This window comes from Labeo rohita, chromosome 14 (genome assembly GCF_022985175.1).
Source record: "Labeo rohita strain BAU-BD-2019 chromosome 14, IGBB_LRoh.1.0, whole genome shotgun sequence".
Lineage (NCBI taxonomy): Eukaryota > Metazoa > Chordata > Actinopteri > Cypriniformes > Cyprinidae > Labeo > Labeo rohita.
In genome coordinates this window covers 15,319,291-15,372,152 of record NC_066882.1, presented here as the reverse complement: position 1 = coordinate 15,372,152, position 52,862 = coordinate 15,319,291, and the positions used below count along the sequence as shown (strand labels likewise).

Below are 52,862 nucleotides of genomic sequence, written 5' to 3'. Positions count from 1 at the left end.
GCTGCTGAATGCAATACTGTGAATATAGAAAATATCTAAGATTGTATGCAATATAATAACCCCGATAGTACAGGTACATCTCAGAGACGTCTATTTGATGTCTGCATTTACATCTGCAAGACGTATTTTTTAGATTGTTTGCTCATCTACAGGACGTTTCCTATCAGATGTCAAATACACGTCTATTAGATGTCTTTGAGATGTTTATGATTTAGAATATATGTAAAAATGACATCAGACGTTTGTCAGATGTTCGTACACAGCAGATGCTTTCCAGATCAAATGATCTTTAACAGACATCTTGCAGACATACGTGTCCTATCTGGGAATGTAAACTACCAGTCAAAGGTTTTTGAACAGTTAGATTACTATTCATACTTTTTATGCATCAAATAAACCTGGAAAAATTCTACTTAGCTGTTTTCAACATAATAATAATAATAATAATAATAAACATTTTTGAGCAGCAAATCAGAATGATTTCTGAAGGATCATGTGACTAGAGTAATGATGCAAAAATTCTGCTTTGAAATCACAGGAATAAATTATATTTTAAAATATATTGAAATAGAAATCGGTTATTTTAATTAGTAAAAATATTTTACTGATTTTGCTGTACTTTGGGTGGAATAAACGCAGGCTTGGCAATCAGAAGAGACTTCTTTAAAAACATTGAAAATCTTACTGTTCAAAAACTTTTGACTGGTAGTGTAGTTATGTTCTGTTTTTGTTTCTTCAGGATTAGCTAAATCATTTCAGTGTTAGCAAAATGTCCTTTTCATTTTATGTCTGCTGTGTTGTTTATAGAACAATAAAATTTGTTCCTCATTGATCATAAATGCTTTGACAGCTGAGAATCTGCTTCTTTAAGTCTATTTTCCAATCTAGCTCTTGAGAACGAGATAGGTAAGAGATTAATAAGACATAGAGCTGTTTCTTTAATACAGATTAATCCTAGTCAAAGGTGTTTCCAGCGTCAAATCTTCTTTGACAGCACAATATAGTCCATGCTGAGGGTTAATCTTTTTTTTCCAGAAAACTTGGTCATGCATATGAATTAAGCTCTCGTTGTTCTTCACGTCAGAGCACTTTTATTATGATTAGGGGTTTCTATGTACATGGAGCATCTGAGTCATGATTATTTTTGAGTACTTAAAGTGTGCAATCAGACATTATCAGGTACATTTAATACTTGGAATGAGGGAACATCCATGTGCAAAGTACCTCCTGTGTCCTTTTTCAGAGAACATATTTAGATAGAGATATTTCTGGTTGTCCACGCACCTGGAAGGCGTTTTGTTTGGCAAGGGAACATTGCAACCCCGTGACCTCCCTGGTTATTAATCAAACCCATGGCATCTACTGGTGCCCTGAAATAAGAACACAAATCCATCCACTTAAAATCAGTTTACGATGCCTTGAGATAACTCTGAAAATAATCTTTTTTCTAAACATTGCTCACATAACATAGTCTTATATAGAGTTCAGGTGGTATTGAGTGGCTTTAAATGGAAATAGACTGACTGACTTAAAAGCCCAGGGGAAAACGGCAGCTTGGACAGTATAAACTTATGGTTCATGGACTCTTAAAGGGATAGTTTATTCAAAAATGAAAATTCTGTGCTTATTACTCACTGTTATGTCATATGATATATGATTTTTCCTTAGGACACAAAGTGACAGTAACTCCAAATAGGACAAAGTAATTATATATATTTATATACAAAAGAGATATAAAAGAGAATTTTCAAAATAGGGTTATTTGATATAAAAGAATGTTCTGTGTTTTTTTCACAGAACAAGATCAAATACATCTCCATCATCAGTTAGAGTAAACTATGTGATTGCTTGTTTACAACAAGTCAGCTATATTTGACTTTAGTAGTCTATGTGCTCTGGTTTTAAAATATGTAAGCATGTCAAGCTTAAGCACAGATTTTTTTTTAACTGACGCTAGGGACTTTTTGATACCCAAATCATCAGACTGTGGGAACTAAGAACGCATCACCTTCTCTACGGCATGGGGAAAGTACCGGAGATGAGAAAGGGGACGTGCCACTACCTCTGGACCATGATATAGGCTTAAATGCCTTATCATATGGCGATTTGACGTTTCCCATGAGGTTTACTATACATGTGATATTTAAAATTATTTTTCTGACCTTTTTGGTCTTGATGAATGATTTAGGACCTGGTCCGTTCTGGTTAATTAGCATTTGAGTAGTTCATCAACGTCAGGCACTTTTACGTCCCAGAGGTTGATTTTTATTAAAACCAACATATTTCAGCCTTAAAACTGTCATGGAGATTTTTCACCATGCCTACATCATTTATTCTGGCTCCTTTTCAAATGCCATTTATGTATGAATTTTATTGTTTTAACCTTATTCCAAAGCCAAAGCATTAGAATAATATTAAATATCTTATAACAACATTAAATATTATAAGATGTGATGTGTATAGAAATATGAAGGTAAATATCACTTGTATGTGCATTTCAAATCCAAATTATATCAAAAGTATTCTATATAAATTATGCAAAACAAACCATTTATAATGATTATAATTGTAATAATTGCATAATTTAACAATAAGATTTTACATAAATTAATTTAGACATGTCAAACGACCATTTGCAATGGACTAATTTCATAGCTAGCTCTTTGTATATATTTATACTACGGGGCCCTTGAATGCTTGAATCTGATTGGCTGGCGAAAGTTCTAAAGTGTGCAATGGACCCTTTTTGGAAGCCTGTGATGACGCGTTTCAATGGTCATCATCATCATAAATCCTTTAAAGTTTTTTATATTTTGATTTTTAAAAAAAAATGTATGTACATTTATAACACTATACTTTGTATTATATCACCTTTTCATCAAGTTACAAAAAAACTAGTTAACGCTATCCGAGAGTGTTTCTAATGCTGCGTCTATGGGAGGGACAGTAAATTTGACATTGTTCTCTCTTCTGACTGCCAATATCAGTCTAGCTCAATTTTTTTCTTTTGATTGGAAGTCGTGAAAACACTATCGTGTAGTTTTTCTTTTGCTATTTGAGCAAATGGGAATGCAAAAAATATATTTGTGGTACTCTCCCATGCACTGCTCTCGGATTTTACCCAACTATGACGACTTCCGCTATGAGAAATCCGGAAATGTGAGAAAGGTCTATTATTTTCAGGGAAACGCGTGGCGAACGTAGTTCCAGGCATCTCTTGACTGCATTACATTTCGATATCACTTCGCCACAGGATTTTATTTATTTCAAAGGTCTTACAACACTGTAAAAAGCAATTTGTTGAGTCAACTTAAAATAATTTGTAACCTGGCTGCCTTAAAATTTTAAGTTCAGTCAACTCCAAAAAAGATTATTCAACTTGAAATGTTAAATTATACTAAGTGACAACTTAGATATTTGAGTTGAATCAACTTAAAATTTTAAGGCAGCTGGGTTACTTACCCATCTGTTAAGTTTACTTAGTACAACTTAACATTTCAAGTTGAATAAACTTATTTTCGTTGACTAAACTTAAAATTTTAAGGCAGCAGGGTAACAAATTATTTTAAGCTGACTCAACAAATTGTGTTTTTTATTTTTTACAGTTAACAGCAAAATAACTGAAACAAACAAATACAATAAACAATAGGATAAAAACGACGGATTATTTCCACGTTGCAACAAAATTAACTTAAAGTTTCACTATTAGTAGAGACAATGCTGCCGAACACTTTTGAGAGACGCACAGACTCAGAGAGGTAGGCTAATTCACACGGCTAATCTCTCTCTCTCTCTCTCTCTCTTTCCCCCCCATCTGTCTGTCTGTCTAATTAATAACTTCATTATTAACTGCATTAGTCTCCTATCAACGGGTCAGTCCTCCATTTCTTAGGTCTAAAATGACGTTTTGGAATTAGCAACGAAGGTGTTGGATGAGATGCATAAGAAATTAATCCTACTCACAATAGCGTTTTTAAGAAGTCCACTTCCAGAACAAAAATTGACAGATAATGTACTCACCCCCTTGTCATCCAAGATGTTCATGTCTTTCTTTCTTCAGCCGTAAAGAATTTTTTTTTCTTGAGGGAAACATTTCAAGTTTTTTCTCCATATGATGGACTGATATGGTGCCCCGATTTGAACTTCCAAAAAGCAGTTTAAATGTGGCTTCAAACGATCCCAGATACGGTTGTAAACGATCGAGGAAGAAGTGTCTTATCTAGCGAAACTTTGCAAGTGATGTATGATGATTTTGAAATGATTTTTAAGTTGAGGGAAAAAATACGATTGGAGTTTTTTAACCTACCCTGTCCAGCTGTCTTGAACCAGAATACACAGAGTTCAGGCAGAGCAAGACAAGACGAGCGTTTGAGATTAAAAAGTATTTAAATACTGGACAAAAACCGGACGAATACCATATATATCAAATATATCATCTGATCAATGTCTTGTGGTAACCATAGTATAAGCAGAATAATTGACTTCGGTCTGTTGAATTCTTCAAAAATAATGCACACCGAAGATGGTGATGCGGCCACGACGTCATTTAAAAAAAATAATAATAATAATTCAATGAAAAAAAATCAAAAATGTTTATCAAAGTTGTACTAAGATAAGAACAGGTATTGTTTTTTTATTTTAGGACAACTTTTATGAAAGGTTTTGATCCACTTCAAGTGTTGACTACTATATATATATATATATATATATATATATTCAGAGCTAGCATATAGTAAGAGACAGAATCTGTAATATAAGATGTAGTGTAAAAGATATATCATGGAGAAAATGTTTGCAAAAATTATAGTATTTGTTTGTGATGCATGTAAAGTGCTTTTTAAGACAGTTTACTTTCTTTTTTTCATGCCGAAAGTGCATGTTGAAGAAACACCCACCTATTGAAAAATGAGTTTGGTATACTCTAATTCATCAGGTTTACCATTACTGTTAAGTTATCTTTTGCGAATTCCTCTTACTCCTACTTTCATTACTTTGCTTCTGACAACTAAGTAATGCTGTGAGGATCACTGAACCACTTTAGCCGAAATGCAACCCTTTTTCCTCTCAGCTAGAGATGTTCATATTAAAACAGTGTCAGATTAATGTTGAAATCTTAACATGTCTCTTTTTGATCGTATTTTGTTGTGCTTCAAACTATAAGATACTCTTGAGAGCTCCAGGAATAGGCAAACTGTCAGCACGGTTATAGCTCTCTAAGCCACCATAACATTTCTGCACGTTGACATTTATTAAAATGTATATGATTTATCTCGACAAAACCTTCGGAAGCTAAAGTGCAGTAAACATAAATTAACCTTCACTTTCAGAAATAAAGTCCCTGTGCCAGGTACATTATGCAAATTTCATACAAAGACTTCACATAATTCTATTTAATATAAAGCATGTCATTTTACCATTTCCTTTGTGCAAGAAGAAAATGGCTAGGGGCATGTAATAAAACCTTGTCTGTGGCATTTCTTTCTGCAAAGTGCACCTTTGTACAATCATGTTCAAATGCTTTAAGTACAGCCAGCCTTGTTGTGTCTCATGGGTAAAATGCTCTTTAGCACCCTGTTGTGACACATTTGTCTCAAGCCATGGTGTTCGTATTGCACCTTTTTTTAAACCCCGGCACCTTTGCAGACCTCTCGATGTGGCTTTATCCTCCATCTCAGGTCAAACAGACACCAACACAGTTTTGTTACGGACATGATGTGGATCCCAAGAGACACAAATCTCATTTACACTTCAAGGAGGAAGTCTGAGGCAGCTTGGGCTGAACATGCCCTCGTGCTCTTAGTGTCAGCTATGCTTGTCTGAATTACAGTCAGTCTGAGCTGACGGCTGTGACAGGAAAGAAAGAGGGCTTTCTAGAAGAAATAGCCTGTCTGAAATGTGTGTCGGGGTACATTAGTGTTTGGTCCTTTTGGATGCCATTGAAGAGTGGGAAAGTAGTGAAGTGTAGACTAAAGGTGCGGTCACATTTACAGCTGTTTGGAAAATTTTCACGGGCAGAATCCAGTAATTTCAACAGGAACCCTGTTGAAAGAACCAGCATACCAGCATGGTTTGGTATGTTTTGAAAAATGGCAGCTGGTTTGAGCTGGTTTAAGATGGTCATGTGCTCCAGCTCATAACCTGCTCAGGACCAACTTGCACCAGCTCATGACCAACTAACCAGCTGCTATGCTTCAAAACATACCTAACCAGCATATGCAGTATTTTTTCCAACAGGGAATCCTTCTGTGGTTTAGACAGCATAAATTAGTAGAACTATGTCTTCAGTAGTATATTAACCATGCAATATATGCTGCTGTTTACATACAAGTGTCGCCACAATGGCCGTGCATCCGGGTAACTGACCAAAATGTGACGTTGGTGCAAACCCTCAAATATCCAGGGAGTGTCACTAAACGTTAATGCTCTATCATGCTGGAAATATCACCTACACCAAACCCAACCCTAAACCTACCCGATAGTGTTAACAAATGCAAAAGTGATATAAAAAGGCATTTGCTGATGCAGCTGTGCTATTTTAACTTCCTTATGCCAATTTGAGTTGTTACCGATCTACCGAGCAAACCTTCTAAATTTGAAAACTCATGCATATGAAGCTGTATATGTGACGACAACTTTCAAAAGTGTCAGTTTTTAAAATCGCGCAGGATGTTAAAGTAGTTTTGAAGTCGTAACATAATATTCTACATTCTGCAATTGTGTAAAAATTAGGCTTTATTAATCAAAACTGTGTATCTGTAAATCATATTTTGTGTGAAACGGAATAAGTTGTCAGAGTTTTACTGCCTCTACACTGTAAAAAACTATTTGCTATTTATTCAACTTGAAATGTTAAATTATACTAAGTGACAACTTAGATATTTGAGTTGAATCAACTTAAAATTTCAAGGCAGCTGGGTTACTTACCCATCTGTTAAGTTTAGCAAACACAAATATCTAAGTTGTTACTCAGTGCAACTTAACATTTCAAGTTGACTAAACTTATTTTAGTTGACTGAACTTAAAATTTTAAGGCAGCAGGGGAACAAATTATTTCAAGCTGACTCAACAAATTGTGTTTTTTATTTTTTACAGTGTAGTGTTAATTTCAAAACTGCAGTGATTCGTACATATAGGTACATTTTGCAGAAATTTATATAGAGGTACGTATTTCCAATGAGCTTATGTTGAAATATATTCCTATGCAGATTTTACAAGATGTAGATAGTTTGTTTCTTCATCAGAACAGATCTGGTGAAATTTAGCATTACAACACTTGCTCACCAGTGGATCTTCTTCAGTCAATGGGTGCCATCAGTGCCAATGAGTCCAAACAGCTAAAAAAAAACATTATAGAAATTAACAACTAATCCACATGACTCCAGTCTGTCAGTCAATGTCATTAAGATGTTTTTAACTTCAAACGCAAAAAGATGCAAGTCCTTTAATAATACTATCTCCAGTGAAAAACTCATTTTGTCTGAATCAGGAGAGACATATGCACAGATCAAACACTTTTTACAAGTGAAAACAGTCTAAAAGATTTCTAAAATATGTCAGTAGATTTAGATGTGAAAGGACAACACGAGATGGACTTATGGATTATAGACCAATATTTTGTCCAGAAGCACTGAAAGTTATAACGCCTTTGGTGGAAACACACAGCTTTTTAATTCACAAGATGTTAATTATGGTGTGGATGTGGTTGATTTTTTTTTTTTGTAGATGATTAAAATTTAAAACATTTTTTTCTCTCGTTATTCTCGTGAACGTGCGTCAAAGACTGACACGAAAGATATTTTTTCTTTGCACACAAAAAGTATTCTCGTAGCTTCATAAATAAAGGCTGAACCATTGATGTCATATGGACTATTTTATGGTTCTTACTACCTTTCTAGGCCTTGAACTTGAACGTGCGTTGGTGTCTCTGCAGGGTCAGCTCACAGACTTCATCAAAAATATCTTAATTTGTGTTTAAAAGATAATGTAAGCACACCTTAATAAACCTAAGGAAAATAGCACACTGTTATCTTGCCCATGTGACACACAGCATCCGAAAGAAAGAAAAGCAAGCAAGACCCTAAAGGGCAGTATAGGGTCAAAGCTAAGCTTCCATCTCCCTGAGGCCTAGCGCAGTATGAGCCTTTTACTAGAAGTTGTATAATACACATGGTTACATTGTGAACCACTCAATGTAAAACACATGGTGTCCTTATCTGTTGTGATTGAGGTAGGAATCTAGTCTTTGAAAGCAGCATTCATCCTGGTAGGGAGCTAATGCCAGCGACTTTATTTAACCGATATTCTTTTCAAGTGTAGTCGGGCAAATCAAAGCATCTTTCATGCTGGGATTCCCTCTCAAAAAGTGTTTTCACATTGTTTACATTTCATATAAGTTCAATTTTAGAAGCTTTTGATCAATTTGATGTTGATATAGATGAAATAATACTTCTAAATGCCTTGAAACCTTTTTGATTATGTTAATACATGGTTTTGAGTAGATTAAAAAGTGATATACAAGCACTGGGAGCTGGTTGTGCCAAGAATAGTTTGTTCTTTCATATTCTCAACAGTGAGGACACAAGCAAGTTGCTGAGAGCACAGAGGGACACTTAACGCTTGCTGAATAACTTGATTTAACAACATACTCCAACTCCCCAGGGAACGGTAGTGCAAACAAGGTTGTTTAGGACTTCCTGTGTGTATGAGTTATAGAAACACAGGATTTTTTCGGTCAAATTGTCATAATCAGTTTAAGTGTCCTCTGCTGTCTGTGTAAGGTGGTTGGTTTGATCGAGTTATTTGTTTGACAAGCTTGTGTTATCAAATAAACTGTACTCACAGAAGCTTAGGTTGTTCCGCCGCATATTCATCACTTTGAGAGAAATGTGTTCTTGGGAGAAGAGCGGTAAAGCCACGGTTTACGTAACATGCTTAATCTATGTACAGCATGCTTATGGGAGCAGAGTGACATCCGCTGCAATTGATCTTTAGATATTCTTGGAGCAAACAAGTGACAGTGGCTGAATGGACATTTAAGGAAATTTATAAACATCCCCGGAATAAGAGAAGTGGGGATGGCTCTCTTGATATCTGTCTGTGCCAAGATCTAAATCCAAAGGGGGAAGGAGAGATATTTTCATCATGAGAAATGTTAAGTGTCCTGAGACCCCTCAGTCTGGACATAATGAGGAGAAAGCTTTCTCCTACTCATCATCTTCATTTTTTCTTCCTCTCTATATGCTTTCTCCATAGGCCGTGTGAAATGCAGTGCTCCTTTTAAATTATGCAGTGCCCTGTAATTTATTTGAATCAAGTTTATGCTTTTATTAAGATGGTGTGCCTAAAAAGTTTAAACAAATGACTGACAATAACATAACCTGCAATTATTAATCAAAATAAGAATAATAATAATAATAAAAAGATTAGTTAGAGATGTGGACTGAAGAAAAAAAAAAGTCTATGGTCTTTAATGTGCAAAATGCTTCCATCTAGTGGCCATATTGCTATTATCTATCGATCTATGTGTCTATGCATTTATCTTATCTGTAGTCTGTCTGTCTGTTGGTAATAATTGGTAATATCGTGAAATTATAGATATATAGATAGATAGATAGATAGATAGGTAGATACGTTTTATATTTTATGAAATATGAAAAAGGAATGTAAAAGTAAACTCTCATTGTGAAAAAAAAAAAAAAAAATAGAGAAAAAGAAAGAACGGAAAGTCCAGAGATTTTCGTAACAGTCTGTTTCCTTTGATTTTTGATCTTCTTATTCTGAGCAGTTCTAGGTGTCCTCTTTGGCAGCACGACAGCATTTCACAGACCCGGTCTAATGAGTCTCCTGCAGCCAATCAGAGGAAGGTAGCCCATGACATCTGGGAGCAGATCAGTAAATTCAGGGCACATGCGATGCTCCCTGGGAGAACCAGTCATTTCATCCTTTCAGTCTTTAGATCTTTTTCATTCTCCACCTTGCCGCGCTGGGATTTTGTGATGTTTAGAATGCAGTCCATCAGGCTAACTTTATACCATTGCTCCCAGTCCTGTTTCACCCGCTCCTGAACTTCCTCCATATTTGGCAGCATGCTTATGAAGCCATCAAGGCCCGTGACATTTAATGGATGAGGGGCTGTCATATAGTGAGGCCAAGTTGAGGGGCAGACTGGATCTGAGGAGCTGAGTGAAGAACAGCAGGATGAAATGAGAGTATGATTTGAACCTGACACCAACTTGCCTTACTAAAAAACTTTCAGGCCTGGTTTCACAGACAGGGCTTAAGCCAGGATTAGGCCATTGTTCAATTAGAAGATTTAAGTAATTTTTATAAACATGCCTTAGAAAAAAAACATTACTGGTGTGCACCTAAAGACAAAACAAAGGCACTTATAGGGTAGGACTGTGTAATTGTTTTCTGTGTAACAAAAGTTCAAAAAAGTTACCATAGTTTTAGTGACAATTATATAAATTATAAACAAAGTATGGAATGTATGTCCAGAGTTTTCATGTTATTAGATTTTTAACAAAATTTAAATTTGTACCAAGGGGACATTATACCCCACCTATAATAGTCTGACAAAGCTATTTGTTTTAAACATTTACAGCAAAATCAGAGTTCAGGCAGCTTTAGCTTAAAATTTAAAAAGAATAATCAATAATTATGAATTACAAAATTAAAATAGCCTATCTGAAACATTTTGTTAGCTCATGCTAACTGTCTAGCTAATTAGCTACCAGATGCTAACTTGAGGTAATTTTAAAAATATAAACTCCAAATATTTTTGTTCAACCAACTAGTTAGAATTCATTTGATGGAAAAACAAATGATTTGATGTTCAGACCAGAGTAACTACAGTAATTGCCTAATGGTCCCTGGGGGCATTTACCCCACTGTTTGAGCAAAAAAAAAATGTCGTTCTGAAAATATAATTATATATTTATTAAATAACACGTACTTCCTATCTACAGGCCCTACTGTTCTCATATCATATTTAACTGTGATGTTCTACAAAACAACAAGCTTTAAAACACTTTCTTTCCTCCTGCTGAATATATATATATATATATATATATATATATATTCATTTTCCTCAAACTTGTCTTGTCAGGCTACATGCTACTTCATTGCAATAATCTAGTTGAGACTAACTGATATTGGAAGTTAGAAACATCATTCATTAAATTCATTAAATGTGTTTTTAAAAAGGTTATATCATATTTAGCCAACTTGTTTACAAAGAGAACTTCAGATGTGAATTCAAGGCCTGGTTTCACAGCCAGCTAGGGCTTAGACTAAACCAGGATTAGGCCATAGTTCAGTTAAGACATTTAAGTAATTTTGTTAAACAAACAAACAAATTTCTAAACAGGTTTAGTGGTATTGTTTTGTGCTTGGTAATTCAAATCAGGGTTCAACCATAACCATTAACCATAACCAACATTGTTTTGTGATGTATTTTATGAATAAATAGTAATGAATGAATCAATGGATGGATATATGGTTGGATATACATTATTTATGTAAACCTAAAACTACATGTTTAAACTGAGAATGTGTCAGAATATTATAACTGAATACTGCTTCATTCACTAGGGGCACTGTTCGGAAGCGTAGGTTAAGTGTAAGTGAATTTCTAACGTCAAGATGCTGTCGAGCTCAACCTCTGAGGTAAGCATTGGCAAGTTTTGCCTCTTTATTTGTCGTGTTTATTTAAATATACACGTTGAATATGGAACGCCATTGGGGACAATACCTATTATATGAAACGCGAGAAATCTGGACGCATTAACACGCAAAGTTTGTACGTGTCTTTTTGGTACGTGTAAACGCGAACGTTTTGTACGTCTATACACGAAATTTTTTGTCGTGTTATTTAAAGACACGATCGTTTGTATCGCCTTAACGTAACATTTTTGGCCGTGTATTTTTGTTACGTGTTTCTAGACGAACGTTTTCGTCGTGTAAACATGACATTTTTGAACGTGTAATATTTCTAAGTCTTATTTGATGTGCGACATACTAATTTTTCTGTTTTAGTTGAACTGGTGATAATTTAGGGTCATTGATTAAATACACTCAATGACTGCATGAATTAACATTATATTCTTTTGTAACGTTTTGTAACGTTAGGAATTTGTCCTGTAGGTAAAATGAGTGGTCTCGGTGATCCAACGACCACATTTCCCCTCTGATTAATACATTCGAGGTGTCCACTGCAAATAGCCTACTTGTTGGCAGAACTAAATACACTAGGCCAGTCTAACGTTACCCTATATGTGGAAAAAGTCACCTCTTTAGTCAGCAGTTTCTGTGGCGTAACGTGTAAAGGGAGACCGGGGTTCTATTCCCACTGACAGCGCTTTTTTATTACTTTACAGTTAATAAACGCATTTGTTTTCAATAAAAATGATTTGACTTAAAATTCATTTTAATTCATAAAAGTTACATTTAGGGTAAGGTTAGGGGTAGCGCTCTTTAATATCTCAATAAGTTGCCATGATTTTAATATTGTTTTATAAATATAATGATTTACTGTCAGTTATATTGCAGGATGTTTAATGCACAACAATACTGAGGAGCAAATAGTGACGTTATCTCTCACTATTTATAAGTAAATAGCATCTAAATGTCTACTGAATCCACAACTGTTGCTATTTACACTTGGACTTGGACTGGCTGCCCCACAGTTTACGTTGTATGGTCCGCCTGTTGTAGTGATTCTGTAATGTTTATGTGTCGTATGATTGTGTCTGGGTTTAAAGGTTGAATAAAGATTTGTGAATTGTCATAGGCTACTGGTGCTTTGTTTTCTGCTTTTGGATTTGCCTGATTGTTATAATATAATTGTTAAATTTGTGATTGTTACAATATATTGTTGTTATTACATTATTTTTATCTGATATATACAGTATACATTCAAGATATTTGTATTATTTCCAGTCAAACTGACACCCCAACTTCAAGGAGCATGTCTCTCATACCAGATTGATGCTGGCCCACTCGGAGATTACTCCAGTCATTTTGAAAAAAAACAATAGCCACAGTATTTAGTATTTAGCCTTTGCTAACTTTATTATTCATTGTATTTATTAAAGTTGAATGATTTATGGCATTTATTGGCGCTATTATGTATAATTATTGACACCTCACCGTGGACCTCACTAATAATTAAACCCTGGCTATGGCCGTATCCAGTGTTGTATGTTCTATGTATGTTAATATATGTTATACATATGTGTATATAGCCTATTACATCACTTATGTCTTATATAAGTCAACTGAACGCAGTCTGTAAAAGTTCTTTGACAGTTTAATAAAAAATTTCTAAGAGCCATCATAGAGAGCAATCCACTTTTCCACGTTACCGGAGACAAAAAACCTGCATGAGTACAAACGGGATGAGATGACACAGCACTGACATCACAACCAACGTATAAATGCATCATTGACTCTAAAGTTTAACGCCTGCCTATGTACATGTCAACGTAAAAATATGATCTCATTCACGAACAAATGTTACGTGTGACGTTTGCATACGTATTTGCTTACCTAACAGCACGTCATCCCTCACGAAAAGAAATGTCGTCTGATGTTTATATACGTATACAGCAACGTGCCATCCCATCACAAATGCAAATTAAATCCTAAATAGAGCAACGCTATTTGCTGTTGTGCAGTCTGACGCGACACCCGAACATATACTTCGTATTTACGCGTACAAACTTTGCGTGTTAATGCGTCCAGATTTCACGCGTTACATATAATAGGTATTGTCCCCAATGGCGTTCCATAGTTGAATAACCCCTAACATATTCCACAACCTTGTAGAAACGTGCTCCATATAACCGTTTTATATTAACGAATGGAAGTTTCAAAGAAACGTTGTGTTCACACAGAACGCATTTGTTGCGTCGCGCTCGCGTTTCGAACTTTTTCAGCGCCTTATAGTTTTTGGTTTTATTTGCAGTAAAACCATGGTTAGTTTTCGTAAGGGCTATGAAAATGAAAGCCGTTTTTTGGTGTCATGTGCCATGTATTACGATATTTGTGTGTGTTTATTTATGAAGTTCAGGAAGTTACACTGTAGCAGAATTTCCATATGGAACAACAATACAAAAATAATTTTAAGGAACGACTTTTTGATACTAAAAATAGAATATTTTGGTGGGCTGGTAGAAAGTACTGGTCAACAATAACAACAGCAACAACAAAAACCTTATTAGTAACTACTAAATGAATAATTAGTACTGATTTTACTGATTGTATTTCTCTGCTTGTGTTCATTATTGTTCCAGATTGACTGTGAGTCTGTTTTAGTGGTGTTGATTTGCAGTATTTTTTTTGGCAATTACATTGCTAGGTTAATTTTGTTATTTTATGTAATGCAATCTTACTAACTCTACTTAAACTCTATTTGAACAATGTGCAGAGTAAAAACTGAGCATAATTACATATCAGTTCAGTGGTGCAAATCCTTTCTTATGATAATCATATAGTTTCTTCTGATAATTATAAAAATAATGCGATGTGAAAGACATTATTCCAGGAATCTCTTGTATGCATCTACCACGGTTCCCTCCTTGATTGCAATTCATTCTCTAAATGACACAGCACTCCTAGTGGAGTGGTTTCTCTTCAGTTTGGGCCTAATTTATTTTATTTATTTATTTATTTTTTTGGAAAAGAGCAGACTCAAGTTGTTTGTTTGGGAAAGAATGATTAAAGAAGGTGACATTCAGCATCAAGAGGGTAGCACAAATACTATGAGTCTAATCTATCACTGGAATACATAATGCATCCACTGGGCTGCATGCTGCCACCACGCAAATGTGAGTGGACGTTTTCAGATGGGCCTTATTGTGCAAAAATGATTACTTTCCCTCCACTGAAAAATGCCCCTCTGATTAAATGCATCGGTGCATCAGAAGGGACCGTGCTTTGTGTGGCTTGCCTTTACTTATGTGTGCGTGTGTGAGAGAGAGAGAGCTCACATTGGCTAATCTTTGAGAAAATTCAAGTTTTGAAATAAGTCCAGGACAATCACATTTTTAAAATGAAAGCAAAAAAAAAAAAAAATCACACATACCCTCCCACGTCTCACCCAGCCTTTCTCCGTCAGGCTTTATTAGTGTTTGGGGACCTTATCGTTTTAATAAAAGACTATTTACAAATCAACACTTTTAATTAGACAATGAAATTTGTTCTGACTTGGTTCTTTATTTTAATAACTAACATAGTTTAATTGTTTGATATTTTGCTAGATGAACTCCCATTGGAATGCACAATTCAAGTGGATCCTCTTTAATAAGCTGTTTATTTGAAATTAATTGGTCAATTAAATATACTCAAGGCGTTGAGTATGCATTAAAACAGTTGCAAACAAACGCAGGCATGAAATAAAAGTGAATTTTCATAGTATGTTATCAATGCAGTCCTCAAAGGACTGCTTAATATTACATATATTAATATTATTACTGTAATATTGCTGAGCCACTGAATGTTTTGTACATTGTGGTTCATTTTTTCCAGAAAATTTAAGATAACAAAAATTACAAGTTTTTTACAGTATTTACAGAGTTATAATATACAGTATAGGAATTATTTATTATTATACATATTGTAAATTATAAAATATTTCAAAATCAATACGTTATATCTGCAGATGCATTTGCTGAGTCACTCTGTAAAGTTCATTCATCATTACTGCAAAATATTTTGCCATAATAAGTGACAGACTGTGCACTATCTCTCACACACTGCATCTGCTGGAAGTATTTGTCCATATTAAAATGCCCGAAACGTCTTGCTCCTCATCTAGGCGAGCCAAAAGAGCTGAGTCAGCCCTAATTTTCTCAAGCGGCTTCCCGTCGTGTCTCTGAAGTTCACTCCGCTGTCAGTCATTCTCAACCGTCCCACGGTGGCATCAGTCCCGGAGAGGAGTGGCACTGTCTAGAAAAATTAGGCACACCCCAATAATCTTTAATATTGTTTCATGAAGCATAATTAAAAAGGCTTTATCATTGGATAGAGGACAGCTTCAGTAATGAACTGTCTCCATTCATGCAGAGAGCCATTAATACACATGCAAATACGCACACATGTGCGCTGACTTGCGCACACACACATATCAGATGCAACCTTCGCATCCACATATATGGCATACTGTCAGTCTGTCTATTGAGTCGCAGTGATGAAATTAAGGGAGAAAGTATCTTGTAAACTGCCTCCTTCTCTCTTTTTCTGTCTCTTAAGGTCATTTATTCCCTCTGCTTTTATTATCTCTACTTTTACAGGGTGATTATGTTTCAATGACAGACGAGGGGAAAGAGAGAGCGAGTGAAAACGGGAAAGCGAGCGGGAGAGAGTAAAGCTAATAAGTTAATGCAACGTTACTGAGAAGAGAGGGATGATACATCACTTCGGCCAACTTAATGAAATACTGAATCTGCCTCCATTACTCACAAACCAATACAGGAGATTACATTTCATAGCAAAGAAATCTTTCTCTCTTTCTTGGCTTTCGCACAGCTTTAAAGAACGTCCCGCCTACTTCATTCAGCTGGCCAATATGCAGATTATATTGTATGAAAGAAATATGAAGCCTTTTATTAATTTAAGGTGTGTGTGTCTCAAAGTGTGCATGTTTTAAGGAGCTTTCAGAGAGAAAAGGTGCAAAGACAACTTCTTTTTCTTTTGTAGATAAAAGTGTCAGTGCTGTAAGTGCCTTACTGCATTTTTACTTATTGCAGGTTTGGACAAAAACTGAATGATAAGACAAATGGCAGTAAAAAAAAAAAAAAAAAAAAAAAAAAAAAATAAATTTCAGTTAAATTAAATAAAATCAAATTAATGAATGAAAGCTTGATTAATTGTAAATGACATAATTGAATATATACAGATTTATTCATTAATATGTAATAGGGTACAATGGGCTAAAGGCACCTTTGATATTATTTCCCTCTAAACCACTAGATGGCAGAAAAACGTTGCTTTCCAAAACATTCGCTTTTCTAGATACACATGCAAATTTGTCTAATCCTTGATGCGATCGTGGGCAGCAGCGCAAAATCTATTCTGTGCTTACTTGATCTAATATTTTATGTTTTTTTTTTTTTTTTTAATGTTGTATATTTAAGTGGCAAATGAGAATCGCTAAAATTCTTAAATACATCTTTAGACAAAGGTCTTTTTAATGATTTTTAGTTTTGTTTAAGATAATTAAAGCAACAGGTTTTAAATAACGAAAGAATATGCAAAAGTATGGTATTTGGGGTAAAAAGCGCCCCTGCTGTTGGGGATAAAAGGCACAATAATTAACATGATAATTAACAGAAGGCTGACTTTTCCATTTGTTGACATGACATTTTTAGAATCAGATGGTAAACATCATATATTATGTTGGGTGTCCATCTTAGTGATAATCATCATGTTTAGAATGAAACCATCATATTTAAAAACATGCTATTAATCAAAATATCATTTGTTGTTACTGCTGTAAATCTATATTAAATTACTATGGTATCTCCTTCAATGCTTTCAGAATCTTTGTATTTTAAAATGATTTTATTTCTGTTTCTCTTAAAATATATGTTTTATATGAGCATATTTTAATGACAGTATATTTATTGAACAAAAAATAATTATTTTATTTATCAAAATAAGCAGAAAATTGTACAAACTTTGCTAAAGTGATTGTTTTGAACAAGTAGTAACTTACACATTATTAAAAAATAAAACATTATTTTAGCTTAAGTACTTGTATCAATACTGTATGCCTTTTACCCCATGCTGGTGAGCCTTTTACTCCTTGCCACCTCATACATTTATAAGATTTTTAAAGAAAATAAACAACTTCTATTATTTATTTTTACACAAATTCCTTTGCTCTATAAATGTTCAGTACAAACGTATACGTATTTTTTTCTGCAGTCTACATTTTGAGCACAGTGAAAAGCACATTTTTTTCTTAGAATATGGGCATCCGATATAAATGGGCATCCGATGACCCCTTTAAAGTTCTGCATAATTAAGAGCATGGCCACTTGAGTGACAGGTGGATTGCCACTGCTGTCACCACTGTCTTGCTAGGCGGGCATGGTTGTACAACAATAATACTGTTTTTGTATTATAGTAAAGGCTAATTTTCGGGTTGGGGAAGGTGTAGACGTTAAAGGAGAAGTCCACTTCCAGAACAAAAATGTACAGATAATATACTCACCCCTTGTGATCCAAGATGTTCTGTCTTTCTTTCCTCAGTTGTAAAGAAATTATGTTTTTTTAGGAAAACATTTTAGGATTTTTCTCCATTTAATGGACTGATATGGTGCCCCGAATTTGAACTTTCAAAATGCAGTTTAAATGCGGCTTCAAATGATTCCAAATGCGGTTGTAAACTATCCCAGCCGAGGAAGAATGGTCTTATCTAGCGAAACGATTGGTTATTTTCATTTAAAAATACTATTTAAATACTTTTTAATCTCAAACGCACATCTTGTCTTGCTCTGCCTTAACTCTGCGTATTCTGGTTCAAGACAGTTAGGGTATGTCGAAAAACTCCATATTTTTTTCTCCCCCAACTTCAAAAATCATTTCAAAATCATTCTACATCGGTGCAGAAGTACTGACCCAGTCTTTGCAAAGTAATCATGCAAAGAAGATCAGCGAAGGTAAAATAGAAGGTAAAACAGCGATATAGGATGATTTTGAAGTTGAGGGAGAACATGAGATTGGAGTTTTTTGACATACCCTAAACTGTTATGAATTGGAAAATACTGAGTTCAGGCAGAGTAAGACAAGACAAGTGTTTGACATTAAAAAGTATTTAAATAAGATAAGATAAGATAAGATAAGATAAGATAAGATAAGATAAGATAAGATAGATAAGACCCTTCTTCCTTGGCTGGGATTGTTTACAACCGCATTTGCGATCATTTAAAGCTGCACTTTAACTACATTTTGGAAGTTCAAACTTGGGGCACCATTAAAGTCCACTGTATGGAGAGAAATCCTGAAATGTTTTCCTCACAAAAAAACATAATTTCTTTATGACTGAATAAAGAAGAGCATGAGAATCTTGGATGACAAGGGGGTGAGTACATTATCTGTAAATTTTAGTTCTGGAAGTGGACTTCTCCTTTAATAAAACACAATCTAATAGGTAGAACAATTAATTCCATTGTTAGTTTCCGGTCGGAGCTGTATCCCTTCTAGCCACAACCGGAGTGCCGTGTGGTGACACCCCAAGATGGCGAAGACCGGCTCCGTCCACTATGAGCTTCAAAAATGCTCTTTAGAAACCTATGGGTGATGTCACAGACATTACATCCATGTTTTTTTTTTTCTTTCTTTTTTTTTTTTTTTTTTTTTTTTTTTTTTTTACAGTCTAAGGTTTCTACAAAGTGTATAATTTCCCAAAATGTCATGTGCATTTTTATCACATCCTTACAGCGCAAGAGTATTTCTTGATTTAAACTGGAAAAAAGCCTGTCTAGACTGATTTTTTTTTTTTTTTTTCTGATGTCTGGACTCTACCTGCAGGTTTAGAATGACATATGCTTCTGAACTGGTAATTTGTACTTTCTCTGAGAAGTTACACCTTATGTTGTCATTTTAAATGTCATGTCGTAACCATACACAAAAAAGGCTCTTTTTCTATTGATGGTTGTCCAGAAATACCCATGTGCTGTGAAGGTGCCTGATCCTTTTTTTGAAAGGCTCTTAAAAGCATGAAGTAGACTTTAATTTTCTTCTCTGCTGCCTTTTGACATCACAATAGTTGAAGGATTTGAGGACTTGTGCATTTTCTTTATATGCCATCTACCAATCAGTGTTGTCATGTGTCAGTCTCCTACAGCATAACAGTTACATGCTATGATATATTTGAAAACGCTAAAACAAAGCAGCAGATTTCAATTAGTTTGGCTCTGCTAGTGGCGCATAAATGACATTTTCACCTTTGTGAAAATTTGCATATAAACAATATATGCTAATATTATATTCATAACACCTGCCCAAAATACTGTTATGTAAGTGAGGAAAGTGGTTGTTCAATAGGCATTTATAATAATGTCTTAATTCCTTTTCCCACTTCGGTAGTGAAGCGGGCAACAGGGTTGTACTAAAGACAGCTTCTATTAAAACTGAGATTAAGATTCAGCTGCAGTCCTGCAAACTATCAGTGTGGATCTCTCCACTAAAGCTTTAAAGATTAGTTCCTTCCCGCAGCTGAATAATGAGGGCTACATACAGCACATAGAGAAGGATGCTTAATGCCTTGTTTTTATTCATCTCTATATTATTATCAATTATTTTTTTACAATTATTTTTTATAAACGTACTACAGATACATGATATTGGTACCATATTGGTTATTTGTTTTTTTGTTTGTTTGTTTTTTTTTTTATTATGTGAACCTGATCTCATGACAAAAACATACCTATGGGAACTTTTTCGCAAGATGCGAAATAATTAGCGTCATGTACATTTTGTGACATATTTGATGTGAAATGTCCACTGAGTGGCACTAAAGGACTCTTTGTTTTTTTTTCCCCCTAGAGCAGATGAACGTACAAATGGTACATTTTATGTGATGTTGTGTCACCACAGTTCTAACTTCTCTGTTGAGTAAAATGTCCATTTTCCACCCTCTGCCAAATTATTATCCCCTCTCATTGAAATCGCTACGTGATTGCCTAATCCTAACCCTAAACCTACCAATACAGGGGGTAGTAATCTGGCAGGGGTCAGAATTTGGCACAACACCAGAAAGCAAAACATATGGAGCTGTAATCATAACTGTTACAAGTGCTTGCTGTTTTACCACCTGTAGTGTTCATTTCTGTTGGAAACTGTAGTGATGTGTACTTATTGGTTCGTATTCTGTGTCTTGTTGGTGATATGACCACACATATTTGAAGATTTAACCATTTACTCACTCTGTGATGGAAAGGGGCCCATGGAACACTTGGTAACTACATTTAGGTTATCTTTTATCCAAACCTGTATGTCCCAGCTGGATCCTAACCCAGTGTCTTGAGCCACAGGTGAGGAAACTCTCTGGACAGAAAAGTCCATCACAAGTCTCACACATAGATTTTAAGAAGTAATTTTTATTGAATTTATCTTCCCCTTATATAGCATGAGGTGAAAATGTTCAGTTTTACTTCAGCATAATCAGTGGCACAGTTTTATTCCATGTGGCTCAACTTACCCTCAAGCCATATTTTGAAAGCAGTTTATTTTAAACCCAAAGTGATTATTCACAACTATGCACCACATCCTGAAATGTATATACAGTACATATTTAAGTTGGACTAATTACTGTCATGTGCTCGCTTTGAACACGGCGTTAGTAAAAACTGGCTCAACTCGCCGTGCTTTCCCCTAATCTTTAGCACATCTCAGAATGAATATGCATTTTTCATATTGTACATTGTAATGTTGTGATGGCTAAAATCATTTGTAGCCATTAAATTGATTGAATTAAAATGATTTGTATGCTATTTTTTATTTGTTTAGACAAAATAGTATAGAACTTTAATGTTGGCCATTTATCAGCCATAACATAATTATCAACTACAATTACAATATCAGTGCATTCCTATTATGTGCTAAGATTGCAGTGTTACTATGGTACTCTCTGAAGTATCTTGGATTAACATAAAACTACTAAAACAGTAGATTTTTGTAAGAAGATATATAACTAAGAGTTAGAACTTTGGTTCTCCTACTATTGTGACGGGCCATTTATAATTGTTAAACACAGAAACTCATGACTCTTTTATCAGACAGTATAACCTTTAGGGGTTTTATTTCTCTTCACATCTAGCAGAACATTAACCCTCTATTTCAGTGGTTCTCAACCTTTTTTGGGCCAGCGCCCCCCTACCCATTATCCAGGCCCCTCACCACCCCCCATCAAATAAATCATAGTCTAATTGTCCTCACTGAATATTAAAGTTGATTATTATTAATTTGTTTATAATGAGGACTGATATTATATTTACAGTAATTCAAATGTATGGAGTCATTATGATTTTTAGGAAATTACTTTATTTCAAGGATGCATTGAATTGATCAAAAAAGACAGTGAAGTACTTTTTACAGTAAATTATTTTAAAATAAGTGTAATAACATGAGCATGTTGGTGGTTTTCATTGCTATAGCTTCAGTGTTGTTGAGATGTGGATATATCTTGTTGCCCCAAATTTAAAAAGACTAAATAAAAATGACATAATGGACATTTACACATAAACCCTACTTTACTATATTTCATAGATTTTGTGAGAATATTTCAAAGTTTACTTAAGAAAAACTAAGTACAACCCTAATTCTAGAAAAGTTTTGTAAATATAAACATTTATTTATAAAATATTTATTGATTGATTGATTTGAAGTATGCATCCCACTCCAAAAAAAGTTGGGACAAAGGCAAAATAAAAGTGAAAAGGTTATAGAATAACCAAATAAACTGCTTTGAAACACAGCAAGCAGGTGAATTGGTAATAGGTGAATGTATCATGTTTGGCTATAAATGGAGCTTCTCAGTCTTCGCAAGCAAAGCTGGATCATGGCTCAAAATTTGTTTATATTAACAAAATAAAACTAAGTTGGCAAGTGAAAACATTGGATTTTTTCTTTGTACTTAAGTCAGTTAAATAAAAGCTAAAGAGAACAAATGACATATTCTTAATTTTATTGCATTTCACAAAATGCCCCAACTTTTAATTGGGGTTGTAGAAAGATGGGAAACATGTACTCCTCATTTTCAAAATAGTTACTATTTTAGTGCTGTCCTGATTTATATATTTGTTATAGTCAACTCAATTTCAAATCTTTTTTTTTTTTTTTTTTTTTTTTTTTTTTTTTTTTTTGTCAGTGTGTTGTGCCAGCTATAATAATAAGAAATGTTTCTTAAGTAACAATCAGCATAATTTCTGAAAGATCATGTGACACTGAAAGCTGTAGTAATATACTGTAGCTTAGCATGAGAAGAAAACACATTTTAAAATATATTCACATAGAAAGCATTTTTTAGAAAGCATTTTTCCCAGCATTTTTACTGTTTTTACTGTAGACTGTTTTATTAAACAAACAAATGCAAACTTTTTTTATGAACCCATTAACAAATCATACTGACCTTTTTTTATTGGTAGTGTATATTATAGGCTATATTTTACTTATAATATATAGACCTGTTTTGAAAGCATGTATCTTAACCCCCAAAACACCTCATACATAATTTTATTTATTTATTTTTTTAATGTCATTGAATGGCACATGACATTCATCACATTTTTGATTTATCATTTTAAGTATCATTATCATTAGAAGCAAAAAAGGAGCAAAAAAGCCACGTGGATATAAATTAGGCTATATTTGTGAGCTTTGAATAAACTCTTTAGAAATTTGGTATTCAAACCAACCGCAGCTAATCAGCAAATAAAACGTATTAATATTAATTTTTCTAAACAAGAAAAAACATCTTTTGCTTCATCGTGTCTAAATGCTTGCTGTTGTTTTGGCGCAGCAGCTGCGCTACAGAAAGTCAAGCAAACACTGAAGTAATGAAGTCGTTGCTAAGGAAATGATACACAGTCAAGTCTAGGAGCAGGAGTATTGGTGTAACCTAGCAGCGAACACCACTTCTACACTAGCCGCGAACAGCGCGACACGTGTGTTAAAGCACATAGATCCCGTTGTAATCGGTCCTCCAGTAACAACTGAGCGCGAGCGCTACAATAAACGGATGCCGCGTTCTATTTCTGCCTGCGGGATTCCACACGCCGGCGCTACCGACAAGTTGAAAATAGGTATATAAAAAGTGCGTTTTAATGTATCCAGTAGAGACAGCGTTAGGATGAGGCAGACCATTTTCTTTTGCAAGTTTCAGCTCATACATCTTTGGTTTAAACTCGTCTTGACCAAACGCCCCCCCAGGAACAGCTCAACGCCCCCCCTTTCAAAAATATTGCTTCCAGCGCCCCCCGATGCTGTCTGAACGACCCCTGGGGGGCGGTACAGCCCCCGTTGAGAAACACTACTCTATTTGAACACAGATTTTTAAGTGTTACTTACTTATTCTCAGGCAAAATATCAGCCTTTCATTTACCGTATTTATCCATCCATCCATCTTATATATTAATTCATTCATTCATTCATGTACTTATTCTTTGAAATTTTTCATTCATTCATTCATTCATTCATTTACTTATTCTTTTATTTTTTTCATTCATTCATTTACTTATTCTTTTATTTTTTTCATTCATTCATTCATTTTTTTTATTCCTTCATTTGCTTATTGTTTTATTTTTTTAATTAATTCATTCACTTATTCTTTTATTTTTTAAATCATTCATTCATTCACTTATTATTTTTCATTCATTCATTCATTTATTTACATTTTTATTTTTTTCATTCATTTATTCATTTGCTTAAACCTTTATTTTTTTATTCATTCACTTAATTCACTTATTCTTGTTTTTATTCATTCATTCATTCATTCATTTACTTTTTATTTTTTATTTCATTCATTCATTTGCTTATTCTTTTATTTTTTAATTCATTCATTTAATTATTCTTTTATTTTTTCATTCATTCATTCATTTGCTTATTCTTTTTTCATTCGTTCATTCATTTACTTATTCTTTTATTTTTTTCATTCATTCATTCATTTGCTTATTCTTTTTTCATTCATTCACTTATTCTTTTTAATTATTTCATTCACTTGTTATTTTGTTTTTTCATTCATTAATTCATTTACTTTATTTTTTTCATTCATTCATTTGCTTAATCTTTTATTTTTAATTCATTCATTCACTTATTCTTTTGTTTTCATTCATTCATTCATTTACTTTATTTCATTCATTCATTTGCTTATTCTTTTTTAATTCATTCATTCATTCATTTACTTATTTTTCATTCATTCATTCATTTGCTTATTCTTTTTTTTCATTCATTCATTCATTCATTTTTATTATTATTTTACTCATTTATTCATTTACTTGTTCTTTTTTCATTAATTAATTAATTAATTAATTTGCTTATTTTTATTTTTTTAATTAATTAATTAATTAATTCTGGTTTCCATTTTAATGATAAAATTTAATTTTAGTAATCAGTAAGCATGCTTAATTAATTGAAAACATGAAAAATCGACAATTTAACAATTGATTAATTTTAACAAATTAATACAATTGTAATAATGAAAAAGAAAAGTTTAATCAGTTACTTTTTTCACGAATTTCTGATGTATTTATCCAACATTTGGCAAATTCCATGACAATTCATGTTATACTGTAAATTCCATTTTTGTGGCTAAATTTTTAGGTTTCTGCTTTGCAGAAATCACAGGGACTTACCTCTGTAAAGCTGACATTGTTAGCAGCAGATGAAGTACTCCCTTAGAATCATCTGGTAGCACAAACATCTCATTATTGCGTTTGGTAATAAAGGAAGATAACTCCGCAAATGTTTGTGTTTTTTAATATTAAAGAGACAACACTGCCGGCATTATTATTATTCGGCAGGCGAACGCGCGCATAAATGTTTCACAGTCTAATGTTCTCCCCTACAAAGACCTCAATTATGACTTTGTTTTTGAGAGTGAGTAGAGAGGAGCCCAGGGCAATCACTTATTCTCTGTCCGGCAGCAAAACACAGCTAAATGACTTTCTTTATTCAGAAGGTTCCGCACTGACGGCTCTTTAGTGGAGTGCTGTGAGCCAAACGTGCAGGATATACTAACACCCTGCCTCTTTCAATGACACCTTGAGGCACAGGTGAGATGGTTTTGGTTCAAAAACACAGATTTGAAGCTGGATCTGCGGCAGCCAGATGTTATGGTGACGGAATCATGATTTCGTTCATCAATTCTCCGTCGCTGGAGACATACACCACAGGGCGGGAATTGTTTGTGCATGCTAATATCTGTGTGCAGAGAGTGTTTGTTTCTCTCGGGCTGCTTTGTGTGTCGGTGCAGTCACAATCTTAGATGTTTTTCACCCTCTCATAACTTACATGACCTGTCAGCCTTACATCTTACATCTTCCAGCACTTAAAACTCAAATGAAAAAGTCCCGCTGTCATCTCCGACCCACACACTCCTTCAAATGTGTCTCTTCACCCAGGCATAACGGCTGATGCTCTTTCTTTCTCTCTCTTTTTTATTTCTACTGATCCGAGTTCAGCAGAACTGTTTCTTTAATCATTCCCAAAATGTCTTTTTAGGCCACTGAGGTTTATCCCAGAGCAGCAGAGTTACGCTGTTTGAGAAATGAGAACATCGTGTTTGGTGAACAATGCATTAATGTTGCTTTACGCAACTCCTGTGCATTTGAAGAGCTCGCAGTGATGAATTACTTCACTCAGCCGTAGCTAATGTCTCTGGAGGTGTTTTTTTTGAAATGAATGAAAATGGATAGCTACAGGGAGGTATCACTAAACCAATATTGAAAAAATCTAGTACCTCAGTGACAGCCAAGCCAAAGCGGCACACAATATTCTGAGTAAAACAAGGAAAAACACTCATGCGTGACAGTATTTTGCTTCAAGTTCTTAGCGTACAAATAGTTACAGTCATTGGCACCCCACGCATTTGCATTTTAAGTCAGAGCCTTCATTGTCATTCATGCTGTTAAGAAACACCTTGACACAGCGAATAAGACACCCTATGGAAATCGTACATCACAGTGTTTTACAGCCAATTTATAGTACTAAAGAATCTATTGATATTTTTTTAAAAACTCTCAAACTAGATGTGACTGCTACTAACAGATGCATGACATGACACTGAATACTTAAAAGATTCACACCAAATGGAAGATTGTTTTGTGATTTACTCACTCTCATGTTATTCCAAACCCTGTATGACTTTCATTTTCCCCCATCCATTTAATAAAAGTCTGGATCCGTGTTATTTGGATAGCAGAAAACTCCAGAATAAATTGGGACCTCCATTGAAGAAATAAAGGCATTCAGGCTTGGAACAACATGAAAGTGAGTACATTAGTACCATTTTTAATTTCAGGTAACTATCCCTTTAAAATGCCCTAGTTAAACTTCATTTTAAGCAATCAACAAATCAGGAAATTGTTCCCTCTGTAATTATGTAAATCATGCATTTTGTGATTGTGTAAATAAAGGCCCACTAAGGCCTCGATAATGACATATTTGCTGGCCCTGAGAGTTCGCTACTGGTTAGTCAAACCACATATTGTATGTGTGCCCGAAGCTGAATACTTTATTCAGAAAAGCATGAATAATGGGTTTCCTTGTGGGAACCACCCAATGGGTAGGTGAATGTAGGTGATTTCTGGTTTTGCTGGTCAAATGTCCTTACAATGTAGGCAAAGCCTAAACCGCAGACCCTACTGTCGTACACTTGTCGTTCTACTACAAGAAACAAGTATTTTTTCATTTTAATCTGTAATCGTTTTTTTTCTTAAACTGAATTAAATAAATATTTATCTAAATAGTTTTATCTAATTGCCTTAAGATAAACAGCTTGACAAATGGTATTTCCAGTGGTGCTGCAAAACAAAGCACAGTGGCATAGAAACATCATATATCTGACATCTCCATCTGTAGGAGGTGAATGAGCTGACTGAATCATCTTTCTTTCTAAATATTTTCTATATTTTTAAAATTGTCTGTTATTTCCTCTAGAGTTTCCAAAGAGAAAGAGTCAACATTCTTACCTAACCATTCCCCAACATAAAAATCAGTACTGTAAGGATGCTTTTTAGCTTCTGCTCTCTATCTTCTGTGTGATCAGGGTTCAAAAGATCAAAACAAGATGGCTTGCGTCTTAATGGCACTCACGTAGATGTGATTATCATGGGTCAGAAAATGAGCAAAGCGGAGCTGACCCTGATTCATAGTGTTTAATCTGCTACCAGCCTATGAACCTTCAGTTGGTTGGGAGAGAAGTAAAAAGGTTTTATATCTCTAAACCACATAATTCTTTGAACTGTTAGTGAATATTGAAGTTGGAGAGGGAGAACCACGCACAGCGGTGGTATTCAGTTGATATGAAAAACAAGAAATATCTCTTAGATTATTCAATACTCTGTAGCACAAGCAAAACTAATGTTGTTTGTAAAACCACAACGGACATTTAGAGAAAAAGATGAGAATTATTATTAGAGTACATCTATTATATATGTACATATTGCTGGTTATGTAGCCTTAAAATTTCATAACATTACCATATAATACAGTTGAAGTCAAAAGTTTACATGCACTTTGCAGAATCTGCACATTGCTGATTATTTTACTAAAATAAGAGGGATCATACAAAGCATGTTATTATTATTATTGTACTGACCTAAATAAGATATTTTACATAAATGTTGTTTACATATATTGCACAAGAGAAATAATAGTTGGATTTACTGTGTTGAAAACTATATTAAGAGCTGGGGGGTGAAAACTTACTGAATTTGAAGATCAGGGTAAATGTAACTTATTTTGTCCTCTGGGAAACATGTAAGTACCTTCTGTAGCTTCTGAAGGGCAATACTAAAAAAAAAAAAAAATATATATATATATATATATATATATGATATTCAGGCAAAATAAGAAAAATTTACAACTCTTCATTCTGTTCAAAAGTTTTTACCCCCCCCCCCACCCCCCCAGGTCTTAATATGTGGGAAAACCAAATGCTGGAAAACCAAAGAATTTTTGGGACCTGAAGGATTTTTCTGAAGAACAGCAGGCATACGTCTATTTGATGTTTGCATTTACATCTGCAAGACATTTTTTAGAGTGTTTGCTCATTTGCAATATGTCTATAGGACATTTCATATCAGATGTCAAATATATGTTTATTGAGATGTTTGGGATTAAGAATGTATGTAAAACTGACATCTGGGGTCTGAGGGTGTTTTGGGGCCCTGGAGAAGTTTTGACGTGCCCTGACATTTGTGCTTTTTTCAGTATCTTAAAAACATATCCATGGCTAAAGTCTGGTTAAAGATGTCTGTCAGATGTATGTACACTCCAGATGCTTTTCAGATCAAATAATCTTTATCTTTATCTTTGCAGACATGCATGTGCTATCTGGGAAGGGACTCAAGAACAACTATCACTAGTATGTATATATATATATATATATATATATATACACACTATATTGCCAAAAGTATTTGCTCACCCATCCAAATAATCGGAATCAGGTGTTCCAATCACTTCCATGGCCACAGGTGTATAAAATCAACAGTTTGGAGCTGGCCCCTTCCTCTTCCAACATGACTGTGCACCAGTGCACAGAGCAAGGTCCATAAAGACATGGATGACAGAGTCTGGTGTGGATGAACTTGACTGGCCTGCACAGAGTCCTGACCTCAACCCAATAGAACACCTTTGGGATGAATTAGAGCGGAGACTGAGAGCCAGGCCTTCTCGTCCAACATCAGTGTGTGACCTCACAAATGCGCTTCTGGAAGAATGGTCAAAAATTCCCATAAACACACTCCTAAACCTTGTGGACAGCCTTCCCAGAAGAGTTGAAGCTGTTATAGCTGCAAAGGGTGGACCGACGTCATATTGAACCCTATGGGTTAGGAATGGGATGCCACTTAAGTTCATATGCGAGTCAAGGCAGGTGAGCGAATACTTTTGGCAATACAGTGTGTGTATATATATATATATACATATATATATATATATATATATATATATATATACAGCTGTTGGATATATAACAACATAGTATTAAGAACTTTTGAATGGGGTCAATTGTATAAATTAAACTATTATTCAACTTTTTTTTCTCTGGACTATATGTAAACGTCTTTTATGTGAAATATCTTATTCAGGTCAGTACTAAATAAAAAATTGATCCATTTCGTTTGTCAGAGCAGTGGCCTTGCAGCGATAATAATCACTAATTGGCTGTGATTTTTGATTGATTTTGTTGCGTGTCGTAGCTGTGTCTCCATTGACTTGGTAGACAAATGCTTGACGTTAGGATCTTATCACATAGTGTCTAGTTATGAGACTGTTACATGACAGTGACTTGAGTCTCCATTCTTCTGATACACGATTACAGTAGTTGAAAGAGAAGAGGATCTCTTCACTTTCAGTGGTTGACACTTTTTGTTTATACAGTTAACCTACTATTAACTTTGTTGTGTTGATGAACATACCCACACCCTAGTAACATCTGCGAGCTCTCATATAACTTGAAGATAGCTGCTTTCACTCAAAATGAATGTGTTCAGGTCATTTTGTTTGTGTGAACGAGGCTTAACAACACATGATTCAGTCGCACCCATGACTGACACCCAAGGCTGAAGTCAGTGTTCTTTACATACAGGCAGACCGTCTGAGAGGTTTCTAGTATCCACTCCTCAATGGATCCTAATGAAGGACTGTGCTGATTTTGAGAGTCATCGGTGTTGCTGTGTAGATGTGGGCCTGTATCATAAAACAGTGATTAATGCACGTCATCCACAGCTTACAATGCGGATATCAGAGCTCTCATATTGATGAGGCGAATGACACCATGAAGATTATAAGTCAACTTGTTAATAGCAGTGTGCGCTTCTAACAGGGAACGTTTCCTTTCCACTTGTGTGCTATCAGATACACACTCAGACTGTGAATTTTATCTCAAATCTGGACGTTCTCAGATTAAACCGCAGCTTCATCACTGTTGAATGGATAAAAGAATCAATTATTTCTTTTTTTGTAATCTAAAGAAATTGACGTCCTCCTCTGCAAAACTTGATAGCCTGTTATCACTTCTCATGCTGAAGCTGTCGTTTTCTTATTGACCTACAGATGGCACTGTGCCTCTGCGTTTTCTGTGCGTCTTTTGCCCATATGTACATCTCTCGTTTATTGTGCGTCTGTTTGTGTGTGTGTTGAGCCATATACGTGCCATCTAGCTCCATGTCTCTGGATGAACAGCAGCAGGTGATATGTGATTTACTAAATCTTACTCAGCAGCGGCGAGGTGAGGTGAAGAGTGTGTGTCAGTGTGTGTGCGAGCGTGTGCGTTAAGCCTCCGGCTGCTGAAAAGGTTAGATATATTGATTTTGTTCCTAAGAGACAGACTGGAACAGGGAGACAAATGGACTACAGTCGAGGAGCTGTCTCATCGGGGCCCCTACCATGTCAGTCCCCTTAAGGTAGAGATAAAAGTTCTCCATCTCTCTGTCCATGTAATCTATCCTCCCATTTCTCATCTCTTCTGCCTCTTCCTCTGAATATGATGCTGTATTTGGTTTTCACTCTTTTATCTGCTCCCTCTCGCTCGCTCTCTTTTGAGATGACCAGTGTGCTATGCTGGTTGACAGCAGCGTTGCTACAGAGACAAACAACCTGTGACCCCTTTTACAACTGGTAATAAAGGGATTGTGCACCCAAACATTCCAGGACAATTGAGTAAAAATAATAATAATTTATATATATAGTTAAATAATAATTATAAAATAAAAAACCCTAACTACTGTGGTTATATTGGATCAGGACTTTGGAATTATTTATTTATTTATTTATTTTAAATCGAATGTGAATTTCAGTCCCAGTCACATTTTCTTGGTTAAATAAACATAGAATACTTACATAGAAATCTATTTTTTATTTGTACGTCAAGAGTCCATTTATTAAAGCTGTGTATGAATCTCTTCAAGGTAGTGTTTTTAAGTATTTTACATTTATTCCAAAATAATAACTCAAGGTAGTAACAGTTTAAACAATATATTTTATTTGTGAACTTATATTCAGCTATTCTTTTTATTTTTTTAATTGTTTTGAGAGATTTTTGAATTTTTCGGGTCATCAAAGCTTGGTAGATATTGGTCACAGACATGGAGATTTACTTTAAGTTTCTACAAGCTGGTTACTCACTAAAAAAACTCCCACAGATAATGTTTTCATGCCTTTTTAGGTATTATTTGATGTAACAAAGTGGTAATATCCAAGTGTGTGAGTTGTTTACTTATTTTTTTAAATTAGTATTCCCGTTATATTGTTTATATTGTTATTCAGACTGATTCATGAACACGGAATGCATATGAACTTAACAGGCAGGATTTATCGCATGAACCAATCACAGCCGAACATAACCAGTCATATCCAATCATATCACGATGGAAGCATTGCATCCTCTCACGTGACTTTCCCCCCATTCATTCTCAATTACCACCCACCAAACTCACTCATGCTTTAGGGGGTCTGTTAAAACTCAGTGGGCTCAGGATAGGCGAGTCATATTAAAAATGATTCAAAATCTATTTGTTCATATGATTTCTCAAATCTTTTGGCTCTTCTAACCTCCTGAGACCATGCATTCTCATTTGAGGATAATATATTTTTGTAAATTTCTCTAAAACTCTACATGCCACAGTTTTAAGGTCTGGATGTCCTGTACAGAGCACATTCTGGGCTTTTCAGAGATACTAAATGTTTGAATGTTTCACCACTCCCTTTCTTTAGTATTCAAAATTGTCTCATATTAATTTAGTGACACCCTTATGGAAATATGGTAATATTTTGTAATTATCATTTAAACTGACTAATTTTTAAACTGTGTGTCATAAATCAGCACCTCAGGAAAATGACTTTCTGTTACGAAATAGGACAGTGATTTCATACATGTCCTCATATGAGGACATCGGGACTAAAAGCAATGTGGGAGACACAACAAATGAATAGGGAAAGAAATTATAATTCAATATTCCTATGAAATATTATATGAAGAGTTTAGATACAAAAGCCTCTAAATCCATCTGACGTATTTCTTTAAAATTAGCATTTCTTTAAAATTAGCATTCTTTCTGGCTACTTTGTATTGGTTTCTATGTAAGTACTGGTACTTCTGATTGGACTGAGGCTGGAATTTAGCGAGTTTGAAGTGAAAGTATTTGATGGACGTATACTCTGTATCATTATCTCATTTTTGACTGAGGTGGCTTTTAGCTGGTTTTGCATCTGAACTCTTCATATATTATTATGAAAATCTTGTTAATTATTACTCCCATTTATTACGCTTGTTGATTCATTACATGCTGCCCCAAAAACAAATTAATATGCAACTTTGGTTTAATTTATAGATACATTGTATACAATTAGAAAACTTGTTTATGGCCGTTTTATACACATTTTTGCATAAAGAAAAATGGTATATACAATCATTCTGTTATAAGATAGTTGAGACTCATCTTTATACAAAGTTTGGTTAAAAAAAATCCTGAAAACTAAAAATGTAAAAAAAAAATCAGTTGTTTTTGCCTACACATGTCCATTCATGTCTGTTTTTTTAATTAGTCCCGATGTCCTCTATATATATATGAGGATATAGCATAACTTATGAATTAAAAAAAAAAAAAAAAAAAAAAGGTCCATATGACTCAAGAACTCCATTTAATGTGCATGAACCGGGAGGCAGGATTTATCACATGAACCAATCACAGCCGAACATAACTAGTCATATCCAGTCATCGCAATGAAGGCATTGCCTCCTCTCACATGACTTTTCCCCATTCATTCTCAATTACCCCTACCAAACTCACCACACGCTTTAGAGGGTCTGTTAAAACTCGTAGGTTCAGGGGAGGCGAGTCATGCTAAAAATGATTAAAATATATTTTGGCTCTTTTAAATATGCTGCTTTATTTGCTCAGCGACATGTTTGAGGTGCTCTCATCTAAGTGAATAGGGACCAGGGACTGTCAAGGTCCAAGATGAACCAAAAGCGCTATAGAATTGGTCCGTAAGCACTCCATTTAATGTCTTTTAAGGCTGTAAAGTAGGTTTGTGTGAGGAAATGACTGAAATTTCAACTGTGATTAAAAATTATCATTGCAAATTTAGCTTGAGAGAGCTTTGATCATTACTCATTCATTCACACTCATTAAATGGTGTAGCTTAGACATGCTCATTTCATGTCCCACAGAAAAGCAAATCATATATGTTTTGAAAGTCATAAAAGAGGAAAGAACTGCAATTTTTGGGTAATTCATTCTTCCACTATCTGTCTTTGGTGCCAGTGTCCGATCACCAGAGGTAGTCAGAAATGCATGTGACCACACTGTACTTGCTGCACAGCAACAATACAATGACGTAGTAATGATTTATAGTCTGAGATCCACCCCTTAATACAATCTGATGCATGTTAATATCATGTGTAAACAAGGTCTGTGCGTATTTGTTGTTTGCACACTAATGTGAATCAGATTTGATCTCTGTCTTCATCCTTTAAGCAGTCGATATTAGTTGTTGTCTGTGTTTATATTAGTTCTTCATGTGTTTTAGAGGTTAATTGATCTCAGACATGACTGGGTTGCTTATTGTGCAATTTATATGAGAACTTAATCAAGCCTGGCAGATTTGCCATGCATCTTGGCAGATTGAATTGGCCGATATCTGCTCTCTCAAGTCTGTAATATACACACATTTCATGCATGTATACACACATAAACAAGTGTATACATATAGCACTGAATTTAGGCTCACTGCATCATTGTCAGATGTGTTGTGTCTGCAAATCTAGCTTTATTGACTAGAGAATATATTGAATCATGATGAAAGCTGTGTGTGTGTGTGTGTGTGTGTGTGTGTGTAGTGGTCAGGCTTGGCCTACATTGTGGGGAATGTTGGAAGGAAAACAGCTTAATAAACATACTAAATAACAGCTTCATTACAATGATAGCAGCTGGAGCAGAGCTGTAAACTCGCTTTTAGGTGTTAATTCTAGCTTGAAATGGTATGAAAATTAAATATAAGTCGGGGTATGATTAAATTAGTTAATTTTTACCACATATGGTATGTGTTGGTCCAGTGGTATTTTAGTGATACTTGTAGGATACATTTCTCTGTGTGGAGTTTAATATGTACTTATTCATATATTATTTTCTGGAAAATAGATGTAATTGAATATATATAAATACATATACAATTTGCCACCTGTGCACACATATTCGCAATCATACATGCTTACATGTCTGCTATTGTGCTCAAGACTTTGCATAATTATATAAATTGTGTATATATATATATATATAATTTATATATTTAATTATGCAAAGTCTTGAGCACAATAGCAGACATGTAAGCATGTATGATTGCGAGTATTGTGTGTGTGTGTGTGTATATATATATATATATATATATATATATATATGTATATGTGTATATATATATATATATATTACAATTTATATATTTAATTATGCAAAATCTTGAGCACAATAGCAGACATGTAAGCATGTATGATTGCGAGTATGTGTGCACAGGTGGCAAATGTCTAAGTCAGTCAGGCATAGAATCAGAGACCTGCTGTGCTGTAGGTCACATACAGAGACCCGCATCTGATCTCTCTCTTTGTTCTCTCCCACACACACAGATGAGTCATTTAGTCTGGGTTGCCGTCTCTCAACAGCTCATTGTGATGTCTTTGAAATATTCTGACTGTGACAGGTTTGGGCTTGTTATAGTTAATATACAGGCAACACATGAAATGAAATGAATTATTCAAGAGCATAAAAACTGCCAGCCTGTTTATGAGCTAGCGTCTCTGCTCTCATTTCTATCAGACAGGTCTCTACAAAGCAAATCTATCTCATAATCACATGCTTCACATTTAATAGGTGCATGTTTGTGAGTGATGTGAAGAATTGAGAACGCGTTATTTGACGGGAAGTTGTCTGTGTCCAAAGAAAAAGTTTAAAATGAGCAGCTGTCTGGTTCAGACTCTCCCAAAAGAATCATTGTGCTTTCAACTCAGTGAATCTTTGAACTTGCAGTTTAAATGAGAATTTTATTTTATTTTATTTTAAAACTGTGATAATTGTAATTTTATGAAATGTTATTACTAAAGTAACTGTTTTCTAAAATGTTATTCATTCCTGTGATGACAAAGTTGAATTTTCAGCATCCATTACTCCAGTCTTCAGTGTCAAACAATCCTTTAGAAATCACTCTAGTATGCAGATTTGGTGCGTAAAGGGAAAGTTCACCAAAAAATTTAAATTCTGTCATTTATTACTCACCCTTATGTCGTTCCAAACCTGTACGGCCTTCGTTCATTTTCAAAACACAAATTCGAGAGCTCACATGGACTTTTTTAACAATGTCTTTACTGGTTCTGGACCTTGAATGTAGTGGTTGCTTTGATGTCTGTTCAGGGCCAGAAAGCTCTCAGATTTCATCAAAAATATCTTAATTTGTGCTCCAAAGATGAATGAAGGTCTTACAGGTTTGGAACGACATGAGAGTAAGTAATTAATGACAGAATTTTCATTTTTGGGGAAAACATTTTTTATTATCAATGATCAAAACAGCTGTGCTGTATTTCTTCTTTTGACATACAAAGGCAAATTTAAAGTAAACACAGTTACAAACTGCTTTTAGACGAGTTTCCCTAACAAACTGCCATTGTTTGGATCAAGGAGGTCTGTAATACCTGGAGAGGACCATCCTAGAGAGAGAAATCCTTCTCACAGCTGTTTCTCAGCTGGCGCAGGATCTACCAGAGGTACCAGTTTTAACATCTCTGCAATTTTCTTTGAGCCACTGATCATTCTTCAGTATACCCAAAAGTTCACCCAAAAATGACAATTCTGTCATTAATTACTCAACCTCATGTTGTTCCAAACCTGTTAGGCCTTCGTTCATCTTCAAAACACAAATTTGAGAGCTCACATGGACTATTTTAACAATGTCCTTACTACCTTTTTGGGCCTTTAATGTGGTAGTTGCGTTGCTGTCTATTCAGGGTCAGAAAGCTCTCAGATTTCATTAAAAATATCTTAATTTGTGTTCCAAAGATGAACGAAGGTCTTACATGTTTGAAACAACATTAGGGTGAGTAATAAATGACAGAATTGTCATTTTTGGGTGAACTATACCTTTAAGAAACATGTCTTAGTAATATCAATGATCAAAATAGTTGTGCTGTATTTCTTCTTTTGACATTCAAAGGCAAATTTAAAGTAAACAAAGTTACAAACTGCTTTTAGACAAGTTTCCCTAACAAACTGTCATTTTTTGGATCAAGGAGGTCTGTAATACCTGGAGAGAGAAATCCTTCTCGCAGTCGTTTCTCAGCTGGCGCAGGAACCACCAGAGGTACCAGTTTTAACATCTCTGCATTTTTCTTTGAACCACTGATCATTCTACAATATAATGGCACTGCTGATTGTCTGATAGAACCACACTTATTATGAGTCCCAAATCATGGTCCCAAAATTGTTTAGTTGTGTGTGGAAAAGAGATGAGCTGCACCTTTAATTACTGTGAAAGAAAAGTCTAACAGTCCAACAATCCTGGTGATATTTTGACAGAGTAAAACTGCTGCTGTGTACGTGTGCCACAGGCTACAGTGAATAGTCAAAATGATACTTTTCTTTTCCAGAGAAAGAGAGCGGGAGTGATAGAAAGAGTGAGAGAGCGAGTCTTTGAACAAGTATGCCTCTCCCTCCAGTTCCAGGACCTCTCCACTTTAGACACCTGAAGAAGGCCCACTTCAGAAGGTGTGAAACATCAAAGCTTCTGTTCAGTCACACGCACACACACTCCCCTTCATTTCCCCCTCTCTCTCACACACAGACACTGGCAAATATTCTTGCATTGCTGTGACATTTTTCCTACCCTGCGTTGGCAAAAAGTACCAAAAAAAAAGTAACAAAGGAGATTGAGAGAGCATGCTAGGACACTGAAACATCTCTAGCGTTTTCTCTCCGGTCAGCAGAGCAGTTTGGACTAACAGGACTTTGAAAGGCATCAAAAATCGAGTATGTGGACAAAGACACATCTCTTATTGCAGGAATTACGCTGGAAAGCTGTGGTTAAATCCATTCCAGATTCGAACACTGCTGTGTCTCACCTGGAGAGCTATCTTCAACAGCTACATTCGGCCCCATCATACTTACCACTGGAAATTAAAAGGCCCTCATGGAGTGCAAAACCTTGAGAGTCAAGCAATTTGTTTTATGGAATGGGGGGTAATTGTCTGTCGGATATAGAAAGCTTTAACTCTTTAACAGTGTTGTGTGCTGATGGTGAATTCAAAGCTCCTATAATGTTGTGTTAGATATCACTATAGCACAATTCCTTATGGCTATGATTATCAGGGTCAATATTGACCGTATAATCTGTCATTGTTGTATGTGTAGACGCAGGTCTCTGAATGATGCTGTTTGACTGCAATAGTAAGGCACACTATTTCCGCAATGGGAGTTTCTCCTGAGAAGCCAATGAAAAAGTTTCAGAAGTGGCCAGAAGGGGGCATTGTGGGTCTGTAACATATACTCTATCTGAATCTCTTGATAAATGGCAATGTGCTGATGAAACCAAATGATAACTCAAACAGTTCCAGCCGCCATGACAGAAAAGACACTGTCTAAAAGGTGTATGCGAGAAGGGGAAAGGACATGATTTGGGCTGAATAGAGGAATTGAGTGAGTTCTGGTTAAGTGCGTATTGGTGTGAGCGTCTGTGTGTGAGGGTGGTCTGGCGCTAAATGGATCTTCAATTCCTAAACTGGGCTTTTTGGCTATTATTGCTTTTCAGGATTTTGGGCGCGCTCAAATGTCAGGGTTTCTCGTTTGGGTGGGATTCCAAAGCACGGTCCAATCCCAGTGTTCGGGGAGCCGCCGGATGGCATGCTGGACACAGATAGGAGATCGTCCAGCCCTCATTTAGCCATTTATGATACTCGCTGCATGTCTTTCGGCCAATGTAATGGGCTTTGTGTGTATAAATGATCTAGCTATGCTAGTTAGAAAATTGCTGAAAAGCCCCTAGAAGTAGCTCAATAGCTCCTTAAAGGTTGCTTCTTTAGAGTTCTTGATGGAGTTCTGTTTTTTTTTTTTTTTTTTTTTCCCACAGAGGTTCACGTTTGTCTGAGGTGTTTCATATAAGGAAAAAATGGAAAAAAAGAGTAATAATTGAGACAAATGTTGGCATTGAGCGTTATGGAGCTTTAATGTGAAATGCATAGCTCAGATAATTTGGTCTTGGAACTATTTGATGAAAAATGCTTGGGATAATATTGACTTTTTTATTGCAGGCTTTGTATTTTAAGAAAAGAAAAGAAAAGATTGAGCATGGTTTATGACATAGTTGAAGTATCTTTGCAAACAACGGAAGAGACACAGGTGACATTATCAGGGTCTTTTTCTTTCTTATTGGGAAAAATCTGAGAAGCAAGAGGCATAAGCAAAAGTTTTCCATTTTAAATACTTCTCATTTGTGATTTTTCTTTCATATGTGTAGCAAAACACATATGACATGCATGACATAAGATACTATACTGGTTATCGTCCCATATAAACATTTTAAACATTGGTTTGGGTCTATATTGGATATATGTCATTAATTTAATTTTGTTTAGTAATTTCTGTGTATTTTACAAATAACTTTTGTGGTTATCTACTTGTGGTTAATTGTTAAAAATGCTGTTAAATGTAATTTTTAGCAGATTTTGTAACATTGTAACTTTGTAACATATAAAACTATACATTTTATTTATCGTAGCTTTATTCTTTATTTTTTAGTATTTTAGTTCATTGGCCATTTTTAGGTGTCTGCCATATGACAGTATGAATTTTAAGTTACTATTTTAGGGTTAGTCAGTAGTACTAATATTAAAAGACTCTCTTAAATGATCTTGAATGACACAAAACTCTTTTAAATGGTTAAAATAAATTTTATTAATCAAAAAGCATGTCTAATTACTTAAAATCATAAAACTTATACAATTTAACAAAAGTTTACTAAAGGTTTAACAAAAATTACGTTTAGTGGCCTATGATTTTTTTACTCAACTTATGTTTTATTGTTATTGTTTTAGTATGTCTGATTATTTGAATGCATAAAACAACTTTTAGTTACTTTAAAACCCCCCCTCAGAAATTCTCTGTTGTGTATTTAAATTTTTTTCTGGTAATCAAATGAAGGCATAAAACATTGATTTAATTGATCTTTTAATTGATGAAAATTAAACGCATGTTATTTTTTGCCAAATAAAGGGGATTTACCATTAACATGAAAACACGGAAGAAATACTATGTAATTATTTATTTAAAAATAAAGTTTTAATATTTTTATTATTTATTACTTTTGTCTTCAAGTTAACCAAACTTTTATTTTGACAGGTTGCTGTGAGTTCCTTTCAACTTCTGTGTGTATATGATATGACAATGGTTTTTCTTAAATTCAACGGTGAAATGCTCATAAAGTGACTCTCAAAGCAGTTTTGGAGATGTTTTTCGTGTATTTATGTCTTCATTTAGTAAGAAGACAGACGCTGAAATCACTCTATTATCATTTCAGTATGTGTGTAGTAAACGAAACCACGCATCTGTGCCGTTCATTCAGACCGGGAGACACGCAGAACATGCAGGATTTATATTTAAACAGTCTTTTGCGGCTTAATATTTACATATACTAGTCTGTGTAATGACCTACTTAAACTGTAAATTCCATTTTATGACTGGATTGCGCGATTCCTTTTGCGTCAAATCATAGGGTCCTGAATATACAAGAACAGCTGAAGTCGATAGGAAGTTTCCATTTAGATATTGAGGTAAATTATAGGTTTTCTCAAGATGTTTTCCAGACTCAGCGATTGAATTAGTGTCATAGAGACGCAGTGAAATGTACACCACACAAAAGAGCATTTCTGACCATATGTGTGAGTTTATGTATGAGAAAGGGGGAGAAAATAGTCTAGTTTTGCTTTGAATCTCTCTTTGTTCTGCCACACAGCTTGGCATCTTTTCATACAGCTTGATCTGATCATCTCAGGGAACTCACAATTCACAATGTGTGACATTTCGACACAATGCACGACAATAGATGAAAGTCGACATGTAAAACAGTTACAAATGATTACAGACAATATAATAGCTTCTGAATATATTCCGCAACATTTGATATACTGCCAAAAACATCTAGCAGCAAACCTCTTTGAATTCACCACACTGCCGCAGAGCTTTGCTCCAAATTGCACCCTTATGTCACCTGTCTGACTTTATCTCTTCAAATCCGTCAGCTGATTCTTTCTTTCTCTTTCCTCTACTCTACATTCTCTCCAGCCTTTTTGGCCTCGTCTTTCTGGCCTTTGCGCAGTAGGTCCGTGGGGCTGCTTATGGTACAAAGCATCTGTCATAGACTAGAGGTGGCCAACCTAACATGTTCTCTGGGTTTGGCCCTACTGTAGCAGGGGCATCTCCCCTGCTCTGCCCTCACTTTTTCTCTCAGACTGAGCGGTTGTTACTCTAGCGGGTAGAGCGACCTACTGTAGAGCAAATGTTCCTCCATCTCTTCATTAAGAGAAAATGAGCTTTTTATTCTCTCAGGATTGTGACCCTGCTGACGAGATGGGTCCCTGAGATAGCAAGCCTCTTGTAATAGAGCTACAGCAAAACGCATTCTCGTTCTGTGTCTCTCTTTCTTCCCTGCTCTCTCTCTCTCTGTTCCTTTTGTGCTCCCGCTGGCCTTCTCGGCCTCTAACCCCTGAGTGAGTTTAATTGCTGCTTTCCTGTTAAACTGCCAAAGCCTGAGGGGATGGAAAGAGAATAAAGAGAAATGATAATAGAGATAATCATAAAGAGCAACGTGAGGGAAGAGAACTCCGACTGTTTACGGGGTGCTGAGGAGCGGCGTGAACTAATTTGCACTATAAACACTTCTCTCGGGCTCCACTCTCTTCTTTTCTCATCGTATCGTTGCGTTATTGTAATGCTTACGCGAACACTGCTGACGGTTTTTGAAAACGCTAGAACCTGGTCAGGCGAAGCTCCAAAGCAGCATTTAATTAGTGATGTTTTATGGGCTGTCTAGCCTCATGCAGAAGACACAGGTAAAAAGCTTTCAGAGCTTGATGAATGGCAAGGTTATCCGAGGAGCGCTTTTATTATCGGAGGTAAATCTGCTATAGGAGACTGTGAATGGGATGAGAATAAAAACACATGCTTGCTTGTGTTTCACGGCGGTATCACCAACTAATATATCAAGGATCGGAAGTTTACAGATGTCTTTGTATAGTAGATTTTAAAAAAGTCTAAACAAGGCTGTTAGATTTGTTTTAAAACAAACTACTTTGACTCTTTTTTTATATATATATATATATATGTGTATGATTAAGAATATCAGAAGCTGTTTACATCAAACATTAAACTAAGACAGTGTTGCGAAGGTTATTTTGGAAATGTCATAGCTTACAGATTACAAGTTACCCTATTTAAAATGTAATAAGTAGTCTGTTTCAATTGCTTTATTAAAGTAATGTAATTGATTACATTGAATTATATTTTGATTACTTTTCTAAATTTCTAATGAGTGTTTTCAACATTGTGGAACTTTTAACCAGGGTTAACCTTACAGTAGTACTCAACAATGATTACTGTCAGACTTCTCAAAATCCTTAATCACTTGAATAAAGATTATAATGATTTAATTTTAAAGCACAGCTACCACAAGTTAAAAAACAACCCAGCATGGGTTATTTGGCAACCCAGCACTGGGTAAATATTGGACAGAACACATGCTGGTTTATTTTGTTTTTACCAAACATGCTGGGTTATTTTATTTAAGTCAACTATTGTTTAAAAGTTATTATATTGGCTTAAAATGGACTGGAACTTATTAAAAAAAAAAAAAAAAAAGCACACAGAATTACTAGAGGCAACAGCAATAATCAAAAGATGAACATTTATTATTAAGCAAGAACACATGGACAAAATACAAGACAAATTTGGGTAAAAACAGTATAGTTTACAATATTACATATATTTAAACTCATTTAAGAAGCATTTTAGACATTTAAAAATGTAACATTTAAAAGTAGCATTTTAATTTTAGTGTATTCAGTCATTCTGAGGACTCGCTTTTTACCGAAATAGCGCTAATTCTCGTGCCGGTGTGTCGCTGAAATCTGAGCCGGTAAAGGACGGCTGTTCGGCGGGGTTACTGCGAACTGCGACCGTAGCCTCGTGCTTTACTCGTGCTTTACTCTAGCCAAAAGATGCCGTGACTGACTCCAAAACCTGCCCATAAACAAACAGTACTGACATTAGAGAACATATTTTAACATAAAATTAAATGAAACTCAGTATTATAATGAATAAAATCCATTTATTTTATGCAAGGCAAAAGTCATTTCCTTCGTGTGACTGCTGCTGATGCAGCTGACTGACATCTCTTCCTCATATTGAGTTGCTTAAAATAATACAATTTACAGCACAGTAAAGACGTTATAAATGAAATGAAATGTATACAAACCTTTATTTCGCTGAAGAAGTGCTCCAAATCGGTGGCGCTGAGAACTGGTCTCTCCTGTAGAGGACTTAAAAAGCCAACGCTCTGACTGTAACTCAGCTGGGTTGTTTCATCAGAGACAAGCTCAACTCAGCGGTTGTGTAGAAAAAAATGACCCAGCAACTTATTTACAGAAAAACTACCCAGCACCTGGGTAAAAATAAATAAATAAATAAAAAAATAACCCAATAAAATGACCCAACAAGTTGAACTCAACATTTGGGTTAAGAGAAATAACCCAACACCTGGGTAATGCTGAACCCAGCATTTGGGTTAAAAAAAAAAAAAGAAATCCAGCATTTTTTAGAGTGCATGTTTGTGTTTTTGAAAAAGAAAAAAAAAAAGTGTATGCGTGGTTAGTGAAAATAAAAAAAAATAAAATAATACATAAATAATATATATACATAGATTTAGACATTTTTTGTGATAGAAAAGTCATATGCAAAGGAGTGACAATGGCCATAAATATTTAGTGATTTACACCTTTGAGACAAAGGGCCTCCCATAATAAGCCATCAGTTAGTAATGGGTTTGTGAAGCAGGTAACAAAGAATTTGAGGAGATTAAAATAATGGGAGTTTGTATTTGTTTTATTTACAACACAGTATACAGATTTTAAACCATACCAAGATGTAGCTTAGGGGTGTGCGATATGGCGATTTTTGTTTGTGGACGATAAAAAAATGGCGCCTCTATCTCAATATAGTTTACAACATGACATACATTCACATCAGTGTTAACTCAGTAGACTTACACTCACAAGACACTGCACTTATTCACAATTACAAAAGTACATTATTTGCTTTAAAGTCTTACCGGTTAAACGGTTGAATGTGCTGTTCTTACATGCGCTTTTCCAGTGCATGTACACCTTAACGCACACACCCCGTCAAAAGACCGTCAAATGGTGCCTAATTACTGAACTAAGTTATGTATCACGTCTGATTGCTCTAATACTGTCAAAACACACAAGGTTTACATATAAACGCAGTTACGTATGTCTAAAGTGAAAGTAAACAATTTAGAGAAAAACAGATGTCTGCCTGTATATTAGATGCGTGCAACTCTTAAAGCAACAGTACTAAACTTTGGCCTAAATATCTGCCATTCTTTTTTATTTTAAACTTTGTTACCTTGAAAGGCTTTGTTTTTTAAAAATGGAAATTAGTTTGGTTGTACTGCTTTGACAACTTGTGAAATAGTAAAACCAACATGACAAAGAATCGTGATAAAATTGTGATATTTCTGAAAAAAATAGTGATAGGATATTTCTGCCATATCGCCCAAATTTAATAGATGCTGTTTTTTAAATCAAATCATTGCATAGCAGGGTTGGGGTCAATTCAGGAATGAACTCAACAATTCCAATTCAAAGAAGGAAATGGAATTGGAATTGGAATTCAACAACAATTACAGGAAACAGAGTTGGAATTGAATTGGAATTACAGGAAGTGGAATTCATTGCATTTCCATTTATTGAGCATTTATTTGTGATTGCATTTACATCATCTGAACTTTATTTATGATGCTTTACAAATACCAAGTAATGTATGAAATAGAGTTGATCAAATGCAAGTAAATAAAAATGAGAACTGTACATTATGAAGTAATAATTGAATGACAGTGGTGATAAGTTTCTGGATGTACTATACATTCAATATATGATTACCACATAATATATGTCTCAACTCACAAAAAAAATGAGTCATGTTCATTCAAGTATTTCATTCACTTTTTATTGCATCGAATTATCATAATTTCCTGAAATTTGGCATCGCTAAGATTGCATCTCTCAGGCCTAAATATCTCAAGTGGAATTTAGTGGAATTTATTTGATTTCAATTCTGTTTCCTGACATTCCAATTCCATTCCAGGAAGTGAATTGGAATTTACCATTCATTCTCAATTCAATTCATGAATGGCCCCAACCCTGTTGCATAGCTATGACAGCAAACACTGGCATCTAACAGTGCATTGGAAATAACCGTTCATCTTGCAAAATAAAGCATATGCACAAATCCAAATAGGAAATAAAACAGTTATCGATTAAGCATGTGTCCTATTCTGTGTCTTAAACTCCTGAAACATTGGTGTCTCATATTGTAGAGAAGTCAGTGCAATTTGAAAAAGAAATCAATCAAATCTGTATGCATGTAAAAAAAAAAAAAAAAAAAAAAAAAAAAAAAAAAAAAAAGTTAACATTTTAGTGTAGCTATAATTTAATAGCAGATTTTTTTTTCTCAGTAACTGTAACAGATTACAGTTACATTTATTTTAGAATTAAATTATGTCATTTCATTACATGTATCTAGTTACTCCCTAACACTGTTTATATATTATTTATTTATTTGACTTATTATCTGTTTAATTCAGCAAGGTGCACAGCTAATCTTTTAATCTGATCAGAGGCCAGAAACCCTCTAAAACCAGCAAACCAAACTCAGCAGACCAAGCTCACAAAGTGTTAAAGAACAGATACCAGTAGATTTTCTTTCCTCACCAAGATATTGAATTTGTATTAGATGAATTAGTGTGACCTTTAAAGGAATATTTCACCCTTAAATTAAAATCATCATCATCTCATCCTACCAGTGGGATTTTTCCCTCACTGTGGAACATAAAAGAAGATGTGTAATAGAATGTTTATGCTGCTCTTTTTCATGCATCAAAAATAGACTGTGACCAGAGGCCGTCACGCTGCAAAAGGACACAAAAGCAGCATGAAAATACATCGTCCAAAATATCTTCTTTATTGTTCCAGAAGAAAGAAAATCATACAGATTTCAAATAACACAGGGCAAGAAAATTAATAGAATTTTTGGGTGTATATTTCTTCTATGTTTGGTTTGTACTTTGGATAACAAAATGACAGTCAAACGGCACTGTATAATGTGCATGACATGTAACATTTAAAAATATAAAAAAAATTAGTGTTTAAAGGAGAACTTCACTTCCAGAACAACAATTTACAAATAATTTACTCACTACCTTGTCATCCAAGATGTTCATGTCTTTCTGTCTGAAGAAATTATGTTTTTTGAGGAAAGCATTTCAGGATTTTCTCCATATAACGGACTTCATTGGTGCCCCGATTTTGAACTTCCAAAATGTAGTTTAAATGCAGCTTCAAAGGGCTCTAAACGATCCCAGCTGAGGAAGAAGGGTCTTATCTAGCGAAACATTTGGTCTTTTTTTTTTTTTTTTTTTTTTTTTAAGATTTATTTTTGGACTTTTATGCCTTTATTTGGACAGGACAGTGTAGATCAGACAGGAAAGCATTGGGTGAGGAGAGAGGAGAGTGGGATCGGCAAAGGACCACGAGCCGGGATTCAAACTCTTGAGCGCAATTGCACTGTATGCCGTCGCACTAACCGCGAGGCTATTGGTGCCGACTTGGTCATTTTTTTTGGATAATAAAATTTTTTATACTTTTTAAGCACAAAAGCTTGTGTAGCACAGGCTCTGGCATGCGTGTCCACGACGCTACTTACTACTGAATCACGTTGAAAGGTCACGCGGAATGTAGGCAGAACTACAGACACAGTGTTTACAAAGACTAAGGAAGTGCAAGTAAGTAAAACGCTGTTTACAAACAAAAAGTTACAGCGATGTCGGCAATTCTGAAGTTGTAGGAGAAAATGAGGAGTTTTTCTCCATACTCTACCTCGTCACAGACGATGAACTTAGATGTGATTCATAACGTCGTGGACGCACATCTCAGAGCTAGTGCTACACAAGCTTTTGTGCTTAAAAAGTATACAAATTTTTTTTTTCGAAAAAAATGACAGGTCGTTTCACTAGATAAGACCCTTCTTTCTTGGCTGGGATCGTTTAGAGCCATTTGAAGCTGCATTTAAACTGCATTTTGAAAGTTCAAAATCAGGACACCATTGAAGTCCATTATATGGAGAAAAATCCTGAAATGCTTTCCTCAAAAACCATAATTTCTGTACGACTGAAGACAGAAAGACATGAACATCTTGGATGACAAGGGGCTAAGTAAATTATTTGTAAATTGTTGTTCTGGAAGTGGACTTCTCCGTTAAACTGACAGTTGTGTACTTTTTAGAAACAACAGCTTGTTTTATAGTTCAGAGACTATTTTTGTATCTCTTTCTATACCACCTAGTGCCAGAAATGGCACTTGCTTTGAAATAAAGAAAATCTGCTCAAAGCAGAGAAATATTGCGTGTATCCTAGCAGCCGAAAGTTGAGAATTCATCTACTTTAGCCTTAATATGGAAGATCTACCTTAAGGCGCCAACTTCTCTCAACACCTCCATTTGGATAGTTTGAATTAGTTTACTTACTTTATTTAGAACAATCGTGTGAAGATTTAACTTCACATAAGAAACAGTTCAGCAGCACTAACATGCTTGAATTCACTTGCATTTACTGCAAATACTCACTTGATATGTGGCCAGGGGGTCCTGTTCCTGCGATATTGCTCAGTAGTAAACGTAATCTTGTGAACATCGCTGAATAAAGCTCGCTGTGAGTCGTCTTCCCATCTTTACTCCCTCTGGCAGTTCATTTTACATTTTATTATGCCTCATAAACAGAGCGAAATGAATACTTGTTCCATGTGTGAGCATCTATGAGTAACAAACAATGCGATAGGCTGATTTGATGGCCTGAGTGATTGATTTAGAGGAAGGCAAATTAGTCTCGCGGGATGTGTATGAGTTCGGGTCACCTGCTCTCGCTGTACGAGACGGTGGAATATATTTAGAATATGGCATGATTGATTTTGGCTTTCGTTGGGTTTACGTTTATGTCTGGATGCCGCGTATGCAGATAAGCTTCACGCGTTGGTCATACGAGAGCGGTGAACAGGAAATCGTGTTTCGGACTGTTTTTAGAGACGCATGTGCACAGTGCCTTTCCTCCCACCACCTACAAATAAATCATGCCTTTCTCCTGGCTTAAGAAATCAGCGTTGACATATATACTTAATCACTGAAATATGTAAATCAACTGAATACCGAAGGCTTTATGTTCTTAAATTATTATAAGGGGTCGTGAAAGTGAGTGCGTGTGAGGGAGACGGAGATAGAGAGAATTGAAGAATGAGATCTAGGCTTAAAAAAAAAAAGAGGGGGATCTGAAAGAAATAAGCTTGAAATGGGATTCATTTAAATAGACCTCACTAATTTTGTCCAACATTAATTTGAGCTATTTAAATCATGTTAGTGTGCCAATTAGCTGACCTAATCTAAGCTAGCTGAAACGCCTGCCATGATTGCAGAGTTATTTGTGTATCTGTTAGTAACTCTAATTCAGTCTGACTTCTCTTGGCTGTGAAGACGGGCCCTTCACACATATATACGCTGTCGAGCATTAATTGGCCCCGCTAATCACTTATGAGCACTAAGTTCATTAAATTCGGTAAGTCGCCATGCCGTCCACACCTCTAAGCATGCATGACTGCTTTAAACGCTCTTGGTCACAAGCCACAACAGATGATATTAAGTGGTTTAACGCGTTAGTGTCGCCTTATTTGCCGAGATAACGTTTAGTTATGAGGTGCACAATTCAATTACCGGGAAAGGTACAAAATGCTGGAAAAAATCAAATTTGCTCTCCGTGCTAAATGACAGGGATATTTGAACGGTAAGCAGATAGGCTGTTTGATCTTCACAAAGGTTCTGGTGTGTGTTAGATCGTTCCTGCTAATTAAGACTCCTATCAGCAGTGTTACTCTGCCTTCTCCTCGGTAATGTGAACAAATATGATTAATGGGAAGAAAGAGGAGAATGAAAGAGTGACTGAATGAGGGGAGGAGAGAGAGAGAGAACGTAAAAAAAAAAGTTGCAAGGTCTGCACCTTTCAGTAGAATTGTTGGGAACTGAGAATAGGTTCTCATTAGGAACTGGTTCCATTAAGTAAGTAAATAAATAATTGCATGTATTGTTTTATGTATTGTTAATGACTTTTTTTATTAATGTTTTTTTATTACCAGGAAAAAAAGTCAGAATTTATATTTTGCAATTCTGATTTTAATTCTCAGAATTGTGACTTCATTTCTCAGAATTGTGAGTTTGTTTCTCAGACTTTTTTTCGCAATTATTACTTTGTTAATCCCAGTTGCGAGTTTGTCACACAATTCTGAGAAAAACAATTTTGAAAGATTTGCGAAGTTTATATCTGGTAATTCTGACTTTATAACATGCAATTTATTTCATGCAATTCTGACTTCATTTCTCAGAACTGGTTCCATTAAGTAAGCAAATAAATAAATAATTACATGTATACATAAACCGTATTGTTCATGTTTTTTTTTTTTTTTTTACTACCAGTCCAGTGCGTAGAAGCCCATTTCCGACACCGAGTAAAAAATAAAAAAGGTTATAGTGAGTTTTTATCTCCCAATTCTGACTTTTTTTTCTCTGAAATTTGTGAGATATAAACCTGCAATTGCGATTTATAAAATCTCATTTTGAGTGGAAAAAAGGCTCATAATTATGAGTTTATATCTTTTCTGACTTAATATATTGCAATTGCATGCTAATTTTTATAAATACAAAAATTAAGATATAGACTAGTAATTCTGAGAAATTAAGTCCATGTTACGAGGTGTAAACTCACAATTCTGAGGAAAAACTTACATTTGCGAGATATACACTCGCAATTCTGAGGAAAAAGTTTATATTTTGCAATTCAATTCACTGATTTCATTTCTCAGAATTGCGAGTTTGTTTCTCAGAATTTAGACTTCATTTCTCAAAATTGCGAGTTTATATCTGACAATTATGAATTTATGACTTACAATTACCAGCTAGATTATTTCTCTCAATTCTGACTTTATAACTCTCAATTGTGAGTTTATATCTCACACTTCTGAGAATAGATGTTAGAACTGAGAGTTTGTATCACGCAATTCTCTTTTTTTATTTTCTATTCAGTGGCGGAAATGGACTTCCATAATAGTCTGACTTGTAATGAAAATTTGGCACAGTAAGATTTTTAAAAAATGTTTTTGTTAGTATCCTATTCTCATCAAGGCTGGATTTATTTTATGAAAAATTCAGTAAATATTGTACAGTATTCTTACATTTAAAAAAAAAAAACAACTCATTTATATTTTAATTTATTTTAAATTTAAATATTTATTTACACATTTATTTATGTATTTTTAAATTAATTCAATATAAACTTAAATGTAATAATTTATTCCTGTGATGGCAAAAATCAATTTATTAATGCAACCATTATTCCAGTCTTCATGTGATTCTTCAGAAATCATTCTAATGTTATCAATGTTGCAAACAGTTGTTCTTCCTAGTATTTATATGGAAACCTCACCACCTTTTTTTTTTCCTTTCAGGATTTGTTGATGAATAAAAAGTTAGAAAGAACAGCATTTGTTTGAAATTGAAATAGAAATATTGTAACATAAAAGTGTTTACTGTGATTTTTTTTTTTTTATAAACTCATGCATGCTTGCTTAATTAAAGTTAAATTAATTAACCAAGGATGCTTAAATTAAAGCTAAAATTAATTTCTTAAAAAAAAAAAAAAACAAAACAAAAAAAAAACATGCATAATATATTTAGAATCAATTATTGCTTTGCAAATACTGTTTGTAAAAACAATTTTTAAGAATAGCATTAAGTGCATTTCTGATTTGTTTGATCTTTTCTGTTGAAATCTAATGATCTCATCACTTGGCAACAAAATACAATCAGGTGTATACTGAAGCAAAGCTCCACCTATGCTTCCAAAAATTGTGTAGTAGAGTGTAATTTTGCAAGGAGAGGACATTTTCATGACCTCTTCCTTTGTGTGCACTTTTCAGGTTTTCTTGCACATCTATTTCCCCCTCTTTTCCCTTCATCACCTCTCTTCAGATTGCTCCTAGCCTCTGGCCTTCTCTTCTTCAGTCCCATGGCAATCTCCCCAGAAGGCGTCTGGACGTCCGGAATTGGTAAACGTAAATGTGTAGTAGCGTATCTTTCTGTGTGTGTTTGTAGTAAAATGCATGCACCTGTATTGCGAAGAAACAAAGGGGTTCTCTTTTTATTACCTCAGATGCAAGGGCTCCGTCTTTGAGTCTTTGCTATTTAATGACTGATAATAGTCACTGAAAATAATTAGTCTCTTTTTTCCCCGTCTCTTTCTTCACTCCCAAAAGAAAACAAAAGTTTAACAGGAAGAGTGCTCAGTGAGAGAGAACAAATGATTCCCCCGCACCTGTCCTCTTAAGAAACAGAAAACCCATCCTCTGGAGAGAGGGGGGGGGGAAGTGTTTCCTTTGAGTAATATAGTAACAAATAGCACAATAATTCCCTTAACAGTTTTTCGAAGTACGAGCTAGAAAAAGGACAGACATTGTAATAATGTCACGAATAACCTTTAGCAAGAGAGAGATCCATGAAAGCAAACAGAACAGATAGAGAAAGTTTTCAGTCTGTCTTTCTCTTTCTATTCTGTTCAAGAAAGGCGAACACAAAATAGTTGCCTGCAGGGTTAATTATCACAAAATGATGTTAATTTCTGTGTCAAGTGTGGCATGGAATACAACCTAACGTAGGATTTTGCAGAGACAGATCGGGTGATGAAAGAGAATAGTAAAAGGAATAAGTAAAAGGTGATGACGAGCATCGCTCTTCAAAGAGTTTTTCCATTTAAGTGGTGTCAGTGCTATAAATTGCTTTCTCTGTTCTATATTTCAAGTTCAGGTCTGCAGAACATACAAGATCTATAATGTAACCGATTTTAAAGAAGACTTTGTGGCACAAAAAGAATACCTACATTCTCCAAAGCTACTGTATAGTTTTTTAACATCATGGAAAGTGTGTTTTTCCCTCAGTCAGACTAACCTGCAACCCATAAGCATCCTATTACCATGGGAACTGTTTGCCCACGTTGGATCAGCATCTCCAAAAAACGGTCAGTTCTGTTTTAGGAGAATTCTGCCCTGAAGCAGGTATGAGGCTTGATATTGAAATGCTGGATTTAAGCAATAGAAAAAGACTCTGTTCCAAGGTCTACTCGAATCCCCTTAAAGATTCACAACGTTAGATAGACCCACAAAGGGATTTTGCAGGCTCTACCGCACAGGTTAGGCAATTGTCACACAGTAACTATTGATTTGTGTTTTGAAAATACTGCATAGAATTTCTGTAATTGGTCTGCGAGGCATTAGCAAATAAGAAAGAGGAAAAACAACACCACATCCACAATTAGTCCTAGACTTTCTCATTAAGCAATGACAGTTACTCAAATCAATTATTAGACTTGCATGAAATCACTGATAATGAACAAAATGTACAAGTGAGTTCAAGAGGGAAAAACGAGAGAGATTTAATTGATTTGATTTTTTTTTCTTTTTTTTTTTTTACCCCCATGTGCTCCATGTAAACATGTTATATTTTTAGATTAGATTTAAGCAGAGTCACAAGAGGCTATAGTTTAACCACGGGTAAGGGATTTTCTTAGCCACAGTGTGAAGCAGATATATTGCTTTTACAGCAATATGTTGAAAAACATACAATTAATCATACAATTTTAACTCGATTTAACTCAACAATAGCAAGTTTGTCAATTGTGAGGAAAAGAAGCCAAAGGTGTGGGATATGAACTCGTTG

The 52,862-nt window shown here is 34.9% G+C and overlaps 1 long non-coding RNA gene across 1 annotated transcript; it reads left to right on the top strand.

Annotated features, from left to right (window-relative positions):
• The first annotated feature begins 30,893 nt into the window (after positions 1-30,893).
• On the top strand, positions 30,894-37,776 carry LOC127176365 (uncharacterized). The gene is made up of 4 exons (XR_007829085.1): positions 30,894-31,136; positions 36,399-36,484; positions 37,007-37,077; positions 37,364-37,776. It is a non-coding gene; the product is annotated as an uncharacterized LOC127176365 (long non-coding RNA).
• The last annotated feature ends 15,086 nt before the right edge of the window (positions 37,777-52,862 follow it).